This window comes from Furipterus horrens, unplaced genomic scaffold, assembly GCF_987537825.1.
Source record: "Furipterus horrens unplaced genomic scaffold, mFurHor1.1.pri manual_scaffold_1, whole genome shotgun sequence".
NCBI classification, from domain to species: Eukaryota; Metazoa; Chordata; class Mammalia; order Chiroptera; family Furipteridae; genus Furipterus; species Furipterus horrens.
This window is the reverse complement of record NW_028327171.1, coordinates 93,878,985-93,951,073: the sequence shown is the minus strand read 5'-3', so window position 1 is coordinate 93,951,073 and position 72,089 is coordinate 93,878,985. Positions and strand designations below refer to the sequence as shown.

At 35.9% G+C, this 72,089-nt stretch overlaps 1 pseudogene; it reads left to right on the top strand.

Moving 5' to 3' along the window:
• The first annotated feature begins 36,601 nt into the window (after window positions 1-36,601).
• On the top strand, window positions 36,602-63,326 carry LOC150021507 (alpha-ketoglutarate dehydrogenase component 4 pseudogene; annotated as a pseudogene).
• The last annotated feature ends 8,763 nt before the right edge of the window (window positions 63,327-72,089 follow it).

Sequence of the window (72,089 nt, the reverse complement as noted above, 5' to 3'; positions counted from 1 at the left end):
ACTATAATATAAATTATTTTACTATCATTAAGATCTGCTTTACATCTTTGTTCTGAAAAGAGGGTATGTTTGTTTATTATTCTATTATGCATAAATAGATTAGGCAAGTCTTGTACCTTATGTGGTGAAAATAATCTAGATCATTAATGTTTCATCTGTCAAATGCTGAGAGGTAAGCTGCAATATCATACTGTTTTAGAGCATCTGTCAGTATACCTTAGGGATATATCAGCCACATGTAACTTAAAAAATTTTTCCAAGTGAAACCACTTTATCCTAAATAATAAAGCTCTATATTTCTAACAATTCTTTTGGATCTAAATTCTATTCTAAAATATGTTTTATTTAAGTAACTTTTATTTGTTAACTTGCTTTTTCCTTAGCATTTTCTTGGTGTTTTTTCCTATAATGTTCAAACAGTTCCTACTTTAAATTCAGGTACATTTCTTCCAAACTTCATATTACTGAGTATTTTAATTTATCTGACAATCTTAGTTTCTTAATTGGTGATTGTTTCATTTAAATTCATTGTGATTATTGATGTATTTGGATTTGTTTCTATACTGTTAATTTGTGCTTTCTATTTCCTACTTTACATTTGTGTATCTTTCAAAAATTTTCTCTTATAATTGTTTGGTTTTATTAAACTTCTAATTTTTAAATATTTTTCTCACTTGATTTATCTTTCTTTACTTGCTTAATGGTGTTTTCATTTTTATTTATATTATTGTAAAGGTTAAACTTAAAATTTTTAACTTGATTACTTATTTACCCACATATTAAGTTGACCAACATGTTTACCATCCAAAAATTTTAAAACTTGAGAACCACCAACACCTCACTGGATCTTCATAATTTTGAAATGACATTGATATGTTTTCTTGTTAGAATCATTTAGGCTTCAGGAAACTCTGTATTCTGAAAGAATTGGTGATATTTCTCCCTTAAGTGTTTAATAACATTTACAAAAACACTATTATTTGATCCTGGATTGAAGTGTATGTATGTTGTGTGTGTTTGAGAGAGAGAGAGAGAGAGAGAGAGAGAGAGAGAGAGAGAGAGAGAGAGAAACATTTGTTATAACAGATGTAATATTCAGATCTTGTGGTTTACATTGTAACAGCATGCGATTAGTTGTATTTTTCAAGGAATTTGTTCATTTCATTTGAGTTGTCAAATTCTTCACATAAATGTGTTCACAATATATCTGTAGGAGAACCCTATATATCTATATTAATAACCCCTCTTTTATTTCTGATGCCAGTAATTTTTCTCTCTTTGTCTGCCTGGCTATCTAGTAATTGTCATTTCTTTTAACTTTCCAAAATCCAATTTTGACTTTGTTAATCTCCTCTATTGATTTTTCATAATCTATTGAACTGATTCCACCTTTAATTTTATCTTTTTTTTTCTAGTTATATTTGATTTTCTTTGCTTTTCTTTTTCTAACCTCTTAAGATGCTACCATATATCATGGTTTTAGGGTTTCCTTTTTTCCTAATGTGGACATTTAAAACTATAATTTCAACCCAAGCATAGCTTTGGATGCATCCAACACATTTGATATATTGTATTTTCATTATTATTAATTTTTTCCAAATATTTCCAAATTTTCCTACTTGCTTGATATGGTGTCTTACATTTTCTGACTTCCATTTTTAATCCAACAAATATATAATAATTTTTATTACTTAGATTAATTAACATGCTTACACTTATTTATGATTTTTGTTGTTTCTGTACCTTCTCATATGTCAGATCTAACTTTCAGAATTATTTTTCTTCTCTTGACCTCAATACTGTCTGTAAGGAGTGATATCTCCATCTCCCAGTTTTTCTTGTTTTAAAATGTCTGTATTTTGCCATTATTCTTAAAAAATTGTTATACTAGGTACCCAGTTCTATCTTGTCAGTTTTTCTTTCATTATTTGAGTATACCAAGAGAATGAGGCATTACAAAAGTATAATAAAAAATAAGGAGTTGGTACAGTAAACACAGTATGTAAAATATACCTGCATGTGTCAAAGCAAGTTCGGTATATTTTGAGGACATTTTTCATATTACAATTTCTTACAGCTTGGGCTTCACACTTGCCATTACTGTTTTGCATGGGCCAATGGACCAATTATTTTGACTATACAATCTTAGAATTCACAGATTAAATGTTATAAATTACAGAGAATATATATTTTTTAAAGAGTTTATGATGTGTAAAAACAGCCCTATTGTTTTTTAACTAATTAAAAAGGTTAAATAAGATTTTATCCAAAGTGATGCTTAATATGGCTGGACCTTCAAAGCTAAGTTGGGCTCATTGTAAGCAAATGTTTCAGATGCTTCCATATTTTAGTGGGCACATGTAACTTTGAGAAAACTCCTCTTATTAAACTGGGTATCATATTAGCAGTAGTACAAATTATGACAACATGAATTTTATTTATCAGTTGAAAAATATTCAATTATTCTATAGAGGACAAGAAAAAGAAAGCATGAATGTAAATCATAAAATATGGTAAGCGAAGGTAATAAGTAAACTAATAGATTTTGAGATATAGGTAAACTCATGTGTTAAAAATAGATAATGAATAGACTAATAGCATGTGAAAAAAATGTACAATCCATAACCTGAATTAAATATAAATAATTATGATTTACAATAATAAAATAATAGTAAATAATAATCTATTGGGATGTTGAACAGAAAGAATAATTTCAATGTGTGCAGAAATAAACACAAACATCAAGGAGCTAATTGAGAACTACACCAACATTAAAAAGGACATAAAATTTATCAATAAGAGCCAATAAGAAATGAAGAATACAATTTCTGAACTGAAGAACACAATAGAAGAAATTAAAAGCAGGCTGGATGAAGCAGAGGATTCGATCAGCAAGTTAGAAGACAATGTAGAAAGAAATTCCCATATAGTGCAACAAAATAAAAAAAAGACTGAAAAAGAATGAAAAGGGTTTAAGAGAGCTTCAGGATAACATGAAACATAATAATATCTGGATCATAGAGATGCCAGAAGGAGAAGAAGAAGAGCAAGGGATAGAAAACCTGATTGAAAAAATAACGACAAAAAAATTCCAAAACATGATGAGACAAAAAGTCTCACAAGTCCAGAAATAACAGAGGGTCCCAGTGAAGATGAACCCAAGGAGACCCACTCCAAGACACATCATAATTAAAATGGCAACATTCAAAGACAAAGAGAGAATCCTAAATGCAGCAAGAGAGAAACAGTAAATAACATACAAGGGACCTCCAATAAGGCTGTCAGCTGATTTCTCAACAGAAACACTACAAGCAAGAAGGGAATGGCAAAAAATATTCCAAGCAATGAAAAACAAAGGCCCACAACCAAGACTACTCTCCCCAACAAGGCTTTCTTTCAAAATAGAAGGTAAAATAAGGAGTTTCCCAGACAAAGAAAGACTAAAAGAATAAATATCCACCAAACCAGCATTGCAAGAGATATTAAAGGTACTGCTTTAAGAAGATAAATACAGAGAGAGATGGAGAGGAACACAGGTACAAAGGGGAAAAACCATAATAAATAAGTACCTATCAATAATAACTTTAAATGAAATTGATCAAATGATCCAGTTAAAAACTACAAGGCCACTGTAATCAAAAGAGCCTGGTACTGGCATAAGAATAGATCAATGGAACAGAATAGAGAGCCCATAAATAAACCCAGGTCTCCATGGTCAACTAATATTTGACAAAGGGGGAAGTAACATAAAATGGAGTGAAAATGGCCTCTTCAACAAATGGTGTTGGGAGAACTAGATGGGGACATGCAAAAAAAAGAAACTAGACCACCAACTTACACCATACACCAGAATGAACTTCAGATGGATAAAAGACTTAAATGTAAGCCATGACACCATAAAAGTTCTAAAGGAAAACACAGGCAGGAAAATTTCAGGTATCCCACGCAGAAACATTTTCACCAATACATCTCCTAGAGTAAGGAAAATAAAGGCAAGAATAAACCTATAGGACTACATCAAATTAAGTTTCCTCTCAGTGAAAGTACACATCAGCAAGATAAAAAGGCAGCCCTGTTTACAATAGCTAAGTACTGGAAACAGCCTAAGTGCCCATCTGTAGATGAGTGGATCAAAAAACTGTGGTATTTTTACACAATGGAGTGCCATGCAGCAGAAAGAAAAAAGAAACTCCTACCATTTGTTACCACATGGATGGATCTTGAGAGTATTATGCTTAGTGAAATAAGCCAGGCAATGAAAGACAAATACCATATGATAGCACATAATACAGGAAACTAATGAACAACACAAACAAACAAGCAAATAGAACCAGAGGCATGTAAACAAGGAACAATCTGACAGTGACCAGGGAGGAGTGGGGGATAATAAAAGGGAGTAAAGAAGGGGAAGAGTCTAGTCAAGGAACTAGTATGAATGACCCATGCACATGGATAACAGTGGGGATTGAATATAGGAGTGGTGGGTAGGGTAGAGGGGAGCAATGGGGGAAAAATGGGACAACAGTAATAGGAAAACAATTTAAAAATGATAAAAAGGTTGTGTATTAATAACGCATCTTATGGTCTAAAAGCTATTTTATTCCTACTTGAATCACCCACTAGTAACAACTAGTATAGTTTTATTATGGTCCCAGATATTGATATATTCAGTGCAAGAAAGGCAGGTAAGACCCATGGCTATTCAGCACATTAATTGCTCCCTACTTTTCTCTGCATCTCTCTGACAGAACAATGTATGTCATTGGCCCTGGCATCTTTTTAATGAGCTTCTTGTGCACACTTCAATTCTGGTTCTCAAAATCACAAGATAGGAACAGGACATTTGAACCTTGTAAAACCCAAGATTTGTGCAGTGTGTCCTTTCTCCCAAGTACAACCTCTCTTAATTGGATTAGTCTATCCCATCTCTCTCTCTTGCTTCTTGCTTTGAGTTTTAACTATATTTAATAAATTATGTTTTGGTATATAATAGACTATGATTTTCTGACATGTGACCTCTGGCGTATTTGTCCATTAATGTGCTCAGAGAGATCAGGTAATGTCCTATATAATAGGCGATAATAAAATAATTAGAGCATATTTTCTAATACTGTTTAAAATGGATATTTGAACCAATTATTAAAAAATTAAGAAAACTTGATCAAAATTATCCAGCTCTTATTGTAGCAAATCAATATTCATCTGTGTGATTTCTAACATTGAACCATATTAGATATTTCTAAGAATAAAAGGAAAAATAAATCCTCCATAAAGCTGTTAAGTAATCTCTGGATTGTCTTGAGAGGCATTTCTTTTGATACCATCTGGACATGATCTTATGTCCTAGAGAATGAAAACCTGTGGTCTATATAATTTTAATCTCTATTTATGTGATTACAGATAGTTTGCTTTATATGAATCTATAATCCTTTCTAAAATCATGTTGTACCCCAATGGAATCCACATACTGATGGCATATTAAAAGCTACATTCCAATGATTCCTGCAATGTTTCACTAACTGCACTCTTGTCTAACTTGTATTAAGGCTCCCATTTATCATATACTCTGTTGTCAGGTCAGTGTTGCCAAGGAGATGTTTTATGTCACTCCTATGTTTTAAATGTTTCAGCAAGTTTGAATTCAATAAAGTTCAAGTTTCTTTTTCTGGCATTCCAAAACCTTAAAAAAATCAGGCTCTGTCTCTGTCCCAGATTTATTATTTATATTATTGTAAATACAAGCTATGGTTGCAATGCTTAAATGCTTGGTCAACTTCCAAAATCCAACAAATCCTAAGAAAATATGGGATTTGGAACTACAAGTGCATGTCTGTGTTCTGTAACAACTCAGTCATTACTTAATGTTTGAGTAATTGTCTCATTATCTTCAAAATAATATCATAAGTATATCATAATTGCAATGATAACCATAATTATAGTATCCTCAGAAAGTTGTAAAGTTTAAGTACATAATATTGCCTAAGTTTTAGAGTAGCACACAGGTGTTATATAACAGAAGAGCACTGGGAAAGCTTTGAAACTAAATTGCTATTGAGTTATAGGCTACAAAATAAGAGCAAGACTTGAATTATGAACCTAAACAGGTATACTGCCTACTACAATATAAATAATTCATAAAAGTTACAGAACACAATCCAAAATGACCTGACATACCAAGAGCATGAGATATTTCATTTTCTATTTGAAAAACAATCAACAGGTGTCAACACTGAGATAACACAGATCATCTTACTGGAAGGATTTTAAAGCAGCTACCATAAAAATGCTCCAATGAAATGTTAGAACCTCTTGAAAAAGGTAAAGAAATGGAACATTTCAAAACAATAAATACTCTATATAAAGAACCAAATTAAACTTAAAAGTGGAAAAATTTTTTAAAGGTAGGTTTTCAAGGGAAAAAATCGTCACTAAGTTTACAATCGATTAATAGAAATGATCTAGTTTGAACAAAAAATAACATACTTTTAAAAAAATGAACAGAGGTGAAAGACTCTTTGGATAACTATAAAAATACAATAGTTCTGTCATTGGAGCCCCAGAAGAAAAGAAAGAGTTAGATGGCTGAAAAAATATTTAAAGAAATGAAGACTGAAATCTTTTCAAAAGGTAAATAAAAAAACACTATCACATCAAAATCAAATATTTTGTTTCTAAACAAAAGAAAATAAAACTGTGAGAGTATACAGAGATGTAATGTGTTACCTTTAGTGGAATAACAACATGGAACAGACCGACAGCTATCAGAGGGGAGGGAGATGAAAGAAGGTGAAGGGATTAGCCAAAGAACACATATGCATGACCCATAGTCACAGACAACAATGTGGTGATGGCCAGAGGGTCAGGGGATGAGGGCTGGGTGGAGGTGGGCAAAGGGGGGGGGCGGGGCATCTGTAATAGTGTAAACAATAAAAATAAAGTTAAAAGCAAACAAACAACAAACATGGAGGACAGAAGGAAGTTCCTCAACATTTTAAAATGCTGAATAAAAGAACTAACATCTTCAAATTTTATATCTAGAAAATATCCTTCAGGAATATATGAGAAATAAAAACAATTTTAGACCACAGAAACTTAGACATTTTTCACCATCAGAGCTGCTATAAACAAAGTGCTAAAGAAAGCTCCAAAGAAACAAAGGATGTAATAATAGAAAAAGGAAACTTGGATCATCAAAAAATGAAGGAAAAATAATGGAATAAAGAGAATAAATGTATGGTCGACCATAATTGACTAATTTTTCCCTTGAGTTTTTTTTTAATGAAAGAAATATAAGAATATATGCTGTAATTCTCAATGTATATGGAGGTAATGTTAAAGACAACTATGTCATAAAATGTGGGGAGTAAAAGGACATCACATGTAATAAAGGTTCTACATTCCACTTATACTAATAAATATTGATAGTAAAACACAATGATAAAATTATATACATATATTATCTTGTATTTCCTAGGGAAACCACTGAAAGGAAAGCTATGCAAAGAAATATCCTCAAATACTAAAGATAATTCAAAATAAAAATAACCTACAAAATAGGAGAAAATGCAAACAAAGGAGTAAGAAATAGAAAAAAAATCAGGGAGATCCAAGATGGCGGAGGAGTAAGTGGAAGCTACACTAACCTCCTCCCAGGACCAGTCTGGATTTACAACTTAATTTTGGAGAAATCATCTGGAATAACCAACGGAACACTAGCTGGAAAGAAGTCTTATAACCACGGAGAGACAGAAAAGGCCGCTACATCACAACGTGACCAGGCATAAGCCTATGACCGCATTACCTGAGTGATTGTCTGTACGCATAAGCCTCACTTAATCCTCTCTGCAGCGCTGCCTCCGGAGACTCAACAGTTTGGCTGAACTAAATGGCTGAGTTGGTGAAGAATGGGGTGGTCTGTGGGCTTCACTTTAAAACTGAATTCTCTTTTCTATCCTAATGGCTTGGACAGAAAGGGCCCAGAGGTCTGAGAGGGGGGAAACAGAAACTATTTCCCTCAGCCCAAACTAAATAAAATGGGCAAAAGGGTTTTGGACAGGAGAGATGTGCCTAGCACACCTTCCTCCAAAGAAGCCCTTTTTTTTTTTTTTTTCTCCTAATGTGGAACATTGAAAAATTAATCCCTGCCTTTTGCCACCTAGTAGTTATGGATTGAATGATGCTTTTTAACCCTTTTTGCCAAATCTGTTGCCCCCAGAACACAACAAGGATGCCAGCCTGCTAAACCAAGCACGCCGTTGTCCGGAGACAGCCAACTGACCTGGAGTCTGCACAATCCTTCCCCATGTGGGAAGGCCACCCTCCCCTCCACACCCCCACTGTTATTAGGGATTTCTGGACCCAAGGGTAGGTAGGACGACGACCATGTCCAGCTTGAAGCAGCTAGAGGAGCTTGAGACCTTCGCCCATTGTCCTTTACAAGATTACAAAGGGTCTTAATATCTGAGAGGGAGGGATAGTTATTTTTTACGAACCATGGGTATGGACTTGGGGGGGGATGCTGGGGGAGGGAGATACTGGGTGGAGGGGAGTAAAGGGGAAAAAATTGGAACTACTGTAACAACATAATCAATAAAATATACTTTAAAAAAAAAAAAAAGAGGGTATTATGCTAAGAGAAATATGCCAGACAGATAAAAGACAAATACCAAATGATTTCACTTATACGTGGAATCTAATGAACAAAATAGAAAGACTCAAAGATACAGAGAACAGACTGATGAACAACAGAGGGCAGAGGGTTTGCGGGGCACTGGGTTAAAAGGTGAAGGGATTAAGAAGTACAAATTGGTAGTTACAAAACAGTCACAGGGATTTAAGTAAAACACAGGGAATATAGTAATAATATAATAACCATATATGGTGCCAGGTGGGTACTTGAAATATAGGGGGGAACATTTTATAAAGTATATAACTGTCTAACCTCTACACTCTACACCTGAAACTAATACAAAATAATAATGAATGCAAACTGTAATTGAAAAAAAAGTTACATGCCAATTTTCACTGTGTGGTGGAAGGGGCTGTGGGAGGTTTGTGTTCCTAGCCCCCTGCACTGTAAAAAGAAAAAAAAAAAAAAAAAATCAACAGAAAACAAGTAATTCAGTAAAAATGTAAACCTTAACATATCAAGAATTACATTAAATATGAATGGTCTAATATTGATTTAAAGCTATATTGGCAAACTGAATCTTAAAGATTGACCTAATCATGTATAATCTATTTAAAAATTCACTTAAAGTTGTTGAATGTAAAAGTAATAGAAAAATAAAATCCCAACAATAATTAAGAAAACACTGGAATGGCTATATTATTTTCAGACAAGGAGATTTCAGAGCAAAGAAAATTACTAGAAGAAAAATAGGGATATCAAATAATAATAAATCATTATTCAAGAAGGTAATAATTCTAAGTGTTTGCATCAAGTAATATAGCTTCAAAATACATGCGAAGGTATTGGAAGGAATTGACAGAGTAAGTAGACAGAGCCACCATTATAAATGACTGGAGTCTTCAGTATCCTTCTCTCAGTAATTGACAGAATAACTAGTCAAAAAAAAATAAGAAATATATAGAAAAATTGTTTTTCATAATCAACTAATAGGATCTAATTAACATTTATAGTAAACTGTACCAAATGACAGGACAATGTAAATGTTTCCAACACACATAGAACAGACTTAAATTGACTAAACTATGAAGAATTTTAGTAATTAAAATTATACAAAGTATATATTTTATCTGTAACATATTTAGACTAAAAATCAATAATAATATATACCTGGGAAAGCTTAAATATTTAAAAATTAAATAACATAGTTTCATTTTAGTCACAGGAATGTTCAGGAGTAAGTCGCAAGAGAAATCAAAATATTTTAAACTGAATGAGATTGAAAATGCAATACACAAAAAGTTATGTTATGCAGCTGTGTTCATCAGGAAATATGTAGCATCAGAGACTTAATTTTTTTTAAACAGAGTAAAATTTATACCAATAATCAAAAATTTAAAAATTTGATAATAAGTTAGAGCCAAAGTGAATAGAAAGAAGAAAATATTAAAAAGCAGAAATCAATAAAAGTGGGAAAAAATTTTGATTTAGCCAAGAGAAAGTTCTTTGAAGATATAAATAAAATTGATAAAAAATATAACTAGAGTAACCAAGTATAAAATATATATAAAAATAAAAATTATCAATATTATGAATGAAAGAAAAAAGGTCACTACAGACCCTACAGATACTAAAAGGATATAGTCAAACACTTTGAAAAAGTGTGTGGCCATAAAAGTCAACCATTTAAATTAAATGGACTAATTCCTTGAAAGACAAAAAAGACCAAAAGTCATTAAAGAAAAATATAGATTATTTGTGTTGTCCTATACCAAAAATAAATTGAAATTGAAGTTAATATACTTTCAATAAGAAAAACACCAAACCTAAGTGGTTTCCCAGGTAAATTTTTCACATGAGAAAATTAATACCAATTCTTCATAATTTATTGCAGAAAATAGAAGAAAAGATAGACAATACTTCCTAACAGAACATATGAAGTCAGAATTACTCTGGTACCAAAAAGACAGACTTTATAAGAAATGGAAACCACAAACCAGCCATCCCTAATGAATATAGACACAAAATACTCAATAAGATAGAAGCAAATTTTACAGTAAAAAGTATGTTTTTTAAATTGAGGTGAAATTCACTTAACATACAATTAAGCATTTTAAAGTATATAATTCAACAGTATTTAGTACACTCACAGTGTTGTGTAACTGCTTAAAGGTTGCCTACCACCTAATGTATTCATTTTCTAAGTATTAAATATGTTTTAAATTCCTTTTAAATTTTATTTTTAATTAAAGTTTATATTAAATATTATTTTTATTAGTTTCAGGTGTACAGCATAGTATTTAGACAACTGTATACTTTTACAAAATATTCTCCCTGATAATTCCAGTACCCATCTGGTACCATATATCACATTTACATTATTATTGGTTCTATTTCCTATGCTGTACTTTATATCCCCATGACTATTTTGCAGCTACCAATTTGTACATCTTAATCCCTTCACCCTTTTCACCCAGTCCCCCAACTCACCTCCATTCTGACCACCATCAATTTGTTTTGTGTATCTCTGAATTTCTTTCTGTTTCATTTATTTATTTTTTCTTTAAATCCCACATAGTAGTGAAATCATATGGTATTTATCTTTCTGTGACTGACTTATTTGACTTAGCATAATACCTTCTAGCTCCATCCATGCTGTTGCAAATGGTAAGATTTCATTCTTTTTTATGGCTAAAAACTATTCCATTGTATATATGTACTACCTCTTTTCTATAGAGTGAACAAATTTTAAAAAATCATAACTATATGTTATCGCTAAGAAATTCATTTTAGCCCTGGCTGCTGTGGCTCAGGGGATTGAGCGTCGACCTGTGAGCCAAGTGTTGCTGGTTCAATTCCCAGTCAAGGTACATTACTATGTTGCATGTCAGGTCCCCAGTTGGGGACGCGAGTGAGAGGCAACCACACAGTGATGTTTCTCTCTCTCTCTTTCTCCTTTCCCCTCTCTCTAAAAAATAAAATAAAATAAATAAACAAACATAAATTATAAAAAAAATTCATTTTAATATAAATGGATTCTAGTAGGTTAAAAGTAAGGAACCTGGAAAAGATATGTCATGATAAATGTAATCAAAGAAAAACAGAATAGCTATATTAATTCCACATAAAGCCAACTTAATTGGGAAAATTATCAGAGATAAAGATAGTCATTACATAATGATAAAAGTGTTGATCTCAAGCAGACAATAATCCTTAACATGTGGGCACTTAAAAACAGAGTAATAGCATACCTGACACAAAAATGATAGAACTGAAGCTCTTGGTCAAGATGCCAGAGTAGACAAATGCTGTCTTCTTCCCACAAACACATCAAAATTACAACTAAATTATAGAACAATCATCCTTGAGAACCACATGAAGACCAGCTGATCAGAATTCCTATAAGTTTATAAAGAAGCTACATTGAACTGCTGGGTGGGAGGGGAAAAGATGTGAAATAGGCTGGACCCGTATGAATGTGTGGTGATTAAGAATCAGGAGGGATCCCTGGTCATGGCTTAGTTGGTCAGTGTGATCCTGCAAAGCAAAAGTTTGATGGTTCAGTTCCCCATCAGGACACATGCCTGGATTGTGGGTTTCATTTGCTCACCCCCTCCACCCTCATCAGGTGCATGCGATATTTCTCTTTCTCCTCCCCTTTCCCTTTCTCTAAAAATAAATAAATAATTTAAATAAAAGAATCAGAAAGGATATCTTGGCTGCAGAGATCCCCCGGAGGAGTGAGAAGTTGCAGCCCCACAAGAGGTTCCCCAGACCGGAGCAACATTACCAGGAAGAGGTGACCTAATAACACCTGGCTGTAAAAAATTCCATCCAAGTGAGACAGAAGGCTGATGAAGACCCAGGTGTTGCTTTGAAAGGGCCCACAATGGACGTAAGGATTCATGCACTGATAGATTTACTTGCTCTGACCTCCATTGGTGGAGCAACATTTCAAAAAGCATAGGGCATATATAGGGAGGAACTGAATTGTCTGAGCACAGGGAGAGGGCTGGAGGAGTGATTCTTTCCCAGAGAGAAATACTGGCAGGCATCATTTTCCCTTTGTTGAAACTGCCCCTCACATTGCTGGAAGGTGCATATGGATGTTATTATTCCTTTGTAGAACCAGCCCTCTTCCTACACTACTGGCAAGCCCAGGCAGGAGCCACATCTGAGTCTTCATCAAATTGGCTAACATCACTAGACAATGCTGGTAATTTTCTGAGACTCTGGCACCCGATTCCGGTGCCTGGCCTGAGCCTCTTTCAGCAGCTTCTCCTCACAAGCTGCTGACCTCAGTTCAGCTGCGTATTTCCCTAAAATTTCTGAAAGATTCACAAACCCTTAACAAGTAGCAGCTGACCTCAGCACACCCTGTACCTCTTGCTGAGCAAGTACATAAATGCAATTGAATATTGTTTGTCCATAAAATAAACAAACAATAAAATCTTACATTTTATGACAACTTAGATGGACCTATTATGTTAAGTGAAAGAAGGCAGTCAGAGAAAGACAAATGCCGTATGATTTCATTTAAACGTGGGATCTAAAAAAGATAAGAAATAAAACTAGAAACAAACTCATAGATACAGAAACTAAACTGATGATTACCAGTTGAGATGGGGTTTAGGGGCTGGGTAAAAGTGAAGGAATTAAGAAGTACAAGTTGACCATTATAAAATAGTCATGGAATGTAAAGTAGAGCATAGGGAATATAGTCAATAATACTGTAGTAACTATATATGTGCCAGTTGGATATGAGGTGAGTACTACACTTATCAGAGCTATCACTTAGTATGGTATATAAATGTCTGATCACTGTGATGTACACCTGAAATTAATGTAACATTAAATATTAATGGTAATTTTAAAATTAAAAAATGATTAATTAATTTTTTAAATAATAGAAAAATAATAAAATCGAAAAGTCAACAAGTATACTATTATGATTGATGACTTCAGGGTCCTCTTATAGTAATTGATAGGCCAAGCAAGCAGGCAGGTAATCAGTGAGAATAAAGTTGATCTGAAAAGCACTCTCAATCAGTTTGATGTAATTACTATTTATAATATATGTCATCAAACAATAGTAATATGTTCTTCACAGGCCCACATGGAAATTCACAAAGAATAAACCACATAAAACATACCTTTGCAAATTTAAAAGAAATCATAAAATATATGCTCTCAGATAACAATGTAATTAAATCACAGTTAAATACTAGATATCAGCAAGAGAAAGTTATAATATTTACAAATATTTAGAGATAAAACACCCACTTCTATATAACATAGAGCAAAAAATCTCAATATACATGTACCAAATTTTGTGCTAAATAAAAATTTAAATAAAGCTTCTCACAATTTGTGAGAGCAGTGCTTAAAGGGAAATTTATAATATTAAATGCAAACATGAGAAAAGTAGAAAGCTCTAAAATCAATAATTTCAGCTTCTACCTATGGAAACTAAAGAAAGAAGAACAATTTAAGTCAAAAGCGAACAGAAGAAGATCAGAGGAAATAATAAAGGTTAAAACAAGAAACAAAGTTTGTTAGATTCCAAATATGAGTGAAATTATATGGTACTTGTCTTTCTCTGACTGGCTTATTTCACTTAGCAAATGCTCTCCATGTCCATGCATGCTGTTGTAGAGGGTAAGATTTCCTTTTTTTTTTTTCTTCTTTTTTTTCACAGATGAGTAATATTTTATTGTGCAAATGTACTACAGCTTTTTTATCCACTCATCTACTGATGGACACTTGGACTGCTTTCAAATTAAGACTATTGTAAATAGCACTGCAGTGAACATAGGGATGCATATATATTCTTTTGAATTAGGGTTTCGAGTTTCTTCAGATAAATTCAGGAGGTGAGGGAAGAAAGGAAGGAAGAAAGGAAAGAAGGAAGGAAGGAAGGAAGGAAGGAAGAAAGAAAGAAAGAAAGAAAGAAAGAAAGAAAGAAAGAAAGAAAGAAAGAAAGAAAGAAAGAAAGAAAGAAAGAAAGAAAGAGAAAGAAAGAGAAAGAAAGAAAGAAAGAGAAAGAAAGAAAGAAAGAGAAAGAAAGAAAGAAAGAAAGAAAGAAAGAAAGAAAGAAAGAAAGAAAGAAAGAAAGAAAGAAAGAAAGAAAGAGAAAGAAAGAAAAAGAGAAAGAAAGAGAAAAAGAAAAGAACAAAAAGAAGAAGAAAAGAAAAAGGAAAAGCTTATGGAGACAGACAAGTGTGGTGATTGTTCGGCAGAGTGGGGATTGAGGAGAAGTTGAGGAAGGGTATAAGGGGGCTAAATGGTGATGGACAGAGACTTGACTTATGGTGGTGAACACACAATACAATGTACAAATAATGTCTTATGAAATTGTGCACCTGAAGCCTATTTAATTTTGTTAACCAGTGTCACACCAATAAATTCGATAGACAAGGTAAAGAAAATAATGAAATTGAAAACAAAAATTTAATAGAGATAATCAATGAAACTTAACCTGGTTCTTTGAAAAGAAACAACAAATTGGTTCATTGAAATAAATTTGATAAATTCTAGCCAGGCTAAACAATAAAAAAGAAAGATGGCACAAATTACCAGTATTACAAATGAAAGTGGGAGCATCACTACTGATCTCATGGACAGTAAAGGATAATAAAGGAATACCATGAACAACTGTATACCCACAAATATTATAATCTAGATGAAAAGACCTGTTCCTTGAAAGACACAAACTACCAAAAGTCACACAAGAACAAGTAGATAATCAGCATAAGCCAATATAAGGGGACTAAATGGTAATGGAAAAAATAAAATACAATAAAGATTAAATTTTAAAAATTAAAAAATAAAATTTTGAATCAATAGTTAACAACATTTCAAAATTATAGAGCACAAACTCAAATGTTTACCAGAGAATTCTATGAAACATTTAAGAAAGAAATGATACCAATTTTTCACAATCACTTTAAAAAAAAAAGAAAAGCAAAAGGAATACTTCCTAACTCATTCTATGAGGTCAGCATTATCTTAGTAGCAAACCAGATAAAGACAGCACAGGAATATTATATATCAATACATCTCTTCAATACAGGCTTTAAAAATCATCAAGGAAATATTACTAAATTAAATGCAACAATGTATAAAAAGAATTGTACCACAACAAAGTGGGATTTAATGAAAGTATTCAAGGCTGGTTCAACATTCAAAAGTAATCATTGTGGCTCTTGCTGGGTAGCTCAGTTAGAGCATCATCCTGATATGCCAAGGTTGTGGGTTCAATCCCTGGTCAGAGTACATACAAGAATCAGCCAATGAATACATAAAGAAGTGGAACAACAAAGTTTCTCTCTATATATTATAAATAATTTTTTATAAAAGTCAATGTAACGCACCACATCAACATACTAAAGAACCAAAGTCATATAATATTTATAAAACTGTGGAATAAAAATTATTTGATAAAATCTAATATTCATAGTAAAATTTTTCAGCAAATTAGTAATAGAGGGAAATTTCTCACATGATAAAAAACATCTACAAAAAGTATACAGGTAACATGATGCTTAATGATGAGATACTGTGTTTTCCCCTAAGACTGGAATAAGACAAGGATGTTTCACCGCTTCTAATCAGTATCGTACTGGAAGTCGAGTTAATACAATAAGAAAGAAAGAGAAATAGGCCCTGGCTGGTGTGGCTCAGTGGATTGAGTGCTCGTCTGTGGGAACCAAAGGTCACAGGTTCAATTTCCAGTCAGGACACAAGCCTAAGTTGTGGGACAGGTCTCCAGTTCAGGGTGCATGAGAGGCAACCACACATTGATGTTTCTCTCCCTGTATCCTTCCATTACCATCTCTAAATATAAATAAGTAAAATACTTTTTAAAAAGAAAGAGAAATAAAGGTATATGGATTGCAAAGGAAGATAAAATTGCCTATGCTTGCAGACAACATAATTCTGTATGCAGAAAAAACATACCTAGTCCTACTAAAAAAGAACATCAAAGCTACCTGTTGCAAGATAACTTAACAAAGTCACTTTCCCCTATATAATAGCAATGAACAATTGTAACTTGAAATTTATAAAACATAGATTATATCAGTACACACACAAAAAAAATAAATTATTTAGGTAACAAAATGTCTTCAGGACTTATATGCAGAACAGTACAAAACTCCGATGAAAGAATTTAAAGAAATTCTAAATAAATGAAAAGATATTCTGTTTTATAGATTGGAATACTCAATATTGTTCCAATGTTAATTTTTTCAAACTTAATTTATATAATTAATACAATCCCAGCTAATAACCCATCAAGATATTTTGAAGATCTTTACAGAGTCTTTCTACAGTTTATATGGAAAGGAAAAAGACAGGATAGCCAACACAATACTGAAGAAAAAAGTTGGAAGACTGACACTACCATATGTTAAACCTTACTACAATGTTACAGTATTCAATACAGCATGGTATCAGCAAAAAATAGACACATAGTTCAATGGAAGGGATTAGGAGTGCCCAGAAATAGTCCCACACACATATAATCAATTGATCTTTGACAAATAAGCAAGAAAACGAAATGAGTTCAGCATTATCTTAAGAGTAGTTTTTTAATGAATAATGCTAGAACAACTGGACATCCATGTGCAAAATAATGAAATTAGACTTCTACCTCGCATGTTTAACAAAAAATTAACTAAAAATAGATTATAGATCTTAATGTCATGTGAAAAAACATAAAATTTCTAGACAGAACACAGGAAAAATCTAGGTGACCTTGAATTTTTTACGTAATTTTTAGGTATAACACCCCAATCATTATCTTTGATAAAAAATGATAAATTTGACTTTATTAAATTTAATAACTTATGTACTGCAACACCACTCTTAAGAGAATAAAAAGACAAGCTACAGACTGGGAGACAATTTCTGTAAAACGCATACTGATACAGGACTTATAGCCACAATATAAAAAGAACACTAAAAATCCTACAATAAAAAAACCCAAACCCAAATAAAACATGCAAAATATGTGGACATCTCACTAAAAACATATCAATGTTACGTAAACATATAGCTAAGGTAATTCTGAAGAAAATAAAACAATGTAGGAGGAATTAACCTGTTCCTGCTTCCCTTTATATTTCACAGGCATTATATTCATATGGCCGTTAGACTTCTAACTCTACTTTGGTGATTCTTTTCTAGGTGAACAAACCACAATGTAGAAAATATATAAAAATACACATGCCATTAGATACCAGATTTATTATTGTAGATGTCTTTGGGTAAGGTATAGGAAAGGTCATGTGATCAGGAGGCATTTAAAGAAAATTTTCTCTATTCATAATGTGTTGACATTTAAGTGTGATATTTAAATTATTGGTATTGTATTATCATTTGTATTGTATTATATGACATTGTTGTCATTTATATGGTGTCATTCTTCATGTCACTTGTATACCTGAAATATTTTATAACTAAACATTTGAAAAAGGTTGAATTAAAAGTGAGGCCTAATATAAAACTCTTTCTAGAAAATTAGCTTTTTAAATAAAATTAGAGGAAACAATAGTTGCTAGAGGGGCATATAACCATAGAAGGGTGTGCATAGTTAGTTAAGTAGGTAGGTAGGTAGGTAGTTTGTTTTAAAGAAAACTGATTCAAAACCTGGCTCTGCAATCTTATTATATACGCCCTTGGGAAGACTATTTAATTTCTCTAAATCTGCATTTCCACATCAAAAAGTGGAGATAAAAATACAAAAAGCAGCTAGAGTCCAGTGACTATCATAATGCATGCAGTTAGCAAGTACATTTTCACTTAGTAATTTGGAAATAATTCAGAAGGTAGGTGGCATTATCAAAGAAATAAAATTCATTTTATATTTAATAAATTTGAGAAAAAGTATCTGATTTGTTCTTTCTTGTAATAGAAATAGAGATTTAAAAATCTCTATCAATGTACAAACATGTAAAAATTTTTAGTGATTTTGCAGCAATAGGATGGTAAGAAAATATATTACCTTTTTAAATTTAACTTAGGAAGAATATTGAAATCACACTGCCCTCAATTTTCTATAGAAATCAGATGCTGATTTATAAAATTATTTAAATTGTAAGTGCTTTGTGTTCATAAAAATCTTTACAGTAATAATTGCATTTATTTTTTCTCTAAAACATGCTATATTTGGGTTTGTTTATTTAAATATAGATGGTATACATTTATATATTGATTATATTCATCTCAGGTGTACAATATAATGATTCTACATTTTTATACCTTACAATATGATCACCCTTCTAATTCTAGTAATCATCTATCACCATGTAAACTTATTACAATATTATTGACTATATTCCCCTTTCCCTTTAATTACATTTAATTAAGAGGTTTTTTGCATTTTGTGTGTTTGGTTTAGTTGTGGTCAATTTAGTATATTCAGGATGTAAAAATATTTGTTACCCTATAAAATTTACATCTTCAACTTTAATATTCAAAGATTCAGAGGAATTTTGATGTAAGTTACTTACAGACAATTATGTTAACCCAGCTTGGATACAATTTATTAAGCAAGCTGAGTTTTGAAATCTCTATGGAAATATGAATTGACGCATTGCTTTTTTTTAGAGTATAGAAAGTAGTTTTATATTGGTTTTGATGTTGTCCTTTGGCAACTTTAACTTGAAGCCAGATTTTATTTATATAGTGTGATAATATTGAGAATACATTTATGGAAATTATCTTTTAATTATTGAACTAGCCCAGTATATACTAAAGAAACAATATTATCAATTCTGAGTGTTTGATACAAGTTAAAAACATATTTAAAATACTATACCAGTAGAAATGGATATTTGATGCTCATAATTCCCAGAATAACTTACATAAATGCACTTTAACCTCAGGGAGAAATACAAGGGTTCAAATGGTTCCTTTAGAAATGGGCTTACACTTATGGGCTTTAACTTTTCTCTCTAAGATGAACTCAACCATTCCCTATTGAATTCATTTTTCATTCTCTAGTAGGGAATAAACAAGAATAAAGTGTGTCTATGTTAAAATAATCATCTTTTATTGTTTTAAATATTTAGCAATATTTGTGAAGCTATACAAAGTGGACACAAAGTTTATTTGAAGAATGTATTTAGATTGTTTTTATTTTTAAAAAATGAAACATCATTTAACATTGTACAGATAGCATCTGAAGACCTTTGCTAGTTGCTAGATTTGCCTTTCAATGCTATGGCAACAGTATCCCAGCAGGAGACAGTCACATGACTAATCACAGTGGATTTCATGTCCTTGGGGTTGCTATACCAAAATTGGTATGTTTTTATATCAAAGGGTTTGAGTCCTGACAAGCATCTGTGAGACTTTTCTGCTTCATCTCACTCTTGTCTATACTGCTGTACCATAGCTTTATATAGAACAGAAAAATGTGATTGCCATTTAAAAAATCTGGTTTAATAATATGGAAAATATAAATTATCAGATGTTCTAAAAGTAATGAAAAATAATGTCCTTGGGTAAGGATAAAAATAAAATGCTTATAGTAAAAACATTTCAAAGATTAACCTGGCAAAGTATCAATAATGTGGATAATAAAGAAGAAAGAAAGCCAGATTTCTGGTCAAGATGGTGGCATAGGCAGACATGGCTTACCTGTTCACACAACCATATCAAAATTATATCTAAAGTATAGAACAACCATCACTCAGAACCATCAGAAACTGAGTTGAATGGAGAGCTTACTACTATGGAATTAAAGAAACCACATCCATCCAGACTGGTAGAAGGGGTGCAGACAAGGAACAAGCTGGTCCTATACCCACATGTTTTGGATAAAAATTTGGGAGGGATATCATGGGACAGAGGAGCCCTAGCCCCACACCGGACCCCCCAGCCCAGCATTGCAGTGCCAGGAAGATAAGTCCCTAAAACTTCTAGTTGCAAAAATGGTGGTGATTCAGTCAGTGGAAGAAACTGTTGAAGCCCCAGGCAGTACCTCTTAAATAAATCACATACGGTCTCACCTACTCAGACTCACTCCCTCTGAGCACCAGCACTAGGGTAGCAGCTTGAAAGGCAGCAGTGGTATACAGGGAGAAACTGAATTGTCTATGTCTGGCATCAATGCAAACAGAGGCCATTGCCCCTTTTCTAAAACCTCTCCCCACAGAGCTGGCAAGCTGGTACCATATCTAAGACTCCATAAACTTTGCTACACTGTTTGAACTGCCTTGGAGATTCTCAGAGACTCTGCCCCACCCAACTTATGAGCTCACCCAAGCTTTTTTTCCATATGAATGGCTGGTCTTGGCTCATGCTGCACAAGTTTCTAAATCCTCTAAAACAAGCAACAGCTGGCTTCAGTGAGCCCCAGGCCCAGCATTAGCAGTAGCCAGCCTAGATTCACAGCTAGGCTTCCCATGGGAATCTCCAAGACCAGCACAATCAACAGATTGCTGTATAGCTCAGGCAGGGTAGTCTCAGACTAAACACAGGTGGAGGCTGACCTTGACCAACACCACCTGGGAACCCCCAGGGCCAGTACACCCAATAGACAGCTACAGACCATTTTGGAGCACCACCGCCTTGCCCCTGCACATCTGATCCTCCATAGAAGGAGGAGGTTGGTGGTAAGTGGTCACTGCCAATCCTTGCAGCTGACTGACCTGGGTAGATTCCTCCTACTGATCTGCCAACAGCAACCAAAACTCAACTACAAGAAGAGGGTGTACTCAGCCCACATGAAGGATGCATCTTGAATACCCAGCTTGGGTGATAGGGGAGGCTGTGCCACTGGACCCTACAGTACACCTACTACATTAGGCCACACTAATAAGACATGGAGTCAAAGCAGCTCTACCTAATACATAGAATCAAAGGGAGGCTGCCAAAATGAGGAGACAAAGAAACATGACCCAAATGAAAGAACAGATCAAAACTCTAGAAAAAGAGCTAAATAAAAATGGAGATAAGCAATCTATCAAATGCAGAGTTCAAAACATTGATTATAAGGATGTTCAAGAAACTTCTCGAGGACCTCAGCAACATAAAAAAAGATCCAATCAGAAATAAAAGATACACTAATTTAAATAAAGAATAATTTACATGGAGATAACAGTAGAGTGAATGAAGCTGAGAATCAAATCAATGATATGGAACATTAGGAAGAAAAAAATCAACCATCAGAACAACAAGAAGAAAAAATAATCCAAAAAATGAAGATAATGTAAGCAGCCTCTGAGACAACTTCAAGAGCTCCAATATTCACATTATAGGGGTGCCAGGAGAAGAGAAAAAGTAAGAAATTATAAATCTATTTGAAAAAATAATGAAAGAAAACTTCCTTAATTTCTCGAAGAAAATAGACATGCACATCCAGGAAGGACAGAGAGTCCCAAACAGGATGAATGCAAAGAGGCTCACTCCAAGACACATCATAATTGAAATGCCAAAGGTTAAAGATAAAGAGAGAATCTTAAAAGCAGCAAAAGAAGCTAGTTACCTACAGAGCAGTTCTCATAAGATTGTCGGCTGATTTCTTAAAAGAAACTTTGCAGGCTAGGAAGGATTGACAAGAAATATTCAAAGTCATGAAAAGCAGGGCATATAGCCAAGATTACTCAAAGATATCATTTAGAATCAAAGGGCAGATAAAGGTCTTTCCAGACAAGAAAAAACTAAAGGAGTTTATCATCTCCGAATCATTATTATATGAAATGTTAAAGGGACTTATTTAAGAAAAAGAAGGACATTAAAATTATGAATAATAAAATGGAAAAAATACAAATCTTCAACAATTGAATCTAAAATATAAACTAAACAAACAATAACAGAGACAGAATCATGGCTAGAGAGCATTTTGATGGTTACCAGATGGGAGGGGTGTGTGGGAATGGGTGGAAAGGTGAGGGGATTAAAAAGTACAAATAGGTAGTTACAGAATGGCCATGGGGATATAAAGTATAATATAGGAAATGGAGAAGCCAATGAACTTATACGCATGACCCATGGATATGAACAATGATGGGCGGATTTCCTGAGGCAGTCAGGGGTACTGAGTGAAGGGGAGGAAAAGAGGGAAAATCAGGATAACTGTAATAGCATAATCAATAAAATATAATTTTTTAAAAATCAATTTCACTGCTTTCTATGACACAAGAGAAAATATTGACATGAATAGAAATCAATTTTGAAAATATAAACAGTCTAAGTGAAGAAAATTTAGATTATCAATAGATTCTGTTTTCTTCATAATATACTATTACTTAAAAAGCAATAAAAGTTCACATAAGAGATGGATGGGCAGTTAAACAATATTGGTTCAATGCTTGAAAATGGCAATGAGACTAAGTAAAGTATACTATTTCATTAAGAACTGGCCCTTGCTATGCAAGAGTCTGCCAAAAAGTTTGTATCTTATCCAAAACAGTCTATTACAGTTTTCATTTGTTTTAAATCTCTCAAAGCAAGGGAGACATTAAAAGCACATACATTGTTAAACACTGAAAGGAAGCAATTAATTTGGAAGACACCCAATGCATGTGATAAAATCAAACTGCTAAAAGGAGTCAAGTGACAGCTTCTAGGTGTTATATTTTCACTTCCCCCAGGCATATAGTTGCTTTGTAAGTTTTTTATGGGGTATTGAAAGTTTTCAGACTCAATAAATATTTTTTTCAAATGCTGAATGTTAAATTTACTCATGTTCACTTAGCACATTATCAAACTGATATCAAGAAGATCTATACTATAAACTCTAAAACAGTTTTGACATTCTCAACAGAATTTCAAAAAATATACACCACTGTTCAAAAATAGGAAATATATTACATAAGTTAATGTTTAATTATATATATATATATATATATATATATATATATATATATATATGGAGAGAGAGAGAGAGAGAGAGAGAGAGAGAGAGAGATTTGGATGAAGTTAGTAAGTACTAAATTCTGCTAGCCACTAAGAATGTGATTTGTTCTTTTTTCTCAGTAATGCTTTGCCTATTCAGGATATTTTGTAGTTCCACATAAATTTTAGAGTTATTTTCTCTATTTCTGTGGGGAAGAAAAAAACCATTGGATTTTTAATAGTTTGCATTGAATCTATAGATGCCTTTGGGTAGTATGAACATTTTAACGATATTAATTTTTCTGCTTCATTTGTGTCTTACTCAATTTCTTTCATCAATATCTTACATTTTCAGTGTACAGATCATTAACCTCCTTGGACAAATTTAGTCCTCAGTATTTTATTTTTTGTGAGGCTATTGTAAATGAAATTGCTTTCTTAATATCTTTTTCTGATAGTTCAGTGTTAATGTATAGAAACATGACTAATTTTTACGTATTGATTTTGTATCCTGTAACTTCACCAAATCTGTTGATTAGTTCTAAGAGTTTTTTGGTAGAGTCTTTAGAATTTTCTATATAAAAGATTATATAATCTGCAAACAAAGAAATTTTTTTCTTGCTCTCTTAGCTGGATGTTTTATTTCTTTTTCTTTCGTGTTTGCTCTGACTAGAATGTTCACTACTATGTTGAATAGGAGCGGTGAGAATAATCTTAAAGGAAAAAATTTCAACCTTCTACCTTTGAGTATATCCCCTGTGGGCTTGCCATACATACCCTGTATCATATTGAATTATGTACCTTCTGTGCCCAGTTTGTTGAACATTTTCTTTATGAAAAGCTGTTATATTCTGTCAAATGTTTTTCTGCATCTATTGATGATCACATGATTTTCATCTTTCATTCTGTTAATATGGTGTTCACATCTATTGATTTATGAACATGTAGGTTGAAACATTTTTGTACCCCAGGAATAAACTCTGTTTGATTATGGTGTATGATCCTTTTAATGTGCTGCTAAATTCAATTTGCTAATATTGTACTGAAAATTTTTATAACTATATTCATTGAGGCTATTTGTATTTTTCTTGTGGTGTTCTTGTCTGGCTTTGATAGCAGAGTAATGTTGACCTCATAAAATGAGTTTGAGAGTGTTGCTGCTACTTAAATTTTTAGAAAAAGTTTGAGAAGAAGTGGCATTAGTTCTTCTTTAATGTTTAGTAGGATTAACTGGTGCAGCCATCTGGTTCTGAGCTCTTCTGTGCTGGGAGATTTCTGGTTCCTGTTTCATCTCCTTTTTTAGTGGCCTGTTCAGGTGTTCAATTTCTTCATAATTCAGTTTTGATAGGTTGTATGCTTCTAAGAAACTCATGTACAGTGTCAGTTAATAAATATTGGAATGGGGTGTGTAGGCTTCAAGTAGTGAGGAGAGAGGTAGAAGGCCCACTGACATTTATTTTACCCTTCCATATGTAAGAAGATAAACACAGAAGTATCAAGTGGCCCTGAGAGATTTAAAAAAATAGCTTAGCTTTGTGGTTTCCAAAGTTACATTCCAAGAAATACAGCTGTACTTTCCTTGAAGACTTTGGATTCTTTGAGTTGTAGTCATTTTTTTACAGTAGCTATCTTTTAATTTTCTTTCTGAAGTATGTTTTCTGATTCTCACAATTAAAGGGTCCCTTACTAGATGATCTTCAAAACAGTATCTACATTTTAACAGTTTTCAGATTAATCTGTCAACATTCCTTGGTTTGTTAGTTTCTGTTTTTCCCACTTCCTTAAGCCCTGTTTCTTCAATGCCCATAGTGCTCATGCAAGCTCATCCCAATGTTAGTGCTTATAGAAGCAGGACAAACAGGATTGGCATTCTCTTTCCCTCCCTTCACCTTTCACTGCATTTATCCTCACCATATACCTATAACCATAACCATTTGAAATACACTTCTTCATATCAAAATCCTAGATGTAGCTGATCACTTGCTGTACTAGAAATGCCTCTTGGCTGACTGAGCTGGTCAGTACTTTGGTGTTTATTCATCTAAACTAGGTTTTTGGTTTCTTATCTTTATTTTGGTCACCAGCCCTACTCTTTAGCAGAAAGCAGAAACACTGGCCCATACACCACAGATATGAAATGACACTGAACTGATGCCACCAGGAATGATGTTTTAAATCATGGTGCTCTTCAAAGAAGGAAAGTATTTTCAGCTGGGATTCTATGTAAATATATTGTGCTCCTGTAGTATGAACTTAAAACAGCCTTACAATCACCACAGTTCTTACACAATAATGAAAAGGCAAAGGGAATAATACATTGTAGCAGTCAGTATTCAAGCAGTAGATAGAGACCTAGAACTGTAGCACCACACAGCCATTCTCATCATTGTTAAAGCCACACATTTACAGAGCTGATAAAAGAAGTGGGGAAACTTACATGGAAATTAAATGGTGAAGACTCAGAACTGAAAGACTATTTTTCAAGCAAGTTCACAAATGAATATAAAAACACTGAGTCTAGAAACTAGGTTTTCAGGTTAGAGTCTCGTATCCCTAGAACATATAGGAAGATTGATGAAAAGTTTCCATGAGAAATCCAGAACAGAAACCATTGTCTTCATCTCACTGGAGATGGTTATCTCTTCTTAAAGATAAAATAGAAGGTGCCAGCCCACTATTTACACTTTGTAGCTCTGCAATATAATTATGTAAAATTAATTGTATATGATGGGTTTTACTTATTCATTCAAAAAGGCTTTGTTATTTTCAGTTAACCCTGGGTCAAAACAAGGAAATAAAATAACATGGCTGTACTTGCTACAATTAGAAACCTAGAACATATGCCCCACTTCTGTCCCTTACATTCATAATTCTAGTGGTCAGAGTAGAAAAAATAAATAACTTTGGAAGCAGTCCTATTTCATAAGTGTTCATTTTTATCTGGAATCCTCATTTGACCTACAAATTGCAAGCACACATGCACAAATAATCTGGCCACACACACACATATGGTCTGGTTACATATATATGTTACATCTATATATTATAGTCTGTCTAGAAAGAGTCCAGCTATTGTTAATATACTGAGAACAGTTTGTATGACATCAGTGTAACCTGGCAGCCAAGGAGAGTGGACTCAAATGCCCAAGAGTGAGCAATTATGATTTCATTATAGTATTTAGTGGGAGATGTAGATGTCATTGAGTGAGCATGTGTACTGTGTGGCCATCATATTCAAAATGACTGATCAAGTAGACCAATGAATTCGCATCAGATTTTGTGTTGAGCTTGAACATTCTTCTGTGGAAACTATTCAGATGATTCAGAAGGCCACAGCTATGAGCAACTGGTGACTGGCAGCTTCATGACAACATACCCACTCATGCATCATGTCTTGTGCAGTTTTTTTTGTGAAATATCAAATCACCCAGGTGACTCAGCCCCTCTACAGCCCAGATTTGGCATCCTGTGACTTCTGGCTTTTTCAACTAAAATCACCTTTGGAAGGGAAGAGATTTCAGACCATTGATGAGATTCAGGAAAATACAATGACATAGCTGATGGTGACTGGGAGAACTGTGTGAGGTCCCAAGACACCTACTTTGAAGAGGACTGAGGCATCATTGTCCTATGTACCATATTTCTTGTATCTTGTATCTTCTTCAATAAATGTCTCTATTTTTCATATTATATGGTTGGATACCTTCTGTACAGACCTCATAAAATCACTATCATAATATATCCTGACCAGCCCACATAAAGAAAAAATATGTAAAATATAAATAGAACCTTAATTTGATGGCAATTATTAATCCATACCTGTGATCAGGCAATCAGGTTAATAAATATATAAGTGGAGTACATGGAGTTAAGAGTAGCAAGGGAGGAGGTAGAGATCCAAAGATAAAATTGTAAAAATACAGGAGCATTTGATTTCTGAAAGATTAATGAGTGAAATCAATTTAAATGCTGCAAAGGGGACATTATAAGAATCCAGAGTGACTGTTGCATGTGAACCCTTGGAGAATATCTGCTCTGGAGTTTGACACAGTTCTAATTTGGTTTCCTTTCAAAGGAAGCATTTCAATCTTTTCTTCAAATAAATGAGCAAAGCAATTATGTAGCCTCTAGAAAAGCATTAAAGCATTCACAGAGGACACTATAAAATATTTTCTCATTATTCTATTACTTATTGATTTTAGAAAATAGTTCATTCTTCTTTAAATGACCCACATTCCTTGATACATAAAAACAGCCTGGTTAACCACTTAAGTACAAATATTTTAAATTTGGTTCTAGAGGAAAAGATGATGGCAGAGTAGGTAGCAGTGTTATTGGCTTGCTTCCATCACAGAAAAACTTAGAGTACATACATGGAGAGGAGCAAGTGAGTGTGGGTTTCAGATAGTGCGAACAGGGAAGGGAGTGGCATGAAAGAGGGCAAAAAGCTCACCAGCACTCTCAAAAGGAGTCACTGGACCCCCAGCCCAGCGTCTCTGCCACACCACACCCCAAAGGGGCAGCTTCACACTGGCTCACTAGCAGGGATATGCTTAGAAACTGTCACCTGCCAGAGGCACTGGGACTAGCAAAGTCTGGAAGGGAGTCAATGAGAGGGTTTCCTTGAAACAGCTGGAGGTGTGGGAAGACAGTGAACAGCGCGGACTGTGGGAAACTGTATGAACTGAGTCTGGGTGGGGACTCCCCTGGCTGGCAACTCTGGGCTGGCAACCCTCTGCTCCGGGTGGATGCATCGAAGCACCACCAAACAAAAAAAGCAGAATTGATCCAGGGAGAAGGGTCCATACAGGAAAGCTGTGGTGGAAATGCAGACTCAGTAGAGACCCCAGGCAGGCAAGCACTATGCACAAGAGAACAATAAGACGCTGCCTGCCAGGGATGGATGCAGCCTGGTGCTGCAGCTTGGAGCACAGACTTTTTGGGAGGAAGAGTGAAACAGGACCCAAGGCTGGGCGGGGACTAGGGCTTGCCATTGGAACTATGTTGCTAGACAAGCCTGAGGATTGCTGGAGGGTGCTGCAGAACAAGTGGGAAGAGACCCAACTCAGTGTGGTTCACAGCAGAAAGCTGCAGCAGACCCATGAGTGAAAGAAAAACAGACACAGAAACCAGCCAGATCTGCTCACAGCCAGCCAGCCAGAAAATATTTGAAACCCATGGAATTTTGACCAGGGGTGGATACAGAAAAAGAAGACTGTGCCCAAAGTTTGAACTGAGTAAAAACTCTTTCTTTCTTTTTCTCTTCCTTTTTTTTGTACCTTTTTTAAAAAAACTCTTTCTTTAATCTGTTTTCTACCTTCTCTCCCTCCTACCTTTCTTCTTTAATTTTTGTTTGTTTCTCTGTATGTTTCATTTATCTTCCCTTTCACACTAAACATATGGCATATAACTGCTGTATAAACCTAATACTATACACTTCCACTTTCTCACTTCATTCTGTATTACTCCATCTCTTTTTTAATATAAAATGTAATTTTAATTACTGTCTCACATAGCCTTGACCGTACTTGTTACTATTATTAATCTATCACCTTCCCTCTCAAAAATTATCTTTCTTTCATTTGAAACAGCTCTTATCTGTTTATCCTATAGTATAATAGTCTTAACCTCTCTACATTTACCCTAATACTAGCTCATTTGCTGCCAATAGTGGGATTGTGGGTGGGGGATATTTTTGAGGGTGTGGGTTTTTTGCCTGGGTTGCACGTTTATGTTTTAACAGCATCTCCACAAAAGAACTCAAGACAAGGTAGGCAGAGTGACTCTCAATCAAGTAGCCAGAGGGAAGGATCCACCAAAGAGTAACTGAAATACAACCAGATGGCTTAAACAAATGGCATAAAGGGCATCCCAAGAGCATCAAGCTCAGGAAGTCAAAGAGACTTCACCACTGAATCTCCCAGGTCTCCTATAAGAAATCTCATACCATGAAGGTAGGAAATCAAAGCAGAGAAATCTAATAAACAAAAACAAACAAGAAGAATCCAACATGGGGAAATGCAAAAACGCTCTACTACTGAAAGAAAAAGAGGAATCCCCAGAAAGAGAGACATATAGAATAGACATAAGCCAACTATCAGACATGGAATTCAAAAGAATAGGGATAAAGAAGCTCTATGTACTTGACAATCTCAAAGAAAACTACAACAAACTCCAGGGAAATTACAAGGAATTCCAAGGAAACTACAAAGAACTTACAGAGAACTACACCAGCATAAAAAAAGGACACAGAAGTTATTAATAAAAGCCAGGAAGAAATGAAGAATACAATTTCTGAACTGAAGAACACAGTAGAATCAATCAAAAGCAGGCTAAATGAAGCAGAGGATTTGATCAGTGAGTTAGAGGACAATGTAGAGAAAAATTCCCAGACAATACAACAAAATAAAAAATACTGAAAAGGAATGAAGAGGGTTTAAGAGAACTGTAGGACAACATGAGACTAAACAACATTAGAATCATAAGAATACAAGAAGGAGAAGAGGAGGAGCAAGGGATAGAAAATCTGATAAGAAAAGTAATGACAGAAAATTTTCCTACCCTGATAAGAGCAAAACTCATGCAAATCCAGGAAGCACAGAGGGTCCCAATGAAGATGAACCCAAAAAAGCCCATTCCAAGACACATCATAATTAAAATGACAACGTTCAAAGCTGAAGTGAGAATCCTAAAAGCAGCAAGAGAAAAACAGCAAATAACATCCAAGGGAGCTCCAATAAAGCTATCATCAGATTTCTCAACAGAAACACTACAAGCCAGAAGAGAATGGCAAAAGATGTTTCAAGCAATAAAAACAAAGGACTACAACCAAGACTACTCTATCCAGCAAGGCTCTCATTCAAACTGGAAGGTGAAATAAGGAGTTTCTCAGACAAAGGAAGACTAAAAGAACATCTCCACCAAACCAGAATTGCAAGAGATATTAGAGGGTATGCTTTAAGAAAAAAAGAAAAAGAAAAAAAGAGAGAGAGAGGAACACAGGTACAAAGGGAAATGAATAAGTACATGTCAATAATAACCTTAAATGTAAATGAATTAAATGCTCCAATTAAAAGAAAAAGAATAGCAGAGTAGATATGAAAACATGACCCACATATATTCTGTCTACAAGAGACACACCTCAAAACAAAAGATTTACACAGACTGAAAGTGAAGGGATGGAAAAAAGTATTCCAAGCAAATGGACATGAAAAAAAAGCTGAGGTAGCAATACTTATATCAGACAAAACAGATTTCACAGCAAGGGCATAAAAAGAGACAAAGAAGGACATTTCATAATACTTAAGGGAACAATCCATCAAGAAGATATAACCCTGGTAAACATATATGCACCCAACATAGGAACACCCATATATATTAGAAAAATACTAGAAGACTATAAGAAGGATATCAACAGAAACACACTCATAGTAGAGGACTTTAACACCCCATTATCAACAATAGACAGACCTTCAAAGCAAAGAAAGACCAAGGGTATTGAGACATTGAACAACATACTAAACAAAATGGACTTAACTGATATATATAGAACTTTTCACCCCAAAGAAGCAAAATATAAATTCTTTTCAAATGCAAGTGAAACATTTTCAAAGATAGACCACATGATAGGACACAAAACAAGCCTCAACAAATTCAAGAAAATTTAAAATTATATCAAGCATTTATTCAGACCATAGTCCCTTGAAACTAGAACTCAACCTCAAGGAAAAAAATAAAAACATTCAAATGAATGGAGAAGAGTAACATGATATTAAATAATGATGGGCTAACAATGACGTCAAGGAAGAAATCAAAAAGTTTCTGGAAACTAATGATAATGAACACACAACAGCCCAAAACCTATGGGATACAGCAAAAGCAGTCCTGAGAAGGAAGTTCATAGCAATACAGGCCTACTTGAAAAGGAGAGAAGAATCTCAAATAAAAAATCTAACCCTACAGCTACAAGAACTAGAACAACAACAACAAGCAAAGCCCAGAGTGCAGAGAAGGAAGGAAATCATCAAGATCAGAGCAGAATTAAATGACATAGAGACTAAACAAACAATTCAAAAGATCAACAAAACTAGGAGCTGGTTCTTAGAAAAAATAAAGAAAATTGACAAGCCTTTAGCCAGGATCATCAAGAAAAAAAGAGAGAGGACCCAAATAAACAAAATCAGGAATGAAAGAGGAGAAATCACTACTGATATCACAGAAATACAAAGGATTTTAAGAAATTACTACAAACAACTGTATGGAAAGAAAGTTGACAACCCAGATGAAATGGACAAATTACTAGGAATATATAATCTTCAAAAACTGAATCAAGAAGAAGTAGAAAGCCTGAAAAGACCAATAACAAAGAGTGAAATTGAAGCAGTAATCAGAAATTTCCCAATACACAAAAGCCCTGAACCGGATGACTTCACAGGTGAATTTTACAAAACATTTAGGGAAGAACTAACTCCTACACTTCTCAAACTATTCCAAAAAATCCAAGAAGAGGTAATAAAATCCCAAACTCTTTCTATGAAGCCAATATTACCCTAATTCCGAAACCAGGTCAAGACACAACAAAGAAAGAAAATTACAGGCTAATATCTCCGATAAACATAGATGCTAAAATCCTCAACAATATATTGGCAAACAGGATCCAGCAACACATTAAAAAGATCATACACCATGATCGAATTGGATTCATCCCAGGGATGCAAATATGGTTTAATATTCGCAAATCAATAAATATAATATATCACCTAAACTAAATGAAAGACAAAAATCACATGATCATATCAATAGATGCATAAAAAGCATTTGATAAAGTACAACACCCATTTATGATGAAAACACTCAGCAAAATGGGAATAGAGGGAGCATACCTTAACATAATTAAGGCTATAGATGAGAAGCCTGAAGTCAACATCATACTCAATGGACAGAATCTGAAAGCATTCCCTCTTAAATCAGGAACTAGGCAAGGCTCTCCACTCTCTCCACTCCTATTCAACATAGTGTTTTAAGTCCTAGCCATGGCAATCAGACAAGAAAAAGAAATAAAGGCATCCAAATTGGGAAAGAAGAAGTAAAACTATCATTATATTTTTTTTTTCAGATTTAATGTGTTTTATTGATTAAATTATTACATTTGTGCCAATTTCCCTTCCCTCTGCTCCCCTCCACCCGGTGGCCCCCCTCCCTCCAGTTGTCCCCCCCTTTTAGATTATGTCCATTAGTTGTGCATACAGTTCCTCCCAACCTCTCTCCGTCTATTCCATTCCCTCCTACCTTGATCCCCAATTCCTATATCATCTCCCTCCCTTTCCCCATTCCCCCTCCCTGTTGACCTCCCCCCAATATGCTTCCCGTACCCACAGTTCCTCTTCCACTCTCGTTGCCTATTTAGTTTGCCTTTGTTTCATCTCCCTAGCTTCTGTTTTTTTTTTTAAACCGGTCCCTTTAACATCTCATATAACAGTGGTTTGGATCTAATGAACTCTTTCAGTTTTATTTTGTCCTGGAAACACTTTCTCTGTCCTTCTATTCTGAATGACAATTTCGCTGGATAGAGTATTCGTGGTTGTAGGTTTTAGATTTTCATTACTTTGAATATTTCTTGCCAGTCCCTTCTTGCCTGTAGGGTTTCCCTTGAGAAGTCAGCTGATAGTCTAATTGGGACCCCTTTGTACATTATTCTTTTCTTCTCTCTTGCTGCTTTTAAGATTCTCTCTTTATCTTTAATTTTTGACATTTTGATTATAATGTGTCTTGGAGTGGTTCTCCCTGGGTCCAGTCTCTTGGGAACTCTCCTTGCTTCCTGGACCTGCAGGTCTATTCCCTTCCCCAAGTCTGGGAAGTTCTCCTTTATTATATTTTCACTCAATTTTTCAAGTTCTAGTTCATCTTCCTCATTCTCTGGCAAACCAATGATTCTTATGTTGGGTCTTTTATAGCTGTCCCAGAGGTTTCTGATCCTTTCATTGTTGCTTCCCATTTCCTCTCGCTGCATTGGTTGACTGCTTGTTCTTTCTCCATATTCCAGTTTGTTGAAATGAACTCTGGATTTTATTTCCTTTCCTTCTGTCTCGTATGCTGTTTTGTTCCTTTCGTTATGAAAGTTTTTCGCTTCTTTCATATCTTTTTCCTGCTCTTTTGTGAATTCTGTAAGCCACCTGATAACAATGGCCCAGAACTGAGCCTCTGACAGGTTTCTTATCTGTTCATCTGTCAGGTTCTCTATCTGCTGCCTGGTGAGTTGTGTTACCGGTATTTCTAAAGTTGCCTGCCTCATTTTGACAGATGCGTTTTGTTTTCTTGGGCCGGCTGTCGGGGGCAGGGGGCAGTGCCTGTGTACGCGTCACAAATCAGCGACCAGCCGGCGCCTGCCTGTCCGCGACCTATTTCGCAGCTCTGTGGTGCTTTCTTTGGGGGCGGGGGTCCAAGATGGATTCACACAGTTATTCAGCTAGGAGACCGGGATCCGTCCTCCCGCCCCCCTGGGCCTCACTGTTCAAGGCGATGCGGCGGCCACTCTCCCCAGCTCCAGAGTCGCGCACCGCCAGGGGCTTGCGCAGCCCGGATTCCTCGCCGCCCGCCGCTCCGGGTGTGACCGCAAACAGCACTGCCCACTTTAACTCTTACCTGCCCAAATGGCACCGCTGGTTTATAACTTCATATGTTGGACTTCTGTGTAGTTTTATTTTCTGGAATTTCTAGTTATCCTTTGTTTTGAAGTAGTTGTATTCCTCTCTAGTTGTAGAGGGAGACCTAGCGTGTCCGTCTAAGCCTCCATCTTGGCCGGAAGTCAAAACTATCATTATATTTAGATGACAGTATAGTATACCTAGAAAACCCTATAAACTCCACTAAAAGACTACTTGATATAATAGGATATTATATAATAATAGCAGGGCACAAAATAAATATACAGAAATCTACGGCATTTCTGTACACCAACAATAAAATATCAGAGACAGAGACAAAAAAGAAAATACCATTTACTATAGCAACAAGAAAAATAAAGTACCTAGGAATAAACTTAACCAAAGAAATAAAAGACCTGTACTATGAAAATTACATAACATTGAAGAAAGAAATTAAGAAAGATACAAATAAATGGAAGTGAGTACCATATTCTTGGATGGGAAGAATCAACATCATCAAAATGGCCATACTACCCAAAGCAATTTAGAGATTCAATGCAATCCCTATTAAAATAAAAATGACATATTTCACTGACCTAGAACAAATACTCCAAAAATTTGTATGGAATCATAAAAGACCCCAAATAGCAAAAGCAATCTTGAGACAGAGGAACACAGCAGGATGAATCACAATACCAGACATCAAACAATACTACAAAGCCACTGTGATCAAAACAGTCTGGTACTGGCATAGGAACAGACATATAGATCAGTGGAACAGAATAGAGAGCCCAGAAATAAACCCAGGCCTCTATGGTCAACTAATCTTTGATAAAGGAGGAAGGAACATAAAATAAAGTGAAAAGAGCCTCTTTAACAAATGGTGCTGGGAGAACTGGACAGGGACGTGCAAAAAAATTAAACTAGACCACCAACTTACACCACACACAAGAATAAACTCTAGATGGATCAAAGACTTAAATGTAAGCCATGACACCATAAAAGTCCTAGAGGAAAACATAGGAAAATTTCAGATATCACACATAACAATATCTTCATGGATACATCTCCTATGGCAAGAGAAATAAAGGAAAAAATAAATGGGACTACATCAAACTAAAAACTTTCTGCTCAGCAAAAGAAAACATTAGCAAGATGAAAAGGAAACCAGCCATATGGGAAAACATATTTGCCAATGATATCTCAAACAAGGGACTGATCTCCAAAATATATAAAGAGCTTATATGACTCAACATCAAGAAAACAAAAAACCCAATTAAAAAATGGGCAAAGGACCAGAACAAACACTTCTCCAAAGAGGACATACAGAAGGTCCATAGACACATGAAAAAATGCTCAACATCACTAGCCATCAGGGAGATGCAAGTAAAAACTACAATGAGATACCACTTTACACCGGTCAGAATGGTCATCATCAACAAATCAACAAACAACAAGTGCTGGCAAGGATGTGGAGAAACGGGAACCCTACTGCACTGTTGGTGGGAATGCAGACTGGTGCAGCCACTATGGAAAACAGTATGGAATTACCTCAAAAAACTAAAAATGGAACTGCCTTTTGAACCAGCGATTCCACTGCTAGGATTATACCCGAAAAATCCTAAAACTCTAATTCAAAAAAACCTATGCACCCCAATGTTCATAGCAGCACTGTTTACAATAGCTAAGTGCTGGAAACAGCCTAAGTGCCCATCTGTAGATGAGTGGATCAAAAAACAGTGGTACATTTACACAATGGAATACTATGCAGCAGAAAAAAAGAAGGAACTCCTGCCATTTGTGACAATATGGATGACACTAGAAAGAATTATGCTTAGTGAAATAAGCCAGGAAAAGAAAGCAAAATACCATATGATATCACCTAATACAGGAAACTAAAGAGCAACACAAACAAATGAACTAAATAGGCAAAGACTAGAATAGTAGTCAGTAGGGGGGATAGTAGTCAGAGAAGGGGGATAAGTAAGGGAAGGGTCTAGTCAAGGAACATGTATGAATGACTCATGCACATGGACAATGGGGAGGGATATGATTGTGGGAGAAGGGATAGGCTGGGTGGGGGGAGCAATGGGGGAAAAATGGGACAACTGTAATTGAAAAACCAAAAAATAAAATATTTTCTCTCTCTTAAAAAAAAAAAGAAAGGTCAAGTAAACTCAATGTTTTAAATCAAGAGTCAAAGAAAACTTTTATTTTAAGTGTAGCTAACAGAGAAAAATGCTAAATTTGACAGAAGAGGTAAAAATTTTTAAAAAGTTTGTTTATGGTAGAATATAATATAATGCAGTGCTAATTTATCTGTTAGTTGAGGTGATACAAGTTTGTCCCACTGTAAACACTCAGCATGCAGTGCACATGCAGAACTTATGCTCAAGAAAGGTGATAGCAATGCTGGAGATATAGATTTAAAAGCCACCCACTCAGATATGATCATTGAAGTGAATAATTTCTTCAAGGGACAATGACTAAACAGAGTCATGACAAAGAACAAAAAAAGCAGAAGTATCATCTGGAAGGCACGCTTAAATTTAAGAAGCCAGAGAAGAAATCAAGTTCAAAGACTGTAATTTGTCATGGGGATATGAGCCTAAGGCAGCAAAGTAGAAGCAAAGCATTACAAGAGGGGGTGAAAGATCAGAGAGATTCAATGTTGGAGAAGGTAAATATTCAGGGGATTTTATTTTATTTGTAGATAATTGGTAGGTAACCTTTGACAAAGCATCTTAAAATAGAAAGTAAAAATTTAGGAGTTAGTGTCTCCGGAGAAAAAAAGATGACAAGCTTTTACCACTGTTAATGGGATATTACTGTAAACAGAAGGAAAAAAAAAAGATAACATGTATACCCTAGGCTGAAATGTGCAAAGAAACAAAGGAAACTGAAAGCTTTAGGGCAAATGATTGATTCTGAAAAAAAAAAAAAAAAGTATGCATGGGATTAGAATTTTGTCTCTTATAGTGTTTGAGCTTAATTATTTTAAAGTTCTATCCTGTAGAAACTGATACAAAATTTAAATTTCATGTTGTACATATTTTTAAATCTGTTATCTTTTAAGAATAACACAACATACAGTTAGTGGTATGTTATCAGAGTTAAATTCTGTCATTTCAAGGATGCCTAATTTTCAACACTTTAAAACAAACCCCAATGAAATTCACAGGAATGGAATGTATGTATTCCCTTTGTAATTAATAGCTGCTTTGTATAATGACCAGTCTCCTAGATTGTAGGACTATAATAAATTATTTTCCTTATACTAGAGTACCTTGCCCATTCTTAACTCAGAAGCAAATCTTTTGAGACAAGTAGTTTTTATAGAATTATGTGCAATTTGTGGCAAAGACCACTTGGCATCACCTTAGCAATAAGGGAATGTTTCAAACAGTGAAGTTAATGGACAATACTAAACAGAACACAATATATGGCATTAAGTACTTGAAACTAAAATATCCTGTGGTAGAACTTTTCCAGCTCTCACCTTTCATTCTGCAACTGACACCATATAAAACACAGCTGACGGTATTAAAAACTGATATTTTTAGAATTTGGGTAGCCAATGTAAATTTATTGTAAAATAATCACATTGATGGCTTCATAGTCTTCCATTTCTTTTTAATATTTAAAGCACAGTTTCTTTGCAGGAATTCTGATAAGTGGTATAAGGGAAGCATCAGATGCTTCCTAAAAAAAAAAAAAAAAAAGGGATCTTTTTTAGTTAATGCGATGGGCAGCTTTTAAAATGGCAACAAATTATTTTCATCTCCTGTAATCCTCTCTACTTGCACGTGGACTGGACCTAGTAACTTGCTTCTAAAGTAAACATTATAGGATGCTGCTTCGGAATTTAGGTCACAAAAATATATATAATTCCCATCTTGCTTGCCATTGCTCTCATTGGTTTTCCAGCACTTGATCTAATGAAGCAAGTTTCTGTTGTAAGCTGCCCTATGGAAGGGCCCAAATGGAAAGAAAATGAAGGTGGCATCCAGCATATAGTAAGCAAGAAATGAAAAACACGAGTCCAACAGTTCTTGACAAACTGAGTCTTGATAATAAACACATGGATCCATCTCTGATTGAACTTTTGGAGGACACTGCATCTTTCACTAACACCTTGAACAAGATCCTTGTAGAGACCCTGAAGCAGAGGATTCAGCTATGTCATGTTCAGATTGCTGAGCTACAGAAACTGTGAAGTAACAAATGAATGTTTATTTAAGCCATTAACATTATAGCTAATACAAAAAAATGCTTACTAGTTCTTGGATTGCTGGAACACTTCTACTTTTTAAAAATGGAACTTCTTTCTAAAGTAGCCACTTTTAACCAGATAAACACAAAACCCACAAAGGTATTTTAATAAATCTTCCCTTAATGATTCAAGATCTATTTTTCTCAACCATTCTTCAAAGATCAGTGAATTTTTCACTCATCCATGAGTATTAACAGCAAGTTTGTTAAAACTTAAATTAATAGGACATTTTCAAATACCAAATGGCTGGATTTTTGTCTTCATTGTATGAAACCTTAAAAGAGGTCACTTTTTCTGTTCTTTAATTGCAATATTTATTAATTGAGAAAATTACATATCCTAGATCTTGGCTGTCTGTTGTCTATTAATAACCATATGTGGCTATCTCTATTTAGTTTAAAGTAACAGAAATCAAAAATTTAAACTTTACTTTTCCAGTCACCCTACACAAATTTTAAGTGCTCAGTAGACACAGGTCACTAGGCATTATCACAGTGGACACAGCAATTCAGCGAATTTCCTTCATCATAGGAAGTTCTGTTTGGCAGTGTTGTCCTCAAAAATCTCTTAAATTTCTATAATTTTTAATATTATGTAATACTGAACACTGAATTTGCAACTGCTAAATACTAATATATAATGATGAGTATTTGATAAATGTCTGTTTATTCACAGGATCTGGACTGGAACCTATATATTATTTATTCTTAAAGATAATTCCTGTTCACTTGAACATGTTACCATTTAAGTAGTTTTCAACTTTCAGTAGTAACATGTTTTAAAATTTGACATTATAACAAAAAAAATTTTAAGTTATGTATTAGTACATTCGTCGGCAGCCGTCCATCTCGAGAGACGATGGTGTAGCTTCCTAAGAGTCTATCTGCACTGCTGAGAATGGTTGTGCAGTCCGACTCGGGAGTGACACGGTATCTGTCTCCTCCCGTGTTGAATCGACATCTTCCGATGACGCTGGAGTGTCCTCTCCAGTGAAGCTGAAGCTACAGAGCCTGGGCAGGGTGATATGGAGGGTCTGCTGTTGCTCATGCAGCAGACCCCCCCTCTCTTCGCAGCTGAAGGGTCCAAGGGAAAGACGGAGTCAATACAGCTTGGTTTCAGGTGCGCCACAGGAGTTGCCGGTGTTGACTACAACGTCAAACCGCCTTAGGGACTCCGGCTCCGGATTTTCTGTCGGGGTTTACTCCCTTAGCCTTTCCCCTGAAGAGGTATGCCGCAAGGCAGCGGAGGTTTTTTGGAGTCAGAGTATTAGTACATTACAAAAATAATAATTAGCCAGGCAAGGAAAGAAAAATACCTTATGCTATCACCTATTATGGGAAATAATGAACAACACAAACAAATGAGCAAAACTGAACCAGAGGTATGTAAACAAGGAATAAACTAACAGTAACAAAGGGGGAGATGGGAGGGTGAGAAGGGGGTAAGAAGAAGAAGGGTCTAGTCAAAGAACATGTATAAATGACCCATTGACATGGACAACTGGGTGGGGACTGAATGTGGGAGAAAGGGGGCAGGGTTCAGGGAAGCAAGAGGGGGAAAAAAGTGGGACAACTGTAATGGAAAAGCAAACAAAAAAAATTTTAGTGGGGGAAAAAATAAAAATATAAAGAATAGAAATGCAAGTTCAGTGAATATTAGAAGTACAAGGATTTTCCTTCCCACTATATATCTTTCTCCCTATCTGATCCCTCCAGAGTTTGGCATTCTAAAGAAGTAAGTAATGACATAAGTTTCTTTGCATAAAACTAATAAGACCAGTTGTTAATAGAGGTTTTTTTGACTTAGACTTTGACTGGAATGTCATTCCTAAAGGAGACATGCTTGGGCTTTGGTTGTTACCAAAAAGCCCTGAGGAACTGGGGTTGACTTTCAAAGGTAATAAAAGCCCACGAGTTAAAAGGCCTGGTACCTTGGTTGGATGTGCAGTCCATGGCAATCTTTCCAGGGAAGGAATGAAGGTTGTTTTCCTGAAAGATGGCTAGAAGTGACCTTAAAGCACAATGAAAAACCAGAAGGACTTGGAAAAGACAGGTGTTTACAGGCAAGGCTGAATGTCAGGTATGTGGTTCTGCTTCTGTGCCCTGAAGGACAAACTGAAGGTCACCCTAAATGTTCCTTGTGTAAGTTCCAGCAAAGCAGAACTAAAGATCATAAGTGATCATTTTCTGCTCTTTTTGTGTTTATGCAAATGAACAGGATAAATTAAAAATGGACTTAATGCAGTCCCTTTAATGACAAGGAGGGTAATCTTAGGGAGAAAAATTGTGATTCAAGGAAAATCACAATGATCAGTGGTAGACTATAAAGTAGTGCAGCTAACCATCTTTAAAGTTTATCTTCATTTAAAGTTTGTTTTCATTTGAAAGTTAAACTATGTCTGTGGTATTATCAAAGGTGTTTAATTTAAAAATTAATCCCTGCCTTTTGTCATCTAGTGGTTATGGATTGAATTATGTCTTTTAACCCTGTGGCCAAATCTGTTGCCTCCAGAATAAAACAAGGATGCCAACCTGTTAAATCAAGCATGCTGTTGTCCGGGTACAGCCAACCGACCTGGAGTCTGCATGATCCTTCACCATGTGGCGAGGCCACCCCCACCTCCACTCCCCCACTCTTATTAGGAATTTCTGAACCCAAGGGTAGGTAGGACGATGACCATGTCCAGCTTGAAGCAGCTAGAGGAGCTCGAGACCTTCACCCATTGTCCTTTATAAGATTATAAAGGGTCTTAAGTCTGAGAGGGAGGGATTGTTATTTTTTATTGTTAAAATAATTAATTAATTTTTTTTAAAAAAAGAAGAGGGGGACTTCCGGCCAAGATGGAGGCTTAGATGGACACGCCCAGTCTCCCTCTACAACCACAGAGGAATACAACTACTTCAAAACAAAAGATAACTAGAAATTCCAGAAAATAAAGCTACACGGAAGCCCAACGTATGAAGTTATAAACCAGCGGCGCCCTTTGGGCAGGTAGGAAGAGCGAAAGTGGGTGGTGCTGTTTGCGGTCTCGCCAGGGACAGCGGCAGGGAGAACAATCCCAGCAGCAGGGAGAACGATCCCGGCTGCAATCGAACCCCGGCAGCTTGCAACTCCAACACTGGGGAAAGCAGCCACCACATCACCTTGAAAAGTGAGGCACAGAGGGCGGGAGGATGGATCCCGGTCTCCTAGCGGAATAACTGTGTGAATCCATCTTCGACCCCCGCCCCCACACAAAGCGCCACAGCGCTGCGAAATAGGTTGCTGAACGGCGCCGGTCGCTGGGTTGTGACCACAAAGCACCACAGCGCAGCAAGAAAGGTTGCTGAAAGGCGCCGGTCGCTGGGTTGTGACGAGTACACAGGCACTGCCCCCTATAGCCAGCCCAAGAAAACAAAATGCATCTGTCAAAATGAGGCAGACAACTATAGAAATCCCGGTGGTGCAGCTCACCAGGCAACAGATGAAGAATCTGACAGATGAACAAATAAGAAACCTGTCAGAGGCTCAGTTTGGGGCCATTGTTATCAGGTGGCTTACAGAATTAACAAAAGATCTGGAAAAAGATGAGAAAGAATCGAAAAACACTCATAATGAAAGGAACAAAACCACATACGAGACAGATGGTGAGGAAATAAAATCCAGAGTTCAAATCAACAAACCAGAACACAGAGAAGGAACAAACAGTCAACCAGTGCAGAGAGAAAAAACGGGAAGCAAGGAAAATTATGAGAGGATCAGAAATCTCTGGGACAGCTATAAAAGGCCCAACATAAGAATCATTGGTTTGCCAGAGGGCAAAGAAGATGAACTAGAAATTGAAAAGTTAAGTGAAAATATAATAAAGCAGAATTTCCCAAACTTGGGGAAGGAAATAGACTTACAGGTCCAGGAAGCACAGAGAATTCCAAAACAACTGGACCCAGGGAGAACCACTCCAAGACACATTATAATCAAAATGTCAAAAGTTAAAGATAAAGAGAGAATCTTAAAAGCAGCAAGAGAGAAGAAAAGAATCATGTACAAAGGGGTCCCAATTAGACTATCAGCTGACTTCTCAAGGGAGATCCTGCAGGCAAGAAGGGACTGGCAAGAAATATTCAAAGTAATGAAAAGCAAAAACCTACAACCACGAATACGCTATCCAGTGAAATTGTCATTCAGAACAGAAGGGCAGAGAAAATGTTTCCAGGACAAAACAAAACTGAAAGAGTTCATTAGATCCAAACCACTGTTATATGAGATGTTAAAGGGACTGGTTTAGAAAAAGGAGGATCAAAACTATGAAATCTAAAATGAAAACTGCATCACAAGAACCAACAACAGAAGCTAGGGAATTGAAACAAAGGCAAACTAAACAGGCAACGAGAGTGGAAAAAGAACTATAGGTATGGGGAACATATTGGGGGGAGGTCAGCAGGGAGGGGGAAGGGAGAGAGGGAGGGAGATGATATAGGAATTAAGAATCATAAAAAAATAATAATAATTATTGCTCAAAGTTTCTTTGAGAACTCATTTCAGTTATGCAGATCAAAATTTATTACAATATTATTACACTAAAGCTGTTTCATTGAATAAGTTGCTATCATTTACACATAATTTGAATTGTAGGTAAATTTAGCTTTGCAATTTAGGTGAAGTTTTCTGATTTTGTGTTGTAAATGCAAGTGTATTAAGCATATTTTTCTTGCTCAAGTAACTTAACATTATTTTTGTAAGACTTTCAGGTAGTAAAATATTTTATATTCATGATATATGCCCATTATAAGTCAATCCCTGGGATTTAAATAATATCATCAAAACTTCAATTATCTTAAGCATTTTATATGCCAATGATATATCTATGGACACAGAAAGGTGTAATGGTGTTGGAGTTTAAAACATCACTTGAACTTTCAGTAAACTAGGAATAGGGAGGAGCTTCCTCAGCTTGATAATATCTAGGAATAACATCATACTTAATGAGGAAGTAGAAGCTTTCCTGCTAAGATCAGGAACAAATCAAGGGTGTCTCCTCTTATCATTTTTTTTTCAAAATTGTACTGGAAATACTAAGAAAAAAAACATTTTAACTATGTATGGTAATAAACAGTAACTAGATATGTGTTCATTATTTCACAACGTATACAATGAGCTAATCATTATGCTATACATCAAAAATTAATATATTATACTTCAATAAAAACATCAGAAAAATATTTTAAACAATTCATAACATGCCCCTCCCAAATGTAGCTAACATTTATTAAGTGCTCTCTACATATCTAGAAATACTCTGGATATTGTAGATACATTGGTGAAGAAGTAGCTACAAATCATGCACCCATGCAGCTTACATCATAGTGAGGAGTAGTCAATGAACATATACAATATGTTGCATGGTAATAAATTGTATGGTGAGATATAGAGCAGGAAAGAAGTATAGAAGTTAATAGTAGGGTGGAGAGTTTTTATAATATAAAGTACTGTGATTGAGGAAGAAGGCCTCATTGTGAGGGTGCCCTGGAATATACACAAGAGATGGAAAGAGAGAGTGAACATGGATATTATATGGGAATACCATTCCAGAAGGAAGCAAGCCTGAAGTGTTCAAGTAACTGCAAGGAGACTGATGTAACAAAGTTAGCAGGGGGAGGAGAAGTGAAACAAGAAGCCATACAAGTAAGAAGAAGCAGTTGATATAGGAACTTGTAGAGATGGGCCTGGCAACTGCAATTCAAGTGGGTCACAGTGGCAGCAGTGTTAGCACTGGCTACACAGCATCAATTTAATACCAAGATATTACACTTCACACTTCTGCACAACTAACTCCCTTACCTGATTTTCTATATAATAACTCCTGACTTCATACAGTATGGTGCAGAAGACAAATCAAAGAGCCAATCAAAGCTATTTCTAAATTTAACCTATACAGAGATAATTAGCTCAGTTTAAATGGCTCTGTAGGTTAAGCAGAGTTGACATCCCCATGGCATATGCCATTGTTTGATCCAATGGCATCAAACAATGAATCACAGGAATACCAGTTAATAATAATCTTTGCCAATTAAATCATATTAGGTGTTTTGGTAAATTTAAATAGTTTTCATTAAAATACATTATCAGGCCCTGGCTGCTATGGCTCAGTAGATTGAGCATCGGCCTGTGAACCAAGTGTCGCTGGTTTGATTGCCAGTCAGGGCACATGACTATGTTGTATGTTAGGTCCCCAGTTGGGGGCACGTGAGAGGCAACCACACAGTGTTGTTTCCCTCCCTCTCTTTCTCCTTTCACCCCTCTCTAAAAATAAATAAAGATTGTTTTTAAAAAAGCACACTAAAATACATTATATTATAACAATTAAATAAACTATAAAGCTTCACTTCCAGCATTTGACTATTGTAAAGAGTGCTGCTATGAACATAGGAATGCATAGGTTCTTTTGAATTGGTGTTTCAGGATCCTTTGGGTATAATCCTACCAATGGAATTGCTGGATCAAAAGGCAGTTCCAGATTCTAAGAAGCACCAACAAACAACAGGAGTCACAAAAATGGGGAGACAGAGAAACAACCCCCCCATCAAAAGGAAAGGTAGAATCCCCAGAAAGAGTGCTAAATGAAATACAGGAGAGCAAACTATCAGATATGGAATTCAAAACATGGATTATGGAGAAGCTGAATGAGCTCAGCAGAAACTACAAAGAACTCCAGAAAAACTACAAGGAACTTACTTTGAATTACACCAGCATGAAAAAAAACATGGAAGCTATCAATAGGAGCCAGGAGGAAATGAAGAATACGATCTCTGAATTGAAGAACACAGTAGAAGGAATTAAAAGCAGGCTAGAGGAAGCAGAAGATCAGATCAGCAAGCTAGAGGACAATGTAGACAAAAACTCCCAGACAGTGCAACAAAATGAAAAAAGACTGAACAACACTGAAGAGGTTCTAGGACAGCTGCAGGACAACATGAAACGTAATAATACCCATATCACAGGAATTCCAGAAGGAGAAGAAGAAGAGCAAGGGATAGAAAACTCTTTGAAAAACTAATGACAGAAAACTTCCCTAACATGAGGAGAGAAAGAGTCACGCAACTCCAGGAAGCACAGAGGGTCCCAATGAAGATGAAATCCAACAGGCCCACTTCAAGACACATCATAATTAAAATGGCAACATTCAAAGACAAAGAGAGAATCCTAAAAGCAGCAAGAAAGAAACAACTAATAACATACAAGAGAGCTCCAATAAGGCTATCATCAGACTTCTCAGCAGAAACACTACAAGCCAGAAAGGAATGGCAAAAAATATTCCAAGCAATGAAAAACAAAGGCTTACAACCAAGAATACTATATCCAGCAAAGCTCTCATTCAAAATGGAGGGTGAAATAAGAAGTTTCCAAGACAAAAGAAGGCTAAAAGAATACATCTCCACCAAACCAGCATTGCAAGAGGTGCTAAAGGGTCTGCTTTAAGAAGATGAAGAAACAGAAAGAGACAGAGGAACATGAGTACAAAGGGGGAAAAAGATAATGAATAAGTGCTGAAAGAAAGAATGAATTTCTACCATTTGCAACAAGATGGTTGGAACTAGAGAAAATTATGCTTAGCAAAATAAGCCAGGCAATGAAAGAAAAATACCTTATGCTATCACCTATTGTGGGAACTAATGAACAACACAAACAAATAAGAAAAATTGAACCAGAGGTATGTAAACAAGAAATAAACTAACAGTAACAAAGGGGGAGATAGGAGGGAGAGAAGGGGGTAAGAAGAGGAAGGGTCTAGTCAAAGAACATGTATAAATGACCCATGGACATGGACAACTGGGTGGGGACTGAATGTGGGAGAAGTGGGGGCAGGGTTCAGGGAAGCAAGAGGGGGAAAAAAGTGGGACAACTGTAGTGGAAACACAAACAAAAAAATTTTAGTGGGGGAAAAATGAAAATATAAAGAATAGAAATGCAAGTTCAGTGAATATTAGAAGGACAAGGATTTTCCTTCACATTGTATATTTTTCTCTTTATCTGATCCCTCCAGAGTTTGGCATTCTAAAGAAGTAAGTAATGAAATAAGTTTCTTTGCATAAAACTAATAAGACCAGTTGTTAATAGAGGTTTTTTTTGTTTGTTTGTTTGTTTTTTAACGAAGACTTTGACTGGAATGTCATTCCTAAAGGAGACATGCCTGGGCTTTGGTTGTTACCAAAAAGCTCTGAGGAACTGGGATTGACTTTCAAAGGTAATAAAAGTCCACGAGATAAAAGGCCTGGTACCTTGGATGGATTCGCGGTCCATGACAATCTTTCCAGGGAAGGAATGAAGGTTGTTTTCCTGAAAGATAGCTAGAAGGGACCTTAAGGTATGATGGAAAACCAGAAGGACTTGGAAAAGACAGGTGTTTATAGGCAAGGCTGAATGCCAGGTATGTGGTTCTGCTTCTGTGCCTTGAAGGGCAGACTGAAGGTCACCCTACATGTTCCTTGTGTAAGTTCCAACAAAGCAGAACTATAGATCATGAGTGATCATTTTCTGCTCTTGCTTTTTTATGCAAATGAAGAGGATAAATTAAAAATGGACTTAATGCAGTCCCTTTAATGACAAGGAGGGCAATCTTAGGGAGAAAAATCATGAATCAAGGAGAATCACAATGCTCAGTGGTAGACTATAAAGTAGGGCAGCTAACCGTCTTTAAAGTTTCTTTTCATTTAAAATTTGTTTTCATTTGAAAGTTAAACTATGTCTGTGGCATTATCAAAGATGTTTAATTTACAGGCAAGAAGAATGTCAAATGCCTTGCAGCTGGATGTCTTTCCAATAAGACAGTCCTACAGATTTAGAGACTTGTATGTGGGTTATGTTACATAAATTAACATGTGTTTTCTGTTTTCAAAGGGCATAAGCCTACTATCTCATTACCTGAGTGATTGTCTGTACATATAGACCTCACTTAATCCTGTCTGCATCGCTGCTTCCTGAGACTCAATGGTTTGGCTGAACTAAGTGGCTGGGTTGGTGAAGAATGGGGTGGTATGTGGGCTTCACTTTAAAACTGGTTTCTCTTTTCTGTCCTAAAGGCTTGGACAGGAAGAGCCCAGAGGCCTGAGAGGGGGGAAACCTAAAGTATTTCCCTCAGCCCAAACTAAGTATAATGGGCCAAAGGGTTTTGGACAGGTGAGATGTACCTGGCACACCTTCCTCCAAAGAAACCCTTCTTTTCCCTAATGTGGGACATTGAAAAATTAATACCTGCCTTTTTTCCTCTAGTGGTTATGGATTAAATGGTGTCCTTTAACCCTGTTGCCAAATCTGTTGCCTCCAGAATACAACAAGAATGCCAGCTTGTTAAATCAAGCAAGCCATTGTCCAGGGACAGCCAACCAACCTGGAGTCTGCACGATGCTTCCCCATGTAGGAAGGCCACCCTCCCCTCCACACCCTCACTCTTATTAGGGATTACTGGACCCAAGGGTAGGTAGGACAATGACCAAGTGCAGCTTGAAGCAGCTAGAGGAGCTTGAGACCTTCGCCCATTGTCCTTTATAAGATTATAAAGTGTCTTAAGTCTGAGAGGGAGGGATTGTTATTTTTTATTGTTAAAATAATTAATTAATTATTTATTTAAAAAGAAGAAGAAGAAGAATATATGAAAGAGTGAGGCAGGAGAGCTTGTATGTACGACCCATGGGCATGAACTTGGGGGGAGGATTGTTGGGGGAGGGGGCGTGCTGGGCGGAAGGGAGCAAAAGGGAAAAAATTGGAACTATTGGAACAATATAATAAATAAAATATACTTTTTAAAAAAAGGCAGTTCCATTTTTAGTTTTTTGAGGAAATTCTATATGGTTTTCCATAGTGGCTGCACCAGTCTGCATTTCCACCAGCAGTGCGCAGCCTAAGTGCCCATCTGTAGATGAGTGGATCAAAAACTTGTGGTACATTTACACAATGGAATACTATGCAGCAGAAAGAAAGAAGGAACTCTTACCATTTGTGAAAAGATGGATGGAACTAGAAAGAATTATGCTTAGTGAAATAAGCCAGGCAATGAAATACAAATATCCTATGATATCATCTAATACAGGAAACTAATGAACAACCCAAACAAACAAGCAAAATTGAACCAGAGGCATGTAAACAAGGGGCAGACTGACAGTGACCAGGTGGGAGTGGAGAGTGAGAGAAGTAGGGAAAGGGTCTAGTCAAGGGACTAGTATAAATGACCCATGGACATGATCAATGGGTTGGGGATTGACTGTGGGAGAAAGGGTGGGTGGAATTGGGAGGGAGCTATGGGGGAAAAGTGGGACAACTGTAATAGCAAAACAATAAGTAAATCAAAAAGAAAAAAAAGTTAACTTCTACTCTCATATATATACATACACTCTAAAATTAGCAACTGTTTGCAGGGCAAAGTATAGCCAATCTTTTCATTTTCTACCAATAATATCTATCTAGAAATGAGTAAGTTGTAACTGGCCTGTCATTATGGGATATTATTAAAAATCACCTTATAACATGAGAAAGTTATGTCCCATTTCTAAATATTTACCTACATTTTAATGTCTCATCACAATTTTTATCAGAGCCACCAAATATACCATAACATGTGACACAGCTTTATTCAAACTGATTTCTTAATTTTTACTAATTCATTTTCTCCATTAGCATATGACACTCCTTAGATTGTATTTTGACCATGTGTGAGTCTATAGAAATTTATAAAAAGAAATTTGGTGTGGAATAACGAATACTTTAAACCACTTAAATTTTAATGAATTAAATCTCATCTCCAAAACAATATTTGATACACTTTTAGACATGACACTTTTGTCATATATATATATATATATATATATATATATATATATATATATATATATATATGAACGTTTTCCTTATATGAGAAACTAAATCTAGATTGTCAAATTACCAAATACAAATAAATGGTCCATGATGTAAGTTGATATTTGGGGGAAGACCTAACAATGAACTTAATATAATTTTCTTAAAAGTATTATGCTTAGATCATCACATGTTTTACTTGATGGCTTGTGGAAAACATCTATGTAAATGGATGGTTGAAAATAACCTGCAGTTTTCTTGTTTCTACTGTAATTAGTAGGAAAGTACATAGCATCACTAATTAAGAAGACTGGGTTTAGTGTGTACCATTACGTGTGTTATTCCTCTATGCCAACTGTGAGCTTTTTTTCATAGGCCATATAAAAATACTTAGCACTTATTGAACACTTACTGTTTTCCAGGCATCATGCTAAGCACTTTACATTATATATCTCTCTTAAGTCTTCAAACCCCTCCTTAAGGTTGATGACATCACTAAATTTAATAATGAATAAATGAAGACTTACCAAGTTTAAGTAACTTGCTCAAATTCATGGAGATTATAAGCTACCACCAGGACCCAACATGAAACCTGCTTCACTGCAGAGCCTGAGCTCCTACCATTACATTCTATGGTATATATTTATTTTAAGGCAGCCTGTTCACATCTAAGATATTGTGCTATAAAAACTGAAAAGTCTAAAAATATATATATTTGAAAAATGTGAAGCATTTTCTCAACAAGTTTTAGGGACTAACTTGGCCTAACTTAAACTATTACCCTATTTTCATAACTGTGGATTAGTCTCATTGCTTTCCCATTACATGTTTCACTGATGACCTACTGTAGCAGCACTGTGATATTCATACCCTATTAGAGTCCACTGTGTCTGTGGAAAGATAAATGCTGACCTAGTACACATAGCAGCTTTATGGGTGGCTACTGGGTCTATTTTAAATGGGAAACTATTGAAGACTATGTGATAGTTCAATTTAAGCTTGTCATCCCAAAATAAACATGTCTGTGGACATGCCAAGTCCTCATTATACAAAAGCCTGAACAGAGCACAACAGGTTCCTTTTATAAATATAATCCTTGCTTAGAATAGTATAGTATTTCTGACTACTCCAAGAACCATTTTGAATATTTTGTGAGTCTTGAAGCAAATTATTTACTTTATGTGAATCACCACCAAAATAGAGACCAAAAGTAATGAGAATAACTCATTGCATATTACCATATTTTTTGCACTATAAGACACACCTGACCATAAGACGCATCTATATTTAGAGGAGGAAAATAAGGAAAAAATATTCTAAATCAAATGGTGTACTAAAATATTTAATAAAATATAACAAAATAATATTTCAACAATGTAAAGTGAATAGCAGTCAACAACGGTATTAAGAACCATCATCCATGTCATTAACAAATGAAGAGAGACTCTAAGGTTCAGATACTCTTCTAGTTTTCTGGGAACCCCAAGAACTCATCATCAGTAGTATAAGAATATATGGGGCCTTTAATAACAGGCATTGATGGAGTTAAGAGATGTCACTAGTTGTAACAGTCACTGAGAGTATCACTATCCTAGTTACAGGTTCTGCAGACTACCCCAGTGCCTGTTATGACTAGTGATACCCCTTAATCCCTTCAGTGCCTGTGTTACTACTAGAATAGTGACCCCACCATAACTCCTTGTATGTACTACAAACTTCAGCATTTATGGCTGCTCACCCAGTTACTACTGGACTCCTCACACAGAAATTGGTGTGTTCTGGAAACAGTATGGAGGTAGATGAGACAGCTGTAGCATCCAATGGAGCCAGTAGCCAGCTGAGAACATGTTACTTCAGCTCCACCCATCTTCCTCTCATGATTGGCAGAGCTTAAGATACAGTGACTGGTGATTAGAGGCAGTTTTACTGACACAGACCCCACCCAGTGACAAAGACAACTGGCAATTGGCACTGTGCCTCATACCCATTATTAGCCTCAGCTGATTCAACAGGTCAGTGGTTGTAGCTGGTAGTGTCAGGCAGCTCTCTGCACTTTCCCAGGTCCCAGGTGATGGGCAGAGGCAGATGGCAACTGACCAGAAACTCTGATATTCAGCAGTAAAGTGGGACATTTAAGTGTCCCGAGGGGTTTCACGTTGGCCCACCGTTTCCTCTTCTAACAGCTATCACCACTGCTGACAACTCAGGTAATACACATCACAGTCTGTGACACAATAATTGCTCCATAAGATGCACAGACATTTACCCCCATTTTCTGGGGGGAAAAAAGGTGCATTTTATGGAGCAAAAAATATGGTATTTGTTTCTAAAATATTACTTCCATGAGAACATCATGCTAAGTGAAATGAGTCAGGAAAAGTTAAGAATCATAAAATTTCACTCAGGTGTGGGATTTAAAACAAAGCGACAAGTGAACAAACAAAAACAAACAAAACTCATAGTCACAGAAAACAGTATGATGGTTACCAGAGTGGGGGTAATAGAGGGGAAAGGAGGTCAAATGTATAGTGACAGAAGATAATTTGACTTTGGGTGGTGGACACACAATGCAATATATATCATGCATCATGAAATGTACACCTATGTAATTTTTTTTTATTACTTAATCTTTATTGTATTTTTCCATTACCATTTAGTCTCCTTGTATCCCACTGCCCCCGGCAATCACCACTCTGTTGCCCATGAAACCTATATAATCTTACTAACCAATGTTACCCAATAAATTTAATAAAAATGAAAATAAATAAAATCTTATTTTCACTTAAAGTAGAATTATTACAACATGTAACGTTTTTTTGTTTGTTTTTTACTAGCATATACTCTTAAAAGATGTCACTTGTGCTGCTAAAAACCAAGGGATTTTTACTAGTTCCTGAGTAAGCTAATCCTATTGCTACTAAAAAGAATAGATAGTTAACCTTAAAAGACAATGAATGCTAGAAACACAAAACTACTTGCTTTATGTAAACTAGTATTAGAATATTAACTTTGGATTTATACTTTGTAGATTATTTTCCATCTTTTCAAGTGTTAAAACCTATCAAGTGTGATTAACTAATACAATGATTATGCCTTAATTTTTACCAACCATTACAATATTGAAAGAGAATTTCATCCAAGATTTTAAAATACAGCCATCTCAGACTGCAAAAAATTGATAAGATATATTTTATGATGACTTCATTCACAGTCTCAGACATATGAAATATATGTATAGTTAAATCTTGGAGATTTTGCCACTCTCACTATGCTCAGATTTAAAATGCTTCAGGCTGGTGTAGGCATGAGATATTTAAAAAGCTCACTGTTTTGGATATGAATCCAAAGAGACTATGTTTCATGTTGAAAATAGCTAGTTATCCACATTTTTTTATAGAAAGTACTGAAGACATATAAAAGTAATGACTTTAGAGTTAATGACAACCTGCCTATTTTCAGAGCCATTATTCTCAAAATTTGCTACAACTTTAATATGATTATTATCACCACAGAAAAGGGTACTCCAATCCAACTCCAAATAATATAATACAAAGATGTTAAAATGCTTTTATACTCAAAAATTACAAACACTTTCAGAGTTTAAGTATATTAGTAGCCCAGAGACTGATTCATGATTTCATTTTACTCTGCTAAGACTGTTTTCGGACCAAGATGGAGGCACAGACAGACATGCTCTGTCTCCCTCCACAACTAAGAAGGAACACAACTACTTCAGAACTAGCAACAACCAGAAGTTCCAGAAAATCAAACTACATGGAAGTCCAGCAAACAAAGATATGAAGAAGAAATACTCATCCAGACAGGTAGGAGGGGCAGAGCTGGGGTAGAGAAGATGCGGTGTGGTGGCAGCAGCAGTGATGGCAGCAGCAGGCCAGTGGAAAGCACAGTCACATGTTTTTAAAAATCAAGAGGGACACCTGAGGTGCATTCCCAGATCCTCATCGGACCTCGCAGCCCTTGGTCCAATACCTGAAGAAAATCAAGCCTCATTGCTTCTGATTGTGCAGACCAGTGGGGGTTGAGAGACCAGTCTCTCAGCAGAGTCTTCTTGTTTAAAGGGCCCCCACAGTCCTAGAATGTCCACAGACCCACCCATTCTGGGAACAATGGCCAGGGCAACAGCTAGAGAGGCACCAGTCCCATGCACAAGTGGGAGAAGTGCCTGGAAAAGGGGCGAGTGCTGGGCAGGCAGCATTGTTCCCTCTCAAACCCCTCCTCCACATAGAGCACCACAACGTGGTGAAGCAGGTCGCCCTGTACTGATGAATCCCAAAGGCTCCACCAACCACAACATAACAGGAGCAACAGTTCTACCTGGGACATGGAGGCAAACAAACACAGGAGCCTGTAAGAATGAGGAGACAGAGAAGTATGATGCAAAGGGGGGAATGGATCAAGATTCCAGTGGGAGAACTAAGCAGTGAGGAGATAGCCAACCTAACAGATGCAGAATTCAAAACATTGGTGATAAAGATGCTCACAGGCTTGACAGATATGCTTGAGTACAGCAAAGGCATAAGAAAAGAAGTGAAGGCTATGCTAAGTGAAATGAAGGAAACTCCACACAAAACCAATGGTGAAGGGAAGGAAACCAGGGTTCAAATCAATGATTTGGAACATAAGGAAGAAAAAAACAGTCAATCAGTACAGGATGAGGAAGCAAGAATTGAAACAAATGAGAAAAACTTCCCAAATTTTGCGAAAGAGATCGACATACAGGTCTGGGAAGCACAGAGGGTCCCAGGCGAGCTGGACCCAGAGGGTACCACACAAGGATGCATCATGACTGAGATGCCAAAGGTGAAAGATAAAGACAGAGTCCTGGGGGCAGCAAGACAGAGGCGGAGAGTTGCCTTCAAAGTGGGTACCTAGAGGACTATCAGGTGATTTCTCAGAGGACACTTTGCAGGCAGGCAGGGACTGGCAAGCAGTATTCAATGTGATGAAAAGCAACCTGCAACCAGGATTACTCTATCCAGCAAGGCTATCATTTGGAATGGAAGGGCAGATGAAGTGCTTCCCAGACAAGATGAAGCTGAAGGAGTTCATCATCACCGAGCCATTATTATATGAAATGTCAAAGGGACTTACTTAAGAAAAAGAAAATCAAAACTATGAATACTAAAATGACAAAAAACTCATGACTATCAACAACTGAATCTAAAAAATAAAAACAAAATCCAACTGAGCAAACCAGAATAGGAACAGAATCATAGTTATGGGGATCATTTGGATGGTTATCAGCTAGGAGGGGGGAGGGAGAGAAATGGGGATATGGTGCAGGGATTAAGAAGCATAATCGGTTGGTACAAAATAGACAGAGGGGAATTAAGAATAACATAGGAAAGGGTGAAGCCAAAGAACTTATATGCACGACCCATGGACATGAACTAAGGGGGTGGGATTGCTGGAGGGAAGGGGGGTACTGGGCAGAGGAGAGCAAAAGGGGGAAAACTGTAACTACTGTAACAACGTAATTAATAAAATATACTTTTTTAAAAAAAGACTGCTATTCTTTTTGTCTTGAGCCAATTCAATGAGATAAATGTTACATTCTCAATGACAGATTTTCACCTTATGGCTGGATATCTTAAAGTACCAAAGCTTATTTTTGTATATGAAATTTAATTATAGATCTAACAGGGTAACTTGTTCTAAAAGTAATTAGGGGCATGATGATAAAGTCAAATTACATTTCTGGCAACTTGTTACTTTGCTTTCCTGAGTTAGAACACATCAGCCAAATCCTGATGGTGCTGAATTCACAAATCTGGAAACCAACTGACTGATGGTTGGATCACAATAATTTGATATGATTTAAATTATTAACATCAGTCAAGTTTTTAATATTAGATAATTTCAACATTTATATCATCTAGGGACTGTTATTGGAGGTAAAGATGTAAATTACTTTTAGGCAGTTAGAAAATTTTTAAATCATGTTGAAAATTCAACGTGTTTTTATGAACACATATTTGTAGAAGGACAGTTCTTTGCCAATTCTCATTTCCATAACTGGGTCCTACTTTTGTTATAGGACATGTCATTATTACACTACAGTTTGTGGGTAATGAACCATTCAGGATTTTGACAGAAAAAGGGATCACAACAAAAAATTTGCTTAGATTTAGAAATTCAGGAATATTTTTCAAGCATGAAACCAGATGAATATTTTCCAGTTTTAATCTGGAAGTTACAAACAGAGCCTGATTTTATTTACCATAAAATATGGATCATCTAACATGTTTATTAACCTTCATTGGAATGATATTGTGCTTGATATTAAGGGAAATGCAAATAAATGTAAATTATAAACCTTATACTCAAAAAATAGGAGTTGAAACAGCAAGGTGGAACAAGCAAAAATGTAAAGATATCTTTAGTACCAGACAGTATAAAATTTTTATTATGTATTGTCAAGAGTAAGGCTATAGAACTTAATAGGAATAAAAGTTCACTAAATATAATCAGATAAATCTTCTTGGATGACATGAGGTTTGAGTCAAATATTACATGCTGCATAGGGAAGAGGAAGTTATAGTGAAATAAGTATGAACAAAGATTCTGGTATGGTAAAATACAAAGCAATTAAAAGATTAGAAATGTTTGTGGACCAATGGATTCATATGAGAGTACAAAGGAATAATATAGACTCTGAGACACATTCTACACATTAGTCTATCCAATATCAGTCAATGTTTGGTGTTTCTTGTATGTATATAAGGAACTGTTTGACTTGTATCTAAGAGGACAAGCCTCTTGTATGAAAAGATGGCAAGTCGCAGCTGCAAAAGACAAAATTTAAAAGATATTCAACAGATATCACACTAATCTAAGCACTGTGGACAAGGAATCTAAAGTAGATTCCTTAGAGGAACTTGATCTTGCCTGTCACTGAAAGATTTGATTCATGCCAAAAAGTCCTCAATATGTAGTTCTGCTCAAAATATTTGTAGAGACATTTGGTCTTGTCCATGCCAACCAATGTACTTAACCTCATGTTCCATTATCAGCGAGGCTACCAAGCTAAGAGGGATTATTATTGGCAATAGAGCCACAACACAATGATTGAACCAATGCAATATGGTAGTATTTTTTATGTATTAATCCTGTAAATTAGAAGTATAAATAAACTTTATGGGTTATTTGAACCCAGGGACATTTTCTAAGCATAAGTGTTTTTGATGGAACCAAATGTCAAAGATCATTTGGCATGGACCAAATATACTCATAGATGTTATAGATAAGGCCAAATATCAAGGGCTTTGCGGCATGGACCAAATGTCTCCATGGACATTTTATCCAAATGTCTGCTAATAATACACATGTGTACACATATCGTCGTCGTCGGCAGCCGTCCGTCTGGAGAGACGATGGTGTAGCTTCTTAAGAGTCTATCTGCACCGCCGAGAATGGCTGTGCAGTCCGACTTGGGAGTGACATAGTATCTGTCTCCTCCCATGTTGAATCGACATCTTGCGATGACGCTGAAGCTACAGAGCCTGGGCAGGGTAATATGGAGGGTCTGCTGTTGCCCATGCAGCAGACCCCCCCTCTCTTCGCAGCTGAAGGGTCCAAGGGAAAGACGGAGTCAATACAGCTTGGGTTCAGGTGCGCCGCAGGAGTTGCCGGTGTTGACTACAACATCAAACCGCCTTAGGGACTCCGGCTCCGGATTTTCTGTCGGGGTTTACTCCCTTAGCCTTTCCTCTAAAGAGGTATGCCGCAAGGCAGCGGAGGTTTTTTGGAGTCAGAGTTTTCCTTCTCTGATGTACCCTGACTGGAAGATCGAACCAGCGACACTTAGCTCGCAGGCCGATGCTCAATCCGCTGAGCTAAACCAGCCAGGGTTTGTACACATATATGTACATATGAAATAGAAAACCAAAACCTATTTACTCTACATATACATACTGTATGTGTATACAATATTATATATACTATCTATATATATGATGTGTACTGCAAATTTCAGAAAAAATACTCAATATATGTACTAAAAGTAAGTAGATAAGAATGAAAGACACCTAGTACATGTAGGAATAGACTTCACTTTATATACGTTAACCACTTTTTATAAGTATTTATTACATATGACAATTGTCATATTGTATCTCAGGGTATGACAATTTTTACAATGAACATTCACTGCAAAGTTCCACAAAATACAACATTCCTTTTTTACACCACTCTCTTTTCCAAAATTAAAAAATACTAATTAGGAAAATATTTTTTGGTTTTAGAATAATCTCCCTCCCATTCCATGGTAATGATTTTAAAATTACTAGCAGACAACATTTAGAATGCAGAATTCAGAAAGAACATCTAGATTAGACTTTAAGTCAGTTAATCAACAGGTAGTTATTAGGTTCTTATATTGTTCTTAACATATAATATTAAGACTTTCTTCATTATACCCAATGCGCTATTTTAACTGCATAAACAGATTTAATGAAGATAAGCTCTTTATATCAGGTTTTTTATACCTACTCTTTAATTTGCATGATCATCTAAGCATAACTAGACAGAACTATTGTGGTACAACTTGTAAGTAAAGGGTTTTTTTAAATATATGTAACAATTTTGCACATTCTTTTTTATTAACACATTAATCTAGTATTGAGGGATGTTCTATTTATCATTGGTCTTAAAAAGAGCAATTGTGAACGATGGCTATAGATGAGAATTCTCTGTGAAACATAACAATAATAATAAAACTCATGAGATGTCCAGGCATACTGAGTCAGAATCTTCTGATTAGAGGATGGATATTTTAAAACTTTCCAGTTCATCCTGGAATATGTTGAAGGTTAGGAAATACTACCACAAACTTTAAAAAAATTTTATTTGCCTCATATTTCCAAGAGATTTAGACACTATTTGTTATAATTAGAAGTATCTGTATTCATTTAACAAGTGTTAGTAAAGTGTTTTGTACTAAATATGAAGAGGACTACAAAATATGTAAAAAACTGCCCTTTAGGAGCTTAAAGTGTGCATGAGCTGTCATCAACATGCAGCTGAAGAAATCATCACAGAGGTGAAATCTGAGTTGGGCAGTTGAGTCTTAAGTGTAATTATGATTATTATATCAAGGTTTCTTATCAACCCATGAACTGGAATAGGTGAAAAAGGTAGTAAACATTATTTCAATTGAGAAATTGAGGAATGATAAGCAGAGGCTTCAGATTTATCATGAACAGGCCTATGTTCAGTAATCCACGTGGCAGAATTGAGAGTGTGCATCTTGAAAGTTATTGGTTAAGTGTGGTCAAAATTGATAATGGTGACTCTGAATGGCTAGTTTGGAGAATTTGCATTTTATTCAGAAGGAAGGAGAGGGCATGTGATGTAGGCAGGAGTGGGGTGGGGGAAAGTTGGAATCTTGAAGAGAAGTAATATATTTTGTGTTCAGAAAATGTTAATCTGATGTAATAACACTGCACGGGAGAGATTATAGGGTGAGACTCCAGGGCAGAGAACTAACCTAGGAAACTCTCACAAAATCTATTCATGTTATGCCATATGTTGTTTTCTTTCAAGTGCAATGAGGCATAAAGTTAAAATAAAATCACCTGGATAAAAATTTCTGTGAAGAAATTCTTTACCCATGGGATTCTCCCTCTGCTGCCAAGGGGGAGTTTTGTTTCTTGTCTCAACTCAGTCACCAAAATCGCTTCACACATTAAATGGTTATTTCTTTGTCTGTTTAATACACAGTAGTTTTACACAATCCTGGTACAGAGTAGGTGCACAGTATAGCTTGTTTTATTACTGTGTCAAGCAGTCTATTCCACCAAATAATAGTAAAGATTATTTAGATGTCATTGCATGAAATCCTATTATGCACATATCATGTATTTGTGTACTAAATCTTTTGAAAAACCTAAAAAAACTGTAAGGTTTAAGTGAGATAATATATTCCAATTGTTTTGTAAATAATTGGATAATTTTAAGTGCTCTCTAGCTGTGAGGTACTACTATTTTGTCTAGTATAAGTATTGCTACCCCAAATTTATTGTTTTGTTTTGTTTCCATTTCATAAAATTTTTTTTATCCTTTTACTTTCAGTTTGTGTGTGTCTTTTGATCTGAAGTGAGTCTCTTGTAGACAGCATATGTAAAGGCCCTGTTTTGTTATCTGTACAGTCACTGTATGTCTTTCGATTGGAACATTTAATCCATTTAGCACTTAAAGTAATTGTTGATAGAGATACATTTATTGCTATTTTGTTAATTTTTTAAAACTTTTTCTTCTTCTTTTTTAAAGAAGACCATTTAACATTTCTTATAATATTGGTTTGGCAGTGATGAATGCCTTTAGGTTTTTGTTTTCCTTGTCTGGAAAGCTCTTTGTCTGTTCTTCTAATTTTAACCATAACTTTGCTAAGTGATCTAACCTTGGTTATAGATTATTGCTTTTCATCACTTTAATATTTCCTGCCAATTCCTTCTGGTCTGTAGTTTCTTTTGAGAAATCAGCTGACTCTTGTAGGTAACTAACTGCTTTTCTCTTCTACTTTTAAGATTTTCTCTTTGTCTTCAACCTTTGTCATTTTTATTATGATGTGTCTTGTGTAGGCCTCTTTGGGTTCATCTTGTTTGGGACTCCCTGTGTTTCCTAGACTTGTACGTCTATTTTTTTAACCTTGTTCAGGAAGTTTTCCACCATTATTTTTTCACATAGTTTAAAATTTCTTGCTCTCTTTCTTCTCCTTCTCACATCCCCATGAGTGAACGTTGGCTCACTTGAAGTTGTCCCAAAGGCTCTTAACACTATCTTCATTTTTAAAAATTATTTTTGTTCTTGCTGTTCTGATTGAATGTTTTCACTGATTTGATTCTCTGCTTCATCTACTTACTCTACTGTTGATTCCCTATGACTTATTCTTTATCTCAGTTAGTGTATCCTTCCTTTCTGGCCTTTTTAAAATGGTTTTCATGTCCTTTTGTATATTGTTGAAGCTCTAACTAAATTCACTGATCATCCTTCTAATCATTGTTTTGAACTCTGTATCTGGTAGTTTTCTTGGCTCCATTTTGTTTCATTCTTTTTTTGTTTTGTTTTGTTTTGTTCTGTTCTTTCATTTGAGACCTGTTTATTTGCCTTCTCTTTTTGGCAACCTCCTGGTGTTTCTTTCAAAGACAAAGAAGCTTAGGTAAAGCTTATAAGTCTCCTGGCTTAGTAGAGTGGCCTTATATAGTAGGTGTCCTAAAGAGTTCAGTGGTGCAGACTCCCTAGTTACCCCAGTTGGGTGCTCTAGGCGCACTCTTGTACTGACTCTGTACACTTTCCTATTGTACTTGAGCCTGAATTGCTATTGGTACATCATTGACTGAGTGAGAAGGAGGCATTTTAGAATCCCTCCATCTTACTCAGCCAAAATCTGTTTTTTATAGACAGAAGTTTTGTAGATTGAGCCTGAGTTCAATTCACTGCAAGAACCAGCTGTCACTACAGAGGAGGAGCTGCTATGTAGCATCTGACCCCACAAAGTTTGACTTTCTTCAGTGGAGCTTTAGTGTCTGCCGAGTCCACCCCTTGAATATGTTGCACATGGAGGTGGTTGGGTTTTAATCTGCTGTGGTCTGAAGCTGGCCATGAGGTGCACTGGCTCTGAGGTCTCCCTGTAGCTGCAAGGTCAGCCACCATCTTTGCTCTTCTCAGAACATCCCAGCTTGAGCCACAAAGTGATCTTCAGATGACTGATATTTGTTCTGGACTTGGAGGTTCCCAGGAGAAAGCAAGCTGTAAATCAAGGCTGGCTGCAGCCAGTACTAGGTCTCAGACCATTTAAGCAAGAGGTATGAGGTACACAGAAGCCAGATGTTGCTTATTTGAGAACTTTTGGTAAAGTCCACAACATGTGCCAAAAAAGGCTGTTTGTATAGGAAACTGCTGGGTGGGCCAGCATTGGGTGCGGTGGGGGATTGAATCACCAGTGTTAGGTTCAAGGAGACTCAGATATGGCACTGTGTTGGAAAAGGTCTCAGCAAAGGAGCAATGGCCTCTGCCAGCACTCTGTCTGGAATAAAACTGCCCCTCTAGCCCCCACTCTGAAGCCAGACAATTTAGTCCCTCCTCTTGAGTCCCTGGCACCTTTTCAGCTGCTGCCCAAGAGCTGGAGCTAAGTGCAAGTGAGTTTGAGTAAGTCTGTGCAGGAGGGTCTTTAACAGGAATACCTGGAGTTTCAGGACCCCTCCATCTCACTCAGCCAAAAACTGATTTTTATAGCCAGAAGTTATGGATATGTCTCTTTCTGGCACTGGAAGCCTGGGCTAAGGTTTTTGACATGGGGTTTGCACCCCTCTCTCCTTACAGGTCCTCAATGGAGATATTCCTCCAGGTATTCATCTGCCACATGTGGGTGAGACCAACCCATTCCACACCTCCACTCTTCCTACCAGTTTCTATGTGGTTTCTTCTTTATACCCTCAGTTGTAGAATTTCTGTGCAGCTAGATTTCAGGCATTCTGAATTATGGTTGTTCTGTATTTTAGTTGTAATTTTAATGTGGTTGTTGGGAGTTCCAAGGACTGAATTTACCTATGCCACTGTCTTGTTGGGAACCCCAAAGATTTCTTAAGAGGACGTAAAGAAACACCAACAATAAAGTAAATGCATGTATATGCACATGCACGTCTATATTAAGATTTTAAACTTTTATTTATTAAAAGGCACCATTAAAAATTATAAATGTAGCCTATATATTGCAAAAAGACATTAACAATACATATGTTCAACAAAGGATTTTTCATCCAAAATACATAAAAACTCCTATATATCAATATGAAAAAGGCAACTTTTAAGAAAGTTAAATGAAAGACATCAATTTTTTTATAAAATAAAATGCCAAAGTAAATAAACTTATGAAAGCACTTTATTCAATTCTGTTATTTAGTGAGAAAATACAAAAAAAACCCATAATATACCTCTATATATTAACAAGAATGGCAAAATTGAAATGACCAAAAGAACTGGTTGATGGGAATGTGGAGCAGTCAGAACTTAGCTGTCATACACTGCTGATGTTACTGCGAATTGATCCAATAATTCAACTCCTTGGTATACAGTAGTCCCTCTCTATACCATGGTTCACTTATTGCGGCCTCACTGTATCGTGAGATTTTTAAAAATATTATGTTTATTTATCATGGATTTTTCACTATATCGCGGGATTTTGTGGTAGTGTATACATATGTTGTTAAAGTTACATAGGTTTAAGAGTGTAGAAGATGTTTAAGAACATAAGTAGTGTTTATAAAAGTGTGGAAAAGGTTAATAAGGGAGTAAAAAAGGTTAATAAGGGACTGGGAACAGTTTATAAGTGTGTGGGAAGGGCTTATAAAGCCTTAAAATATATATAAATACTAAAATAAAAGTAAGGTTCCTACTTCACGGATTTTCATCTATTGCGGGGGGTGGGGTGGGTCTAGAACATAATACCTATGATAAGTGAGGAAATACTGTATATGCAACAGAAATACATGCATCTGTTCACCAGAAGTTATATAAAATTATGTCTATAGTATCACTATTTATAATCTCCCAACACTGAAATCTACCCAAGTATCCAAAAATACAATGAACTGAATAATTGTGGTATGTTACAAATAAAATATTATGCAGGAGTTATAATAAAGGAACTAAAAATGCACACAAAAAATAGTTGAAACATAAATACTGAGCAAAAGAGGTCAGACATCAAATATACACTATATGACTTAATTTATATAAATTGGAAAAAAATTAAAAAGAATTTATAGTGTTGGGGGGTCTTGATGGGAACAAGATAGTATCTCCTAGCAGGGACATTCAGAGAGTCAAGCCATATACTCCATTATTAAGACTCCCAGACAGAAGAGGCAATTCTAAAAGCAATGTGTCAGAAATTTTGATATCAGCAAGATTACTATCTCACTCTTCTTCAGTTTCACAGCAGTCTAAGGGAAGTAAATCTCCAGGCTGGCTGATGCATCAGGGTCCTCTGGATACTTCAGAAATAATAAAAACATTACCTCAGAAATACAGAAGGAAACTTGTATCTCAAGAAGAAATCAAGTTTATCCAACATGGAGGTCCAGAATAAGAACTGACAATGTGGCTGCTGTTTGTTATCATACAAAAGAATAATCTTTACAATAAAAGACTTGCAAAATGACAAATGAGAAGTTGTACATTAAACAACTTTAATAAATATTCTGTAAAAAAAAATAAACATAGAAAATTTAGATGGACACTTGTATCTCCTAAATTGTGTCTCTTGGTCAGCTTCTCCACAAGCTCACCTGTTCATATACTTTATACTTATAAAAGTAAACAGTAAAAATTTAAAAAATTTATGGTATTAGAGGTCAAGTTAATGTTTATTTTTGAGGATAATCACTAAGGAGTTTCTTCTGTGGTGCTGGTAATGTTTCTTAATCAAAACACAACTCTCAAGGTGAATACAGGATGGGGCAAAGCAGGTTTACAGTTGTTCAATGAAAAATAATACAATAATTAATATATAATAATACAAGAAAAATCTGTGTTTCACATACTCACAACTATAAATCTATTTTTGCCTCACCTTGAATTCACCATGCAAAATATTAATGAGCTATATACTCAAAAATTGTGTTATTTTTTATATGTACATTACATTTAAATAAAATGTTTAAATTTTTTTCTTTAATGTCATTGTATTGATGGCACAAGCATCACACACAAATTAAAACAGTTGATTTCTTGTTAGCAATCTAGCAAAACAAAATGTAGGCAAAGGAAGGATGCATTCTGAGTGATCTTTAGCACCTTTTCTTATTTTGACATTTTAGTAACTTTCTTCTTGCCATATTTTAGTCTCATTATTTAAATGTATAGAAATAATTTATCTTCAAATGTAAGTAAACATAAAGACATGTTCCCAAACAAGATTATAAATCTAAGTGATGCATGCATCTGTCTTCATTCATCATTTTATTTCTTCCCTGTGAGCCTCATATTGTGTGCTTTTCATTCTCTAAAGGTCATGATGGCTCATAAATTCTCTCACTGGTGAGAGACTGAATTCATTGCAAAAAGCTAGGAACTGTCACTTTACATAGTTTGAAAAATATTAGTAGTATGAGAAAATGGTTGCTGATTTTATAGACATTTATAAGTGTTTGGAAAATGTATAGACACATAAATACTTTGCCCTCAAGAAGGTGGAGCATAACGTTACACCTCCCTACTCTCTAAGTGTGTGCATTGGCTTCCATTCATGTTACATTTAGTTGTTGTCTTCTTTGTTTTCTCTTGGCTATGGCAGTTTCTCAGACTTTACTTGTTTTTAATGATCTTGACAGTTTTGAGGAGAACTGGTCAGATATTTGTAGGATGTCACTATATTGGAAAGAAAAAGTAAACAGAATAACTTCATGGTGGATAAACCTGACAACACTACCCTAACCAGGTGATCAAGATATTCATCAATAACCCATAGAGATAATATATAACTATAATATAAGATGTGATAAAAATGATCTGCTAACTCTGTAGTTTTCCCCCCCAAAAATCATAACCTCAGTATAATCATGAGAAAAATACCAAACAAATCCAAATAGAGGCACATCCTACAAATACCTACCATTCTTCAAAACTTTCAAGATCATTGAAAACAAGTAAAGTCTAAGAAACTGTCACAGTCAAGAAGAGTGGAAGCAAACATTACAACTAAATGTAATGTGGTATACCGAATGAAATCCTGGAACTAAAAAAGAACATCAGGTAAAAACTAAAAAAAAACAAAACAAAACAGTGTAAAAGTATAGATTTTACTAATCGTCGGCAGCCGTCCGTCTCGAGAGACGATGGTGTAGCTTCTTAAGAGTCTATCTGCACCGCCGAGAATGGCTGTGCAGTCCAACTCGGGAGTGACACGGTATCTGTCTCCTCCCGTGTTGAATCGACATCTTGCGATGTCGCTGGAGTGTCCTCTTCAGTGAAGCTGAAGCTACAGAGCCTGGGCAGGGTGATATGGAGGGTCTGCTGTTGCCCATGCAGCAGACCCCCCCTCTCTTCCCAGCTGAAGGGTCCAAGGGAAAGACGGAGTCAATACAGCTTGGCTTCAGGTGCGCCGCAGGAGTTGCCGGTGTTGACTACAACATCAAACCGCCTTAGGGACTCCGGCTCCGGATTTTCTGTCGGGGTTTACTCCCTTAGCCTTTCCCCTGAAGAGGTATGCCGCAAGGCAGCGGAGGTTTTTTGGAATCAGAGTTTTCCTTCTCTGATGTACCCTGACTGGAAGATCGAACCAGCGACACTTAGCTCGCAGGCCGATGCTCAATCCACTGAGCCAAACCAGCCAGGGTTAAGATTTTACTAATAGTGCATTGATATTGGTTCATTAATTGAAACAAATGTACCATTGTAATGAAAGAAATTAGTAGTAGGGAGGAAAAGGTGGCAGCAGAGTAGGTAGTGGTTTTGTCTGCTCACTCCCATCCTGGAAGGACTTGGAGTGCAAATATGGAGAGAGTGAGTGAATGCAGATTTCAGATAGCACGAGCAGGGAAGGGAGTGTGGGAGCGGCGTGAAGGAGGGCAGAGAGTTCAGCCCCACACTCCAGGTATGGGCTGGGTGCGGGGGAGCAGTGGGGGAAAAATGGGACAACTGTAATAGAAAAACAATAAAAAATTTAAAAAAAATGAAATTAATAATGGGGAAACTGGATGCAGGGTATATAGGAACTCTCTGTACTGTCTTTGTAACTTTTCTGCAACTCTGAATCTATTCTAAAAACTAAAGCTTATATTTAAAAATAAAAAATAGAGTCCTCTATGCCTATGTGTTTTAAAGTATGTAAGGTACAAAGTACAGATTATTACTTGATAATAAACAGAGAAAACAGATAGTTTTAATCAGTTGTGTTTTTACTTATAATATCCATAATCAACAATTGACTTGATACAAGAGCATAAAGAACACAAGTAAGATAAATTAACAAAACAGAATAAACTATTTCATTTTCTTGTTTATCTATAATATAACTGTAATGTGTATAGCAATTTAGTACAGTGGATAAAGGTGGGCTCTAAAATTAAGCTACCCGATACCAAATGGCAGCTTCACCACTTTGCAGCTGTGATTCCTGGAACATCTACTTAACCTCTTAGGACCTCAACTTTTTCACAATAGTTTAGGAACCAGACAATGGACAGTACAAGGAAATTGTTTGTTAGAAGTGTAAAAGATAGCAATATAGCAATACACAATATGCAGTGGCAAAACACTTGGTAAAGTCTTGTCAACAATAATTTGGAAGACATCACATATCAAACAAACTTGTAAGTTTGGGGAAAATGTTTGACAAACAAATAAAATGTGTTGTGATGTTGTTAGTTGCATGTGGCAATTATTATCAGAAAAAGTTGATCTCAGAAGGAATCATTTGATTTGTGAGAAGAAATGAAAAAGAGGTTTGGCAGAAACAACACCTTCTCAATCTCATTGTTAAAATTTAGGAAGAACTTATCATGATAAAAGTCAATTAAATAAACTTTATCCATGATCATGGGTCAAATAAAGGGCACTGCTGTTGGTTATTAAAAATTTTAGGTGGTTTTAATATGTCACAGATTAAGGGTTCAACTGTAGAGGAGTTTTGCAGAAAATTTTTCAATTTGACAAATTGGCTTGGAAAAAGTAGACTTCCTATGTGGTTTTTCCCCTAAAGCTGATAGTCCAAGATCTCTGTGATCATGAGAGAGAGAGAGACAGAGATATAGACAGAGACAGAGAAAAAGAGAGGGGGTCAGGAGACATGGGAGATAAAAATCAATGCAATGTAACAACTGTAGATGTTGTTCCTGTCACATGAAGCTAACCATGATAAAATAAATAATTAGCTAAGTTCTTAAAAGTTTTTGTGCTGCCAAAAGCCCATCAACTTGGACTAAAAAAGATCACATCTTAATGAAACTTAAAATACCCCTGCTACCCCACCATCTATGAAGCCTATTTTCTAATGCCTACTTCAGATGCGACCCAGGAAGGCAAAGTCCATGATTAATGAGAAAACAAAATAGAGACCTCTTCTCAAATCATGGCTTAACCAAGAACATTTTGTATTGAATAAAAAAGATCCATTGAACAGAGATGTGAAAGATATACATAATAATGTGAAATTATAAATAAAAATATAAAAATTTAATTAAACATATAGAAGTAATAAATTTTAAAGCAGATATATGAAATTACAAATAGAATTTTCTTTGGAATTTGGTATAGTGCTTCTACAGTTTTTCTGGAAGAATAAAAATAAAGATCTGTGAAACAAAACAAAAAAAACACATAACAAAGCATTGGTTACCAAAATAATGTGGTAATTTAATAAGAATAGATAATATTCAGATTGAAATCTGTAAAATTTTTACTATTTATGTACTTAGTATATACAACATTGCATTATAAATAGTAATAAATAAAATAGTTTATACATAATACTGAGATACTTAATTAGAAATTTGGAAAAAAATTAATTTAGACTTTAATGTACTTTCTATTAAAATTAACCTTATATTAAAATTAGTTCCACGAACATTACAGTTTACAGAAAGAAAAAATAAAACTTAAGTATAAAATATAGAAGAATATGTGTTTTGGAATGTTAAAGGCTTACGAAGCAGAAAAGCAAAATCAGAATTGACAATATAATTTTAATTTTTTCTAATTTGAATATCTTTTCTTTCCTTTTCTTGCCTAATTGTTCTGACTAGGACTTCCAGTACCCTGTTGTACAGAAGTGGTGAGAGGGGTACTCTTGCCTTGTTCCAGATCTTAGAAGGTTTTTGTTTTTTCATCACTGAGTATGATGGTAGTTGAAGGATTTTCATATATGGCCTTTATTGTGTTCAGGTGAGTTTTTTAATCATAAAAGGGATTGGATTTTTGTCAAATATATTTTCTGCCTCCATTGATCAGGTAATTTTTTACTTTTTATTCTGTTAATATGCTGTATCACATTGATAGATTTGTATAACTTGAAGCATGCTTGTGTCCCAAGGATAAATCCCATTTGGTCATGGTGTTTGATGAACCTGGAGAATATTATACAAAGTGAAATAAGCCAGACATGAGACAAATAATACATGGTACCACCTGTATGAGGAAACCTGAAATAGACACTCTCATAGAGACAGAGTAAAAAGGCAGATGCCAGGGATTATGGGGAAAGGAAAATAGAAAGGTATAAAAGGGAAAAAGTTTCAGTTATGCAAGTTAAGTATTTCCTAGAGATCTGTTATATAGTATAGAGCCTGTATAGTTGACAATACCTTATTGTATATTTGAAAATTTGCCAAGAGGGATTTAAGAAAATTCACAATGGAAGTTTCTGTCTGCAGTTCTTTGGCACTATCACCACCGATACTCCATGTGTGTCTGGAGGGAGGGAAGCCGCAGTCACCTCATCTGGGAGGAGGTTCTACTCCCACTCTAGGCTCCGGAAGTTACACTCCTCCTTGGCTTCCCTCTGCCTTGACGACAACCCCTATGCAGACTTCTCCACATCACACCCTGTACTCTTCAGAGGAAAAGTGCCACAGAAATCCAAAAAATAAATAAATAACTCCTACTTAGTTTTCCAACAGCCACTCAGCAGGAACACAGCTTACCCTAATATGGCTATGATACAAAAGATTTTATTCCAGAAGATGGCAGAGGAGTGAGCGGAGACTGCGCTTTCAGGTTCCCGAGACCCATCTGTAGTTTGGACTAATTGCAGACAGAACATCTCAGTGAGCAGCTGGACACTGGCAGGAGTTGAGCCTTGGCACTGCTGGATTAGAGAAAAAACATCTGGGAACAACCTGTTTAGTGAGGATAGAGGAGGAAAAAGGGACGAGACAGGATTTCTGACTGGGGTGGCTGCCCAAGCTGCAGCTGGAAGTACACAAAGGCTTGTTGGTGACCACAGGCTTCCCCAGTGATGAATCGGGAGAAGAGCGAATCTCTGCCTGCTGGCAGAGACAGGACTCGACCAGGTGGCATTGGCGCTGAAAGACAAGAAACAGCGTAGTGCTGTGCAAGTGAGAACGTAATTTTCCTTTATATTTTTCTCTTGTGAACTGCAAAGAGGAGAGAAAAGTTTAGGGGTGATAGGACATTCTTGAGGAGCGCAGGCACAGAAGTGCACTTGCCCACTCCCCAACCCACTCCTCGGGTTGCACGGGTACAATTAGGGAAGTGCCCTCATTCACTGGCCCAGGAGCGCGGGGTCGTGCGTCCAGGTGCCCCTTGGAAACACCCCAAAAGACATAAGATCAGTGCCCCAATGGGCACAGGAAAGGCCCACTGGACACGCAGAAGACGGTACGCAGACACCCCTGGCCAGCCCCGGTGGGCATCAGGCTGGAGCGCAGACCACTTGCTCAGACTCTGCTGGTGCCCATCCAGGCAGGCAGCAGCGACTCACAAACGCTCACTTCCACTGTGCACAAGTGTCCGGGGCCTTGCCCTAAGAGGCGAGAGTTGAGAGGTGAGAGGCCAACTCCCGGAGCTCTACATGGCAGGCTGGAGGTTAGCGCTCAAGCCACCTTGCGTGCACGGGCGCTCCTGCAAAAGCACCTCGGCCCACTCCAACAGGCGCCAAACACTCACTTCCACTGTGCCCAAGTGTCTGGGGCCCCACCCTAAGAGGCGAGAGACCAACTCCTGGAGCGCGGCTCTGCAGGCCTGAGGCTAGCTCTTGGGCCACCTTGCACGTGCAGGGGCGCACACACAAAAGCACCTCAGCCAGCTCCAATGGGCACCAAAGGAACATGCTGTGCTGTCCACCATGGGCACACACCGCTGCTACAAGGAACAGGAAACTCTGGCCTGCCTCATTAGACCAGCTGTGGACACAGAAAAAGAAGACAAGACACAAAGGCTGAACTGAGTAAAAACATTTCTTATATATACTTTTAAAATTTCTATTTCTCTCTTAGTTTTTTTATTTGTATTTTAATTTACTTTAAAAATTTTTTAATTTCTTATTTTTAATTCTAAATTTAATTTAAATTATAATTCTTTCTTTTTTTAAAAAAAAACTGAATCTATAATTTGTTTCATACAATCTCTCCTTCTCATCCTTCCTCTTTAATTTTTGTTTATTTGTTTGTGTGTCTAGTTTAGCCTCCCTTTCACTCTAAATAAATAGAATATAACTACTATATAAATCCAATACTATACAATCCTACTTTCTTACTATATTCTGCATTCTTCCTCCTTTTCTTCTATTGTTATTAACATACAATGTAAATATTACCTACTGTCTTGCATAGTCTCAACTATTATTAATCTATCATCCCCTCTCAAAAAAATCATATTTTTCCTCCCTAAAAATAACTCTTATCTATTCTTCATATAGTATAAAAGCTCTAATCTCTCTACATTTATATTAATACTGGCTTAATGGCTGATTATAGCGGGATAGAGGGTGGGGGATACTTTTGAGGGTGTGTGTCTCCTGCCTGGGATGTGTGTTTATGTTATTAACAGCATCTCCACAAAAGAACTCAAGACAAAGTGCATAGAGTGACTCTCACTCAACTAGGCAGAAGGAAGATCCTAACAAAGAGCATCTGAAATATAACCAGACAGCATAAACAAATGACATAAAGGGTAACCCAAGAACATCAGACTCAGGAGATCAGAGACTGCACCACTGAAACCCCCAGATCTCTTATAAAGAATCTCATACAACAATGGTGGAAAGTCAAAGAGACAAATCTAAAAAACAAAAACAAACGAGAAGAATCCAACATGGTACGACACAGAAATAACCTCACAATGAAAACAAAAGAGGAATCCCCAGAAAGAGAGGTAGATGGAATAGACATAGCCCAAATTTCAGACACGGAATTCAAAACAATGGTGGTGAAGAAGCTCAATGTACTCGACAACCTCAAAAACAACTATGACAACCTCCAAGGAAGTTACCAACAGCTCCAAGAAAATTACAGGGAACTCCCAGAGAACTACACCGGCATAAAAAAATACATAGAAACTATTAACAAGAACCAGGAAGAAATGAAGAATTCAATCTCTGAACTGGAAAACACAGTAGAATCAGTCAAAAGCAGACTAAACGAAGCAGAGGATCGGATCAGTGAGCTAGAAGGTAATGTAGAGAAAAATTCCCAGACAATACAGCAAAATGAAAAAAGATTGAAAAAGTATGAAGAAGAAGTAAGGGAATTACAGGATAGCATAAGGAAAAAACAACGTCAAAATCATTGGAATTAAAGAGGGAGAAGAAGAACAAGGAATAGAAAAACTGATAGGAGAAATAGTGACAGAAGATTTTCCCAACATGATGAGAGAAAAAGTTATGCAAGTTCAGGAAGCACAGAGAGTTCCAATGAAGAAGAACCGAAAAAAACCCACTCCAAGGCACATCATAATTAAAAAGGCAACATTCCAAGACAAAGAGAGAATCCTAAAAGCAGTAAGGAAAAAACAGCAAATAACATACAAGGGAGCTCCAATAAAACTATCGACCGATTTGTCAACAGAAACACTAAAAGCCAGAAGAGAATGGTCAAAAATATTTCAAGCAATGAAAAACAAAGGCCTACAACCAAGAACACTCTACCCAGCAAGGCTCTCATTCAAAATGGAAGGTGAAATAAGGAGTTTCCAAGACAAAAGAAGGCTAAAAGAATACATCTCCACCAAACCAGCATTGCAAGAGATGCTAAAGGAAATATTCTAAGGAAAAAAGAGGAGAGGAACAGAAGTACATAGGGAAATGAATAAATACATGTCAATAATAATCTTAAATATAAGTGGATTAAATGTTCCAATTAAAAGACATAGGGTAACAGAATGGATAAGAAAACAG